Source organism: Salmo salar, unplaced genomic scaffold, assembly GCF_905237065.1.
Source record: "Salmo salar unplaced genomic scaffold, Ssal_v3.1, whole genome shotgun sequence".
NCBI classification, from domain to species: domain Eukaryota; kingdom Metazoa; phylum Chordata; class Actinopteri; order Salmoniformes; family Salmonidae; genus Salmo; species Salmo salar.
The window spans coordinates 413-72501 of NW_025548112.1; the positions used below are offsets into that span (position 1 = coordinate 413).

Here is a 72089-nt window from a genome sequence, read left to right on the forward strand (position 1 = left end):
TAATCCCCACTGTAAACTGGAGACTCTGAGGTCAGTATTCCTGTAGTTGGTCAACAAGTGATAACTGTTCACCAGATCCACATGTGTTTACCAGACACACATAGTCCACACCATATGTGTTTGGACAGTGAAGCTTACAGTTTTAAATTGGGTTGTGTTTTAGATTATATTTTTCCTAATAGTAAATTAATGGTGAATAATGTCCGTCATTTTGGAGTCATCACGTGTTGTCAGTAAGAATAGAAGATGTTTCTGAACACTACATTCATGTGGATGATACCATGATTATGAATAAACATGAATGAATCGTTAATGATGATGAATGAGCCTCTGTTATTGATAATGGTGAGAGGTTAGCATGTTTTGTTGTAGTCTCTGTTATTGGTAATGGTGAGAGGTTAGCATGTTTTGTTGTAGCCTCTGTTATTGGTAATGGTGAGAGGTTAGCATGTTTTGTTGTAGCCTATGTTATTGGTAATGGTGAGAGGTTAGCATGTTTTGTTGTAGCTCTGTTATTGGTAATGGTGAGAGGTTAGCATGTTTTGTTGTATCCTCTGTTATTGGTAATGGTGAGAGGTTAGCATGTTTTGTTGTAGCCTCTGTTATTGGTAATGGTGAGAGGTTAGCATGTTTTGTTGTAGCCTCTGTTATTGGTAATGGTAAGTTGTAGGCTCTGTTATTGGTAATGGTGAGAGGTTAGCATGTTTTGTTGTAGCCTCTGTTATTGGTAATGGTGAGAGGTTGAGCATGTTTTGTTGTGCCTCTGTTGGCCTCTGTTATTGGTAATGGTGAGGTTAGCATGTTTTGTTGTAGCCTCTGTAACTTTCTCACTCATTATCATCACGGATCTTTCTCATCATGGCAGTCACAGGCTTGATGTAGTCATTGCAGTCAAAGAATATGGGACCAAATACTAATCCTTTCGACTATTTTAATACTCATAGTGTATTACAAGATACATAAAGTGCTTTTATTTCTAAATGGTGAAACAGAAATGAATGAAAATATCCTCATATAAAAGGTGACATTATATACTCTCACCTCATATGAAACTGCTTTTAAACTGGTCTGGTCAGTCTTCTCAAATATTTGTATTATTCATGTTTCTATCTGCAGGCAATACTTTGATAATTTGTCATTTATAATATGATACATTAATTTCTGAATAGATATCGCAGGTTTCATGACTGATATATCTGAATATGTTGAAGAAATATACTGCCACTATTTTCACCACCAAAGAATAGCAGTGTGGTTTTAATTTGATTTGACTCTTTGCAGGCTGTCAGGCTGTCTAGTCACAGAGGAAGGCTGTGCTTCTCTGGTCTCAGCTCTGAGGTCAAACCCCTCACACCTGAGAGAGCTGGACCTGAGCTACAATCACCCAGGAGACTCAGGAGTCAGGACTGCTCTCTGCTGGACTGGAGGATCCACACTGCAGACTGGAGAAACTCAAGTATGTAGAGGGTTTATGTCAATGTTCATATCAGACATGTTGGACTTTTCAGGCTAGTTAAGACAAACATTCTGAACTCCACTTGGACAAAGTTATATGCTAACTGTGTGTGGGTGTGTGTGTGTGTGTGTGTGTGTGTGTGTGTGTGTGTGTGTGTGTGTGTGTGTGTGTGTGTGTGTGTGTGTGTGTGTGTGTGTGTGTGTGTGTGTGTGTGTGTGTGTGTGTGTGTGTGTGTGTGTGTGTGTGTGAGAGAGTTCAGGTGTATCCCTCAATGACTGTCTGTTTTTCTGCTTACTGCTACAGTGTGGAACATGGTGGAGAGAACAGAATGAAACCTGGGCCAGAAAATGTGAGTGTTGACTGCTGTGAAGAATATGACTAAGAATAAGTCTTAATTCAAGTTAAGTCAAAGTCCACCATCATTACTGACTTGGTCATATTAAATATCATCTGTAGTTCTACAGAAGCAGAAATCAGGGACACCAACGTTTACAAAGAGTTGCTTTGACTGTGTGTGTGTGTGTGTGTGTGTGTGTGTGTAATTAATGTGAATAAGTGTGTTTTTATATTACCATACAGTATAACATGTGATCATTCAACAAGTCTCAAGTTACCTTAACTTCTCCTTTTGATACCTAGAAACATCTACATTAAATGAATTAGTGAAAAGTGAGTTAACATTCTAATGTGAATGATGATGATTTCTAATATTGTGTCTGGTTTCATCCATCAGATGTCTGTGATCTCACACTGGACCCAAACACAGTAAACAGACTCCTCTCTCTGTCTGAGGAGAACAGAAAGGTGACATGTAGGACAGAGGAGCAGCCGTATCCTGATCACCCAGAGAGATTTGAGGACTGGAGACAGGTGCTGTGTAGAGAGGGTCTGACTGGGCGCTGTTACTGGGAGGTAGAGTGGAGTGGGAGAGGGGCTTATATAGGAGTGACATATAAAGGAATCAACAGGAGAGGATGGGGTGATGACTGTTGTCTTGGACACAATGACAAGTCCTGGAGTCTGTTCTGCTCTGAAAACAGATACTCTGCCTGGCATAATAATCATCCCACTACCATAGACGTCCCCTCCTCCAGCCCCCCACAGAGTAGGAGTGTATCTGGACTGGTCAGCCGGCACTCTGTCCTTCTATAGAGCCTCCTCTGACACACTGACCCACCTGATCACATTCACCTCCACATTCACTGAGCCCCTCTATCCAGTGTTTAGAGTTCATTATGTTGACTCCTCAGTGTCCCTGTAAATAATAATAACCATGGTAACTCTCCCTCGGCCTGGGGCTCCATGCAAGATCTCACCTCGTGGAGTTGCAATGATCATGAGAACGGTGAGGAATCAGCCCAGAACTACACGGGAGGATCTTGTCAATGATCTCAAGGCAGCTGGGACCATAGTCACCAAGAAAACAAATGGTAACACTCTACGCCGTGAAGGACTGAAATCCTGCAGCGACTGCAAGGTCCCCCTGCTCAAGAAAGCACATATACATGCTCGTCTGAAGTTTGCCAATGAACATCTGAATGACTCAGAGGACAACTGGTGAAAGTGTTGTGGTCAGATGAGACCAAAATGGAGCTCTTTGGCATCAACTCAACTCGCCGTGTTTGGAGGAGGAGGAATGATGCCTATGACCCCAAGAACACCATCCCACCGTCAAACATGGAGGTGGAAACATTATGCTTTGGGGGTGTTTTTCTGCTAAGGGGACAGGACAACTTTACCGCATCAAAGGGACGTTGGACGGGGCCATGTACCGTCAAATCTTGGGTGAGAACCTCCTTCCCTCAGCCAGGGCATTGAAAATGGGTCATGGATGGGTATTCCAGCATGACAATGACCCAAAACACACGGCCAAGGCAACAAAGGAGTGGCTCAAGAAGAAGCACATTAAGGTCCTGGAGTGACCTCCATAGAAAATCTGTGGAGGGGAGCTGAAGGTTCGAGTTGCCAAACGTCAGCCTCGAAACCTTAATGACTTGGAGAAGATCTGCTAAGAGGAGTGGGACAAAATCCCTCCTGAGATGTGTGCAAACCTGGTGGCCAACTACAAGAAACATCTGACCTCTGTGATTGCCAACAAGGGTTTTGCCACCAAGTACTAAGTCATGTTTTGCAGAGGGGTCAAATACTTATTTCCCTCATTTAAATGCAAACCATTTTATAACATTTTTGACGTGCATTTTTCTGGATTTTTGTTGTTGTTATTCTGTCTCTCACTGTTCAAATAAACCTACCATTAAAATTATAGACTGATCATTTCTTTGTCAGTGGGCAAACGTACAAAATCAGCAGGGGATGAAATACTTTCCCCCCACTGTGTTAAGGATCATTGATCAAAACATGAATACCCAAGAGCTAGAAGGTCTCACGAACCCCCTTGACCGGAAAACTGTTTTGTGGAGTTTGGGCTTGTGATGAACTACCTATTGAGAAATGGCAGGAGCAACCGGCCATGTTCATTGTCAATACCCATGCTGAACACCTGCCTGGTGAACATTGGTTAGCTGTCACATTAGAAGATGACGAAGGAGGTAGAAAAATCTCATCATTTTCCCCCCCGGATTTTCTCATTTCACTTTTTTGGATTCCTACGGCTTTCCCCCCCCACATTTTCTAATTTCCCCCCATTTAGTAAACAGTTTTAAACAAAAATGGATCAAAGATCTACTACAGCTTCAAAGAAGTACAATATAACCTTTCAACAACCTGTGGTTACCACTGTGTTTTCTACCTGTGGTCAACACTGTGTATTCTACCTGTGGTCAACACTGTGTATTCTACCTGTGGTCAACACTCTGTATTCTACCTGTGGTCAACACTGTGTATTCTACCTGTGGTCAACACTGTTTTCTACCTGTGGTCACCACTGTGTATTCTACCTGTGGTCACCACTGTGTTTTCTACCTGTGGTCACCACTGTGTATTCTACCTGTGGTCAACACTGTGTATTCTACCTGTGGTCAACACTGTGTATTCTACCTGTGGTCAACACTGTGTATTCTACCTGTGGTCAACACTGTGTATTCTACCTGTGGTCACCACTGTGTATTCTACCTGTGGTCAACACTGTGTATTCTACCTGTGGTCAACACTGTGTATTCTACCTGTGGTCAACACTGTGTATTCTACCTGTGGTCAACACTGTGTATTCTACCTGTGGTCACCACTGTGTATTCTACCTGTGGTCAACACTGTGTATTCTACCTGTGGTCAACACTGTGTATTCTACCTGTGGTCAACACTGTGTATTCTACCTGTGGTCAACACTGTGTTTTCTACCTGTGGCCAAAGAGCCCGTGGAGTTTCTTTTGAAGATGTTGTATCTCTTTATAATGATGATTTAAGAAGTAATGATAGGACAGTAGATCGTTTTGTTAGAAAAGTGTTTAAGTATATATCCTTTAAGACTCTATAATCAATGTGTATGCTCACATCAAATGTTTAAAGAATGTCACAAATGTTAAATTGTATCATGTTATTGAAATAATATGGTCACCATCTTCGAGTTCACTCATTAAACCACCCAAATAGTTGCTGAGAGAGGGGTTCCAATCACCAGGTTTGCTTACATCTACCACAGAGTCTGTGTCATGGTAAAGAACCCTCCTCTGCAGCTGCTCCATGAGGGAATATAGTCCATAGGCCGTGGTAGAAGCTGGTAGAACCCTCCTCTGCAGCTGCTCCATGAGGGAATATAGTCCATAGGCCGTGGTAGAAGCTGGTAGACCCCTCCTCTGCAGCTGCTCCATGAGGGTATATAGTCCATAGGCCGTGGTAGAAGCTGGTAGAACCCTCCTCTGCAGCTGCTCCATGAGGGTATATAGTCCATAGGCCGTGGTAGAAGCTGGTAGACCCCTCCTCTGCAGCTGCTCTATGAGGGTATATAGTCCATAGGCCGTGGTAGAAGCTGGTAGACCCCTCCTCTGCAGCTGCTCCATGAGGGTATATAGGCCGTGGTAGAAGCTGGTAGACCCCTCCTCTGCAGCTGCTCCATGAGGGAATATAGTCCATAGGCCGTGGTAGAAGCTGGTAGAACCCTCCTCTGCAGCTGCTCCATGAGGGTATATAGGCCGTGGTAGAAGCTGGTAGACCCCTCCTCTGCAGCTGCTCCATGAGGGTATATAGTCCATAGGCCATGGTAGAAGCCTGTAGACCCCTCCTCTGCAGCTGCTCCATGAGGGTATATAGTCCATAGGCCGTGGTAGAAGCTGGTAGACCCCTCCTCTGCAGCTGCTCCATGAGGGTATATAGTCCATAGGCCGTGGTAGGAGCTGGTAGACCCTCCTCTGCAGCTGCTCCATGAGGGTATATAGTCCATAGGCCGTGGTAGAAGCTGGTAGACCCCTCCTCTGCAGCTGCTCCATGAGGGTATATAGGCCGTGGTAGAAGCTGGTAGACCCCTCCTCTGCAGCTGCTCCATGAGGGAATATAGTCCATAGGCCGTGGTAGAAGCTGGTAGAACCCTCCTCTGCAGCTGCTCCATGAGGGTATATAGTCCATAGGCCATGGTAGAAGCTGGTAGACCCCTCCTCTGCAGCTGCTCCATGAGGGTATATAGTCCATAGGCCGTGGTAGAAGCTGGTAGAACCCTCCTCTGCAGCTGCTCCATGAGGGTATATAGGCCGTGGTAGAAGCTGGTAGACCCCTCCTCTGCAGCTGCTCCATGAGGGAATATAGTCCATAGGCCGTGGTAGAAGCTGGTAGAACCCTCCTCTGCAGCTGCTCCATGAGGGTATATAGTCCATAGGCCGTGGTAGAAGCTGGTAGACCCCTCCTCTGCAGCTGCTCCATGAGGGTATATAGTCCATAGGCCATGGTAGAAGCTGGTAGACCCCTCCTCTGCAGCTGCTCCATGAGGGTATATAGTCCATAGGCCGTGGTAGAAGCTGGTAGAACCCTCCTCTGCAGCTGCTCCATGAGGGTATATAGGCCGTGGTAGAAGCTGGTAGACCCCTCCTCTGCAGCTGCTCCATGAGGGTATATAGTCCATAGGCCGTGGTAGAAGCTGGTAGACCCCTCCTCTGCAGCTGCTCCATGAGGGTATATAGTCCATAGGCCGTGGTAGAAGCTGGTAGAACCCTCCTCTGCAGCTGCTCCATGAGGGTATATAGTCCATAGGCCGTGGTAGAAGCTGGTAGACCCCTCCTCTGCAGCTGCTCCATGAGGGAATATAGTCCATAGGCCGTGGTAGAAGCTGGTAGAACCCTCCTCTGCAGCTGCTCCATGAGGGTATATAGTCCATAGGCCGTGGTAGAAGCTGGTAGAACCCTCCTCTGCAGCTGCTCCATGAGGGTATATAGTCCATAGGCCGTGGTAGAAGCTGGTAGACCCCTCCTCTGCAGCTGCTCCATGAGGGTATATAGTCCATAGGCCGTGGTAGAAGCTGGTAGACCCCTCCTCTGCAGCTGCTCCATGAGGGTATATAGTCCATAGGCCGTGGTAGAAGCTGTTAGACCCCTCCTCTGCAGCTGCTCCATGAGGGTATATAGTCCATAGGCCGTGGTAGAAGCTGGTAGAACCCTCCTCTGCAGCTGCTCCATGAGGGTATATAGTCCATAGGCCGTGGTAGAAGCTGGTAGACCCCTCCTCTGCAGCTGCTCCATGAGGGTATATAGTCCATAGGCCGTGGTAGAAGCTGGTAGACCCCTCCTCTGCAGCTGCTCCATGAGGGTATATAGTCCATAGGCCGTGGTAGAAGCTGGTAGAACCCTCCTCTGCAGCTGCTCCATGAGGGTGTATAGTCCATAGGCCGTGGTAGAAGCTGGTAGAACCCTCCTCTGCAGCTGCTCCATGAGGGTGTATAGTCCATAGGCCGTGGTAGAAGCTGGTAGACCCCTCCTCTGCAGCTGCTCCATGAGGGTATATAGTCCATAGGCCGTGGTAGAAGCTGGTAGACCCCTCCTCTGCAGCTGCTCCATGAGGGAATATAGTCCATAGGCCGTGGTAGAAGCTGGTAGAACCCTCCTCTGCAGCTGCTCCATGAGGGTATATAGTCCATAGGCCGTGGTAGAAGCTGGTAGACCCCTCCTCTGCAGCTGCTCCATGAGGGTATATAGTCCATAGGCCGTGGTAGAAGCTGGTAGACCCCTCCTCTGCAGCTGCTCCATGAGGGTATATAGTCCATAGGCCGTGGTAGAAGCTGGTAGACCCCTCCTCTGCAGCTGCTCCATGAGGGTATATAGTCCATAGGCCGTGGTAGAAGCTGGTAGACCCCTCCTCTGCAGCTGCTCCATGAGGGTATATAGTCCATAGGCCATGGTAGAAGCTGGTAGAACCCTCCTCTGCAGCTGCTCCATGAGGGTGTATAGTCCATAGGCCGTGGTAGGAGCTGGTAGAACCCTCTTCTTGTTACGTCTCCATTACACCAGAGATATGTCTTGATTCAAGAACTAAAAATTAGTAATTACATATTGGTCTGAAAAAAATGTATTACAATAATTATTCGGGATCTTTAATGATTGATGTTAATATATTACTTCTCTGAGCAAATTTGCCCCAGAAACTGTTCAAGAGAAGTTTACACACGTTTCTTTTGGCTTTGATGACCTCTATTCTGTCAGGGTCAAGACGTATGCTCCCTTTTCATGATAGTCCTGAATGTATCTGTCTTTGCTCTCTTGATCTGTGGCTGATGCAGGATATCCTGAAGCCATTTGCTCGCCTCTCAAGGAGGTATTGATGTACTCTTTAAAAAGAGTGTCTGATTTCCTGGGAAAGTTCCACATACAAAGCTGTGGCCACACGATACCTCTTCTCTAAGCCTAATCTCGTGAAAAGAAACTTAAACAATGTAATTATTTTTATTTCACCTTTATTTAACCAGGTAGGCAAGTTGAGAACAAGTTCTCATTTACAATTGCGACCTGGCCAAGATAAAGCAAAGCAGCAACACAGAGTTACACATGGAGTAAAACAAACATACAGTGAATAATACAGTAGAAAAATAAGTCTATATACAATGTGAGCAAATGAAGTGAAATAAGGGAGGTAAAGGCAAAAAAGGCCATGGTGGCAAAGTAAGTACAATATAGCAAGTAAAACACTGGAATGGTAGATTTGTAGTGGAAGAAAGTGCAAAGTAGAAATAGAAATAATGGGGTGCAAAGGAGATAAATAAATAAATAAATATGGTAGGGGAAGAGGTAGTTGTTTGGGCTAAATTATAGATGGGCTATGTACAGGTGCAGTGATCTGTGAGCTGCTCTGACAGCTGGTGCTTAAAGCTAGTGAGGGAGAGAAGTATTTCCAGTTTCAGAGATTTTTGTAGTTCGTTCCAGTCATTGGCAGCAGAGAACTGGAAGGAGAGACAGCCAAAGGAGGAATTGGCTTTGGGGGTGACCAGAGAGATATACCTGCTGGAGCGCGTGCTACAGGTGGGTGCTGCTATGGTGACCAGTGCGCTGAATTAAGGGGGGACTTTACCTAGCAGGGTCTTGTAGATGACCTGGAGCCAGTGGGTTTGGCGACGAGTATGAAGCGAGGGCCAGCCAACGAGAGCGTACACGTCGCAGTGGTGGGTAGTATATGGCGCTTTGGTGACAAAACGGATGGCACTGTGATAGACTGCATCCAGTTTATTGAGTGGGGTATTGGAGGCTATTTTGTAAATGACATCGCCGAAGTCGAGGATCGGTAGGATGGTCAGTTTTACAAGGGTATGTTTGGCGGTATGAGTGAAGGATGCTTTGTTGTGAAATAGGAAGCCAATTCTAGATTTAACTTTGGATTGGAGATGTTTGATGTGAGTCTGGGAGGAGAGCTTACAGTGTAACCAGACACCTAGGTATTTGTAGTTGTCCACATATTCTAAGTAAGGACGGGGCGGGTTAGGTGCAGGCAGCGATCAGGTTGAAGAGCATGCATTAGTTTTACTTGTATTTACGAGCAGTTGGAGGCCAAGGAAGGAGAGTTGTATGGCATTGAAGCTCGTCTGGAGGGTTGTTAACACAGTGTTAACACAGTGTCCAAAGAAGGGCCAGAAGTATACAGAATGGTGTCGTCTGCGTAGAGGTGGATCAGAGACTCACCAGCAGAAAGAGAGACATCATTGATGTACACAGAGAAAAGAGTTGGCCCAATAACTGAACCCTGTGGCACCCCCATAGAACTACCAGAGGCCATCCGATTTGACAGATTGAACTCTTTCAGAGAAGTAGCTGGTGAACCAGGCGAGGCAATCATTTGAGAAACCAAGGCTATTGAGTCTGCCGATGAGGATGTGGTGATTGACAGAGTCGAAAGCCTCGGTACCCCCTGTGTCACTTGTTGAAGGCTGGGTCTACAAAAAAACAAGACTTGACTACCTTGGGCTTTGACACTGGCTGCAACACCTTCTTCTACCCAGTTATCCACAGTCACTTTACCTCTACCTACATGTACATATTACCTCAATTACCTTGACAAACCAGTGCCCCCGCACATTGAGTCTATACCGGTACCCCCTGTATATAGCCTCCACATTGACTCTGTACCAGTACCCCCTGTATATAGCCTCCAAATTGACTCGGTACCGGTACCCCCTGTATATAGCCTCCTCAAATTGACTCTGTACCAGTACCCCCTGTATATAGCCTCCACATTGACTCTGTACCGGTACCCCCTGTATATAGCCTCCACATTGACTCTGTACCGGTACCCCCTGTATATAGCCTCCTCAAATTGACTCTGTACCAGTACCCCCTGTATATAGCCTCCACATTGACTCTGTACCGGTACCCCCTGTATATAGCCTCCACATTGACTCTGTACCGGTACCCCCTGTATATAGCCTCCACATTGACTCTGTACCGGTACCCCCTGTATATAGCCTCCACATTGACTCTGTACCGGTACCCCCTGTATATAGCCTCCACATTGACTCTGTACCGGTACCCCCTGTATATAGCCTCCACATTGACTCTGTACCGGTACCCCCTGTATATAGCCTCCACATTGACTCTGTACCGGTACCCCCTGTATATAGCCTCCACATTGACTCTGTACCGGTACCCCCTGTATATAGCCTCCACATTGACTCTGTACCGGTACCCCCTGTATATAGCCTCGCGACTGTTATTTTTTTGTTGCTCCTTAATTATTTTTATTTTAACATTTGTCCTATTTTCTATAATTGTTTTATTTTGTTACTTTCTTAACCTTGTTTTCTTAAATGCATTGTTGGTTAAGGGCTTGTAAGTCAGAATTTCAATGTAATTTCTACACCTGTTGTATTCGGTGCATGTGACAAATATAATTTGATATGATTTGATCAAGGGATTCAAAAGAAGATAGGAATCATAGGATCTAGAATTGGGATAAAAATAAAAGTTTTAGTACTGGGGTTATATAAATGTTTTAGACAGAGTAGAGCACAGTGTTTTAGTACCGGGGGTTTATAAATGTTTTAGACAGAGTAGAGCACAGTGTTTTAGTACTGGGGGATTATAAATGTTTTAGACAGAGTAGAGCACAGTGTTTTAGTACTGGGGTTAATAAATGTTTTAGACAGAGTAGAGCACAGTGTTTTAGTACTGGGGTTTATACATGTTTTAGACAGAGTTGAGCAGTGTTTTAGTAGCAGGGGTTTATAAATGTTTTAGACAGAGTAGAGCACAGTGTTTTAGTACTGGGGTTTATAAATGTTTTAGACAGAGTAGAGCACAGTGTTTTAGTACTGGGGTTTTATAAATGTTTTAGACAGAGTAGAGCACAGTGTTTTAGTACTGGGGTTTATAAATGTTTTAGACAGAGTAGAGCACAGTGTTTTAGTACTGGGGTTTTATAAATGTTTTAGACAGAGTAGAGCACAGTGTTTTAGTACTGGGGGTTTATAAATGTTTTAGACAGAGTAGAGCACAGTGTTTTAGTACTGGGGTTTATAAATGTTTTAGACAGAGTTGAGCAGTGTTTTAGTACTGGGGTTTATACATGTTTTAGACAGAGTAGAGCACAGTGTTTTAGTACTGGGGTTTATAAATGTTTTAGACAGAGTAGAGCACAGTGTTTTAGTACTGGGGTTTATAAATGTTTTAGACAGAGTAGTGCACAGTGTTTTAGTACTGGGGTTTATAAATGTTTTAGACAGAGTAGAGCACAGTGTTTTAGTACTGGGGTTTATAAATGTTTTAGACAGAGTAGAGCACAGTGTTTTAGTAGCAGGGGTTTATAAATGTTTTAGACAGAGTAGAGCACAGTGTTTTAGTACTGGGGTTTTATAAATGTTTTAGACAGAGTAGAGCACAGTGTTTTAGTAGCAGGGTTTTATAAATGTTTTAGACAGAGTAGAGCACAGTGTTTTAGTACTGGGGGTTTATAAATGTTTTAGACAGAGTAGTGCACAGTGTTTTAGTACTGGGGTTTATAAATGTTTTAGACAGAGTAGTGCACAGTGTTTTAGTACTGGGGTTTATAAATGTTTTAGACAGAGTAGAGCACAGTGTTTTAGTACTGGGGGTTTATAAATGTTAGCACAGTTGAGTCTGTCTGCTGACCACTTTTCACCCTTGAAAGTCATGGTGGAAACAACAATTGGTAGATAAACCCCTGGTTGCTGATTACTCTCAAAGTCATAAAACACAAATGTCTCTGAATGTTCATCTTCATCCAATGGTTGAAGGTAGCACTCATGTTCCACTTCTTGAACCACTTCAGTGTCTCTGCTTTTCAAAGCCCCTTTACAGACAGGGCAGTGTAGGATACCACATACCTTTACAGACAGGGCAGTGTAGGATACCACATACCTTTACAGACAGGGCAGTGTAGGATACCACATACCTTTACAGACAGGGCAGTGTAGGATACCACATACCTTTACAGACAGGGCAGTGTAGGATACCACATACCTTTACAGACAGGGCAGTGTAGGATACCACATACCTTTACAGACAGGGCAGTGTAGGATACCACATACCTTTACAGACAGGGCAGTGTCCACATACGTGAGGTTGGGGGTTGTCTGTTTTAACGTTGTAATTGCGTTGGAATTTTGGACATTTCTTGTTGAGGTCACACCAGCTGACAGATGTATATGCCTTTGGATGCTATGGACTCTAAAACACAGAGGTCCAGTTACTAGATAGGTTTCTCACAGCCTTTTACAGGACTCTAAAAGGCAGAGGTCCAGTTACTAGATAGGTTTCTCACAACCTTTTACAGGGCTCTAAAAGACAGAGAGGTTCAGTTACTAGATAGGTTTCTCACAGCCTTTTACAGAGCTCTAAAAGACAGAGAGGTCCAGTTACTAGATAGGTTTCTCACAACCTTTTACAGGACTCTAAAAGACAGAGAGGTCCAGTTACTAGATAGGTTTCTCACAACCTTTTACAGGACTCTAAAAGACAGAGAGGTCCAGTTACTAGATAGGTTTCTCACAGCCTTTTACAGAGCTCTAAAAGACAGAGAGGTCCAGTTACTAGATAGGTTTCTCACAGCCTTTTACAGGGCTCTAAAAGACAGAGAGGTCCAGTTATTAGATAGGTTTCTCACAGCCTTTTACAGGACTCTAAAAGACAGAGAGGTCCAGTTACTAGATAGGTTTCTCACAGCCATTTACATGCTATCTTCAATCAGTAGAGGCTCTACCTCAGAAATTATTGTGTCAAGCTGTTTAGCTGCATCCTACATCAACACATCGTCCTCATCAACACGTCATCCTCATCAACACATCATCCTCATCAACACATCATCCACATCATCCTCATTATCCTCATCAACACATCATCCTCATCAACACATCATCCTCATCAACACATCATCCTCATCAACACATCATCATCCTCATCAACACATCATCACATCATCATCATCAACACATCATCATCATCAACACATCATCCTCATCAACACATCATCCTCATCAACACATCATCATCCTCATCAACACATCATCACATCATCATCATCAACACATCATCATCATCAACACATCATCCTCATCAACACATCATCCTCATCAACACATCATCATCCTCATCAACACATCATCACATCATCATCATCAACACATCATCATCATCAACACATCATCCTCATCAACACATCATCATCCTCATCAACACATCATCACATCATCATCATCAACACATCATCATCATCAACACATCATCCTCATCAACACATCATCCTCATCAACACATCATCATCCTCATCAACACATCATCACATCATCATCATCAACACATCATCATCATCAACACATCATCCTCATCAACACATCATCCTCATCAACACATCATCCTCATCAACACATCACCCTCATCATCCTCATGTCCTCCTATGTCAGCAATCCATGCTTTGGTTTAGTTTCCCCTGGTACTGTTTCCACTTGCTAATGTTTTAGCATTTGTGGCACAAATCCCATTCAAGTCATCCGACCAATATTAGCATTTTTTGCACATTTCTTTTAGTCATTTTATCATGTCCAAATCATGTCCAAATCATCCAAATGTATAAAATTCAATGTGAAGCTCAACAAAGTCACTTATAGATGATTTGAACATGATGTGCTAATGTTAATCTGACAAATCATATTATCGGTCCCATGATTTGAATTAGATTTTTGCTACAAATGCTATAATGTTATGTAAATGTAGGAGTGTTTGACATTGCAGCCGACTTTATAGACGAGTCGAGATCTACAAATGACCTTGCATGATAAATAACTACTCACTCACTCAGTCAGTCAGTCAGTCACAATTTACCCACGATGCATCACAGTTTTGATGCTCTCGAACACTGTATGTGTGACTGAGGAAGGAAGCCCTCTCTGCATCAGCTTCTTAGTTCCTGACATAGATTTGTCTAGAGGGTCCATCTATGCATATTTGTCATTATGTCGTCTGCAACAGAATGAGAAGAGCAATTGAGGACTATCTCCATTTTAAAGTAGTTAATGTCTTCTTCTTCAACTTCCATAACTTTAATGACAGTCGGTAAACCAACTGAAAGTTTGTATTCAATGGCTTTAGTTTTGAAGCAAGTGCGCCCTCTATTAAACTCTATGGACACAGACTACTTCAATGTTGGGTTAACCACAGATCTCAAACTTCACACTCAGTGTCTGTTTACTGACAGTAAGTTAACTTACAACACGTCTACCCTTCACTCTGTAAGTATGCTTGACGATATCTTAAAATATGTATATTTTATAATTTGTTTGTAACCATGAACTTCTGTATCCTGTTATGTGCATGGCGATGCTATTGGAATGTATGTTGTTTTGTTTTTCTGTTATGTACTCTGTAGATGTATTTCTGCATATTAATCTGATACAGTATTGTACATGTGGTTTCATATATAATACTTTTTCCTGCTATTTTAAGGACTCTGACAGTAATAGATTTTTGTGGAGACGTGTTTGAAAATGGGCTAAAGTAAGAGGGGATTGGGTGTTTAGCTTTTAGGAGTAATACAGTATTAATATGAAACACAGTGATGGAGGGTTGTGTTTAGGAGTATTATTTACGTGAGACACAGTGACGGTGGATTGAAATGCTTACTAACGGGTCCATTTCCAACAATGCAGAGTAAAAACATTTTAAATAGTGACACAAGGAACTGAATAACAAATAACAATAATGAGTAAAAAATAACATGTCTATTTACCAGTACCTAGTTGATGTGCAGGGGTATGAAATAATTGAGGTGGTTATGGGGCGGCAGGTAGCCTAGTGGTTAGAGTGTTGGACTCGTAACTGAAAGGTTGCAGATTGAATCCCTGGGCTGACATGGTACAAATCTGTCATTCTGCCCCTGAACAAGGCAGTTAACCCACTGTTCCTAGGCCATCATTGAAAATAAGAATTTGCTCTTAACCGACTTTCCTAGTTAAATAAAGGTAAAATAAAAATGTACACACATGTAAGGGAAAGGGGGATACCCAGTCAGTTGCACAACTAAATCCATTCAACTAAAATGTGTCTTCTTTATTTTATTTATCCGTTATTTTACCAGGTAAGTTGACTGAGAACACGTTCTCATTTACAGTAACGACCTGGGGAATAGTTACAGGGGAGAGGAAGGGGATGAATGAACCAATTGTAAACTTCTTCTACAGTTAACCTAACCCCTCTGAAACAGAGCAACACTGCGGGATCTGCCTTAATCGACATCATCGGCACCAGGGATCAGTTGTTGTTGGGTGTTAACTGCCTTGCTCAAGGACAGAACTGCATATTTTGACCTGATTGCTGTTTGGCATCGTAATCGACTTCAGTGGGCAAATACTCACCTTCGATGGCCACTGGCACGCTGGAGAAGTGTGCTCTTCACGGATGAATCCCGTTTTCAACTGTACCGGGCAGATAGCAGACAGCGTGTATGGCGTAGTCTGGGCAAGCGTTTTGCTGATGCCAACGTTGTGAACAGTATACCCCATGGTGGCAGTGGGGTTATGGTATGGTTAGGCATAAGCTATGGACAACGAACACAATTGCATTTTATCGATGTCAATTTGAATACAGAGAGATACTGTGACGAGATCCTGAGGCCCATTTTTGTGCTATTCATCCACCGCCATCACCTCATGTTTCAGCATCAAAATACACAGCCCCATGTCGCAAGAATCATACACAATTTCTGGAAGCTGAAAATGTCCCAGTTCTTCTATGGCCTGCATACTCACCACTGTCCTATTGAGAATGCTTTTGGATGCTCTGGATCGACGTGTACGACAGCATGTTCCAGTTCTTGCCAATATTCAGCAACTTCTCACAGCCATTAAAGATTAGTTGGACAACATTCGACAGGCCTCTATGGAAAGGAGATGTCGCGCTGCATGAGACAAAAAGTGGTCACACCAGATACTGACTAGTTTTCTGATCCATGCCCCTCCTTTTTTTTAAGGTATCTGTGACCAACAGATGCATATGTGTATTCCCAGTCATATGAAATCTATTAGGTCCTAATACATTTATTTAAATTAACGGATTTCCTTATATGAACTGTAAGTCAGTAAAATCTTAAAATATTTAGCATGTTGCGTTTATATTTTTGTTCAGTGTAGATGAAAACTCTCTTGGTAAACAGTATTGTTTACTGCTTATCACAAGGTATTCTAACTCAGGCAAGCAAAAACTTGAGACTTCCTTAACAAAGAGACACACCCCTCCTCCCTTCGACTTACCAGAGTCTGCCATCCATTCTTGAAGATGCTCTTAGAGAAAAGGGTTCCAAAAGGGTTCCTCGGCTGTCCCAATAGGAGCACCCTTTTTGGTTCTAGGTAGAACCCCTTTCGTTTACATGTAGAACACTCTGTGGAAAGGGTTCTACATGGAACCCAAAAAGGTTCTACCTGTAATTCAAAAAGGTTCTTCCTGGAACCTAAAAGGATTCTTCAAAGGGTTCTCCTATGGCATCAGCCAAATAACCCTTTAAGGTTCTAGAAAGCAAAACATTTTTGTGTAGAAAAACCAGCAAGATGTATATCCAGGTCCTCATTCAGCCACAACTCAAGAAAAACGTATTACAGTTTTCCAGTGATAGGATAGAACATAGCTCATCCAGTTTGTTCTCCAGTGACTGCACGTTCGCCAATATTAATTTATTAAATACATTTTGTATTTAACCTTTATTTAACTAGGAAAGTCAGTTAAGAACACAATCTTATTTACAATAGAACAGAGGGCAATGGTGGTCTATTTGATCGCCAACGTAATCTCGTCAGGATGCCTGCTCACTTGCCTCTCTATTGCCGCCACTTCCTCTTTCGAGTCCCGGGGGATTAGGGCCTGGTCCGGAGTAAGCAGAACGTCCATAATTTGCCATCTCGTTGAGGTAGAAATGTTTGTCCATATCAAGTTAAATGATCACTGTTCTGATGTCCGGAAGCTGTTTTCGGTCAGAGTAAAGTTAAAATCAGCACAAAAAAGACACAAAATAGCGGAGTAGGTCAGGAGCCCGTAAATCGGCTGCTATCCACTGCTTGCCATCTGCTGTTCACAAGGGCCAACAGTGGAACAGAATATGATAGCGGCATGTTCTATAGAACAGACATCAATTTTTGTGTGCTTAAATTTTACTTTTTAACACCAGTGTTGCGTTTCATTAGTTTGTTATGTTGTTATTAGCCCAACATTATTGAGGACATTATTATTAGGTACCAGTACTATACACGATGGCCAACAGTGGTTCTCTCCCAAATGGCACCCTGTTCCCTTAATAGTGTACTACTTTTGACATAGGGTGCCATTTGGGAAGAAGCCAGTGTAACTGAATATGATCAAGGCATTATATTACTGCCCATCGTACGAAGAGACACTACAGTAATGCTGAGATGCCAGTAGGGAGAGCTCTAGTCTAGAACACTGAAACCTTCAGTATCACTTTGATGCAGCTGATGAGGAGTGTAAATTGAATGTGTTTATAGAATAGAATGAATGACTTCATGGAACTGACCAAATGTAAATGGAACTTTGACCTGTTCCATGTAGAACTCAGAGGGACAAGGCAACACATTCTAAGATATTATAAACATTCCATAAAGAATAGTCAACATATTGTTAACATGATTCTGTATTTAAATAAAAGTGGAAATGGGGGACATTTTGTCCATTTTAGAAATGTAGGGCCCATTCTAATACAGTAACCTCCCTTCTCTGACATGTTGTTCTCGTCGTCATGCATGTTAATGACTTAAAGAGGAAAGGACAGTTCTGCATCAGCTACTTGTGCCCTGACTACTTTAAATATGTATCAACTGGTTGACTCTCTGTACAGGACCTCTCTCCTTCACTTCACTCTATAAGTACGCGTGACAATATCTTGAAAAATAGTTTTGGGTTATTTGATTTTAGTCATTAGTCATATTCTTGAGGGGAATGTATAATTTTACTTCTTGTTATGTTTTGAGCTGTGTTTTGGATCAGAACTGTGTCAGATAAGACCCAGATGCAGACAGTTTGAATAACAGATGTTTATTAACAAAACAGGGGGCAGGCAGACGACAGGTCAAGGGCAGGCAGAGGTCAGTAATCCAGGGTAGAGTCAGGAAGGTACAGAACGGCAGGCAGGCTCAGGGGTCAGGACAGGCAGAGTGGTCAAAACCGGAAAAACTAGAAAAACAGGGGCTAGAGAGAACCAGGGGCTAGGGAGAACCAGGGGCTAGGGAGAACCAGGGGCTAGGGAGAACCAGGGGCTAGGGAGAACCAGGGGCTAGAGAGAACCAGGGGCTAGGGAGAACCAGGGGCTAGGGAGAACCAGGGGCTAGAGAGAACCAGGGGCTAGAGAGAACCAGGGGCTAGGGAGAACCAGGGGCTAGGGAGAACCAGGGGCTAGGGAGAACCAGGGGCTAGGGAGAACCAGGGGCTAGGGAGAAACAGGGGCTAGGGAGAACCAGGGTCTAGAGAGAACCAGGGGCTAGGGAGAACCAGGGGCTAGGGAGAAACAGGGGCTAGGGAGAACCAGGGGCTAGGGAGAACCAGGGGCTAGGGAGAACCAGGGGCTAGAGAGAACCAGGGGCTAGGGAGAAACAGGGGCTAGGGGAGAACCAGGGGCTAGAGAGAACCAGGGGCTAGGGAGAAACAGGGGCTAGGGAGAAACAGGGGCTAGAGAGAACCAGGGGCTAGGGAGAACCAGGGGCTAGGGAGAACCAGGGGCTAGGGGGAACCAGGGGCTAGGGGGAACCAGGGGCTAGAGAGAAACAGGGGCTAGGGAGAACCAGGGGCTAGGGAGAACCAGGGGCTAGGGAGAAACAGGGGCTAGGGAGAACCAGGGGCTAGAGAGAACCAGGGGCTAGGGAGAACCAGGGGCTAGGGAGAAACAGGGGCTAGGGAGAAACAGGGGCTAGGGGGGAACCAGGGGCTAGGGGGAACCAGGGGCTAGGGAGAACCAGGGGCTAGGGAGAACCAGGGGCTAGGGAGAACCAGGGGCTAGGGAGAACCAGGGGCTAGGGGGAACCAGGGGCTAGAGAGAAACAGGGGCTAGGGAGAACCAGGCTGGTAGGCTTGGCGAGACGAACTGGCAACAGACAAACAGAAAATACAGGTATAAAGGCAGTGGTGTAAAGTACTTGAGTAAAAATACTTTCAAGTACTCCTGAAGTAGTTGTTTTGGGGTATCTGTACTTTATTTTACTATTTTTATTTTTGACAACTTTCACTTTTACTTCACTACATTCCTAAAAGAAAATAATGTACTTATTACTCAATACATTTCCCCTGACACCCAAAAGTCCTCGTTAAATTTTGAATGCTTAGCAGGACAGAAAAGGTCCAATTCACGCACTTATCAAGAGAACATCCCTGGTCATCCCTACTGATTCTGATGTGAAAACTCACTAAACACAAACGCTTTGTTTCTGAATGATTTCTGAGTGTTGGAGTGTGCCCCTGGCTATCTGCACATACAAACAAAACACAAACAGTTGTGCCATCTGGTTTGCTTAACAAGGAATTTGAAATGATTCATACTTTTACTTTTGATACTTAAGTACATTTTTGCAATTACATTTATTTTTGATACTTTATATCATATTATTTAAAACCAAATACTTTTAGACTTTTACTCAAGTCGTATTTTACTGGGTGACTCACTTTTACTCAAGTATGACAATTGGGTACTTTTCCACCACTGTATAAATACACAGGGGATAAGGGGGGAAACTGGCGACACCTGGAGGGCGGGTGGAGACAAGCACAAGACAGGTGAAACAGATCAGGGTGAGACAGTGTTGGTTGTTACATCAGGGCCTGTATTCATAAAGTGTCTCAGTGGAGGAGTGTTGGAATGTGTGTGAATGACACAGTGGATTTATCTGAGGGTCCTTTAGGACCAGACTGAGTAGGGTTGACATCTATACTGGGACTGATAGGGAGTAGGGTTGACATCTATACTGGGACTGATAGGGAGTAGGGTTGACATCTATACTGGGACCGATAGGGAGTAGGGTTGACATCTATACTGGGACTGATAGGGAGTAGGGTTGACATCTATACTGGGACTGATAGGGAGTAGGGTTGACATCTTTACTGGGACTGATAGGGAGTAGGGTTGACATCTATACTGGGACTGATAGGGAGTAGGGTTGACATCTATACTGGGACTGATAGGGAGTAGGGTTGACATCTATACTGGGACTGATAGGGAGTAGGGTTGACATCTATACTGGGACTGATAGGGAGTAGGGTTGACATCTATACTGGGACTGATAGGGAGTAGGGTTGACATCTATACTGGGACTGATAGGGAGTAGGGTTGACATCTATACTGGGACTGATAGGGAGTAGGGTTGACATCTATACTGGGACTGATAGGGAGTAGGGTTGACATCTATACTGGGACTGATAGGGAGTAGGGTTGACATCTATACTGGGACTGATAGGGAGTAGGGTTGACATCTATACTGGGACTGATAGGGAGTAGGGTTGACATCTATACTGGGACTGATAGGGAGTAGGGTTGACATCTATACTGGGACTGATAGGGAGTAGGGTTGACATCTATACTGGGACTGATAGGGAGTAGGGTTGACATCTATACTGGGACTGATAGGGAGTAGGGTTGACATCTATACTGGGACTGATAGGGAGTAGGGTTGACATCTATACTGGGACTGATAGGGAGTAGGGTTGACATCTATACTGGGACTGATAGGGAGTAGGGTTGACATCTATACTGGGACCGATAGGGAGTAGGGTTGACATCTATACTGGGACTGATAGGGAGTAGGGTTGACATCTATACTGGGACTGATAGGGAGTAGGGTTGACATCTATACTGGGACTGATAGGGAGTAGGGTTGACATCTATACTGGGACTGATAGGGAGTAGGGTTGACATCTATACTGGGACTGATAGGGAGTAGGGTTGACATCTATACTGGGACTGATAGGGAGTAGGGTTGACATCTATACTGGGACTGATAGGGAGTAGGGTTGACATCTATACTGGGACTGATAGGGAGTAGGGTTGACATCTATACTGGGACTGATAGGGAGTAGGGTTGACATCTATACTGGGACTGATAGGGAGTAGGGTTGACATCTATACTGGGACTGATAGGGAGTAGGGTTGACATCTATACTGGGACTGATAGGGAGTAGGGTTGACATCTATACTGGGACTGATAGGGAGTAGGGTTGACATCTATACTGGGACTGATAGGGAGTAGGGTTGACATCTATACTGGGACTGATAGGGAGTAGGGTTGACATCTATACTGGGACTGATAGGGAGTAGGGTTGACATCTATACTGGGACTGATAGGGAGTAGGGTTGACATCTATACTGGGACTGATAGGGAGTAGGGTTGACATCTATACTGGGACTGATAGGGAGTAGGGTTGACATCTATACTGGGACTGATAGGGAGTAGGGTTGACATCTATACTGGGACTGATAGGGAGTAGGGTTGACATCTATACTGGGACTGATAGGGAGTAGGGTTGACATCTATACTGGGACTGATAGGGAGTAGGGTTGACATCTATACTGGGACTGATAGGGAGTAGGGTTGACATCTATACTGGGACTGATAGGGAGTAGGGTTGACATCTATACTGGGACTGATAGGGAGTAGGGTTGACATCTATACTGTGTAGGATGTGTGTTTGAACTTTTCTACATCCATAACAACCAGCTCTCTAGACTGATACAGACTCTATGGGCCTTATGGGCCTTCACTACAGATGGTGTGTGTGTGTGTGTGTCTGTGTGTCTGTGTGTCTGTGTGTGTCTGTGTGTGTGTGTGTGTGTGTGTGTGTGTGTGTGTGTGTGTGTGTGTGTGTGTGTGTGTGTGTGTGTGTGTGTGTGTGTGTCGTGTGTGTGTGTGTGTGTGTGTGTGTGTGTGTGTGTGTGTGTGTGTGTGTGTGTGTGTGTGTGTGTGTGTGTGTGTGAGAGAGAGAGTCAATTGTTGTTTAGCCTCACAGCTTGGGGATAGGAGTTATCATTGAACCTGGTGGTCAGTCTTTAGGCTGCTGTACAGCTTGACGGACCATAGAGAATTGAACATTTATCCTCCTGTATCTGGGGATCTGAGAATAAACAGCTTCACAACAATCAATGTTGAAATATGTGTTTACAGTTCTACACATCTGTTCAATAAGTGATTGTTTTTGTTGTTTGTGATGTTGATGACTTTATTGTATCCATTAGGAAATAGTTTTTGCATCAGACAGCATGTCATCTTAAATAGACAGACGAAGACAGACATGCAACACGTCACACACATTACATACATAGTGCAATAGACTTACAGACAGACAGTATTCACATAGACAACCATATAGCACAATACAACACAGCACAATATGAGCCTGGTTCATTTTCAGTAATGAGGCCCTGTACCCCATTTACAGTTTCTACTTCAATGTATCAGGTGGAGTTATTCACCTGCTATAGAGTGAGTTGTTGTTTATGTTTCTAAGACTGCAGGGTGGGAGATGCAACAATGGCCTTGAGAACAGCAGGAAGTGTGTTGCTGGTATTTCTCTGGTCTGTGACAGGTATGGTCTCATTCTTATCTTTTAGTTGTTCTGTTTCTCTACAGACATTTCTAAAGGATATGAATCATAATGTTATTCTGGTGTTAGGCGTCTCCACTTCCCTTTAAATAGGTATCTTTCACACCTCACTGAGTGATTCTTGTCTGTGGTTTCACACTCAACTCACCAACTATGGCAACATGGTGTGGACAAACCCTACTCATTTTGAAATTGATGCATCTTTAAGGTGAAAAAAAAGCACAAGCATCCACAACGTTCAAACATCTTTCCCATAATTACAGGTATTTTATCAACCATTTGAGTTCAGCCATAATATTTGTTGTAATATTTGTTCTCCCTTTTCAGGGGGATGAAATTGTAACCAGCTCTGTAATGCTTGTTTGAAAAGACAGATACTTTTGAAAAAAGTATAATTCTCAATGAATCTAAAATGAGACATGGCAATCTGCACAAAGGCAAAAAGGCCATTTTTAAACAATGGATGAGCTTTTCTTATTAATCTACTGGAGAACCATTTAGGGTTCAAGTAAAACGTTTGTATAAGTGAAGCTTTTAGAGAGAGGTTTAGTGCTTTTATATGTAATAATCTCAACCCACCCAGTTAGTAATCATTACATAGCGACTGTGTGTTTATTCATGTGAAAATTGACTTTGCCGCTTCAGCATGCTTTTGTGGCACAGTCAATGGCACACAGGGGATATTGGCCAGAAGGTTCAGGGTTCGCCGACCACCACGGATGAGCTCACTCTCCCTGCCTATTTCATTATTACGATCAGAGCCGGCTGCAGACAGTGATCAGCCAGGGGGAAATCAGATTTTCAAAATTTTGATGCCATATTTATAATTATATAAAATATATTCACATTTTCTACCAACAGGTTTCTGTGCCAATGCACCACACAACCAATAAACAAAAGCATAACGACTTGGAGCACTTCTATAGCATGGTTTACGTTTTTAAAACCACAATCAATCTGAACAAATAGGAATACATCCCACCTTACCTTGTAGGCTTACCCAGTATCGAAGGCTTGACAATCTCTGAATGTCATTCAGCTTTCTGGTGTTTTGTAACAAATGTCTCTTTCCATTCATCAAATGGCTGCTGCACAGTTTGGATTGATTGATTTTATTGGTCAGTTAAAAAAATACATACACACATGTACACACAGTTTATTTACAGTGACCAGGATTGTTGATTTAAAGGACAATAAAGTCTGGGACTTATTTACATTGTGGTGCCTATGTTTTACATAAACACATTTACATTGCATAGATACAGACACATTGCATAGATACAGACACATTGCATAGATACAGACACATTGCATAGATACAGACACATTGCAGATATAAACACATTACAGAGATACATTACAGAGATACATTACAGAGATACAGACACATTACAGAGATACAGACACATTACAGAGATACATTACAGAGATACAGACACATTACAGAGATACACACACATTGTTACAGTTATCGATGGTGAAGGAGGACCAAAATCCAGCAGGACTGCGTTTGTTCATCTTGAACATTTATTAAACTCAAAATGAACACCAAAACAACAAAACAAACTCACGATCCCCGAACAGTCTTCTCAGGCTCACACACGCTAGACAAGAAACAATCTCCCACAAAAACCTACACCAAACAATTACCCATATATAGGACTCTCAATCAGAGGCAACGAGGAAGCACCTGCCTCCAATTGAGAGTCCCAAACCCCAATCAACCTAACATAGAAATACATTAACCAGACTACACATAGAAATACATAGACCATAAACCAAAAACCCGGAAATAATAAATCAAACGCCCTTCTACCAAAACACCACCCCGAACCACATAAAACAAATACCCTCTGCCACGTCCTGACCAAACTACAATAACAATTAACCCTTATATTGGCCAGGACGTGACAGTACCCCCCCTAAAGGTGCTAACCCCGGAAGCACCTCAAGAATAACAAAAACCCCAAACAACAAAAAATCCCCTAAACTAAAGGGAGGGTGGCTGCCGTCACCGACGGCACTTGTGCTACACCCCCTCCCCAACCCACTTATACAGGTGGTGGTTCAGGCTCCGGCCTATTGTCCTCCAGAGTGCCGACCGACCCGATCTGCCTCGGACCGTAGGCAGACTCCCCCTGCTCTGGATCATGGGCAGACCTCCTCCTTTCCACCCTGTATGCAGACTCATCAATTAAACCGTTAATTACTTTAAGTTCTGAAATGTCAGGCTTACTCAGTTTAGGGTTGCTGCTAGACTCCCTTGATTTTTGGTCATCAGCAGACTCTGGGCAGATGGGCCACTCTGGCTGATCCTGGCTGACGGGCCGCTCTGGCTGATCCTGGCCGACGGGCCGCTCTGGCTGATCCTGACCGACGGGCCGATCTGGCTGATCCTGGCCGACGGGCCGCTCTGGCTGATCCGGGCAGTCGGGCCGCTCTGGCATCTCCGGGCAGTCGGGCCACTCTGGCATCTCCGGGCAGTCGGGCCGTTCTGGCATCTCCGGGCAGTCGGGCCGCTCTGGCATCTCCGGGCAGTCGGGCCGCTCTGGCGGCTCCTGACTGACGGGCGGCTCTGGCGGCTCCTGACTGACGGGCGGCTCTGGCGACTCCTGACTGACGGGCAGCTCTGGCGACTCCTGACTGACGGGCGGCTCTGGCGACTCCTGACTGACGGGCGGCTCTGGCGACTCCTGACTGACGGGCGGCTCTGGCGACTCCTGACTGACGGGCGGCTCTGGCGACTCCTGACTGACGGGGCGGCTCTGGCGACTCCTGACTGACGGGCAGCTCTGGCGACTTCTGACTGAGCCGACGCACTGGAAGCCTGGTGCGTGGTGCTGGTACTGGGGTTATCAGCCTGGGAACACGCACTTCCAGGCTAATGCGGGGAGCGGGAACAGGACGAGTCGGACTGGGCTGATGCACTTGAAACCTGGTGCGTGGTGCTGGTACTGGACGTGCCAGACTGGGAACACGCACCTCTAGGCTAGTGCGTGGAGCGGGAACAGGATATATAGGACCGTGGAGGCTTACTGGCGGTCTCGAGCTTAAACCTGGCATCGCCCTTTCTGGCTGAATGCCTACTACCCCCTGGTAAATGCGGGGTGCTGGTATAGCGTGTACTGGCCTAAAAACACTTGGCCTCGCCATAATACTCATTACCCCGAAGCACGAGACATGTCCATTAACTGGCTTCTGTGACACAGTCCGGGGATTTGGCCTGGGGCTCCAAACTTGCCCCGCCAAACTACCCATATGCCCCCCCAAAAAAAATTATTGGGGCTGCCTCTCGGGTTTAATCGGCAGTCGTGTTCCTCGGTAGCATTCCCGGTCTTTGCTCCATTTCTTCCATGGGCCCTCTCCGGCCATAACTTGCTCCCATGTCCATTTCTCCCGTTTGTCCAATTCAAATTCCCTCTGCTCCTTCCAGTCCACCTGTTGCTCCTTCCTCTGCTGCTTGGTCCTTTTGTGGTGGGAGATTCTGTCACAGTTATCGATGGTGAAGGAGGACCAAAATCCAGCAGGACTGTGTTTGTTCATCTTGAACATTTATTAAACTCAAAATGAACACCAAAACAACAAAACAAACTCACGATCCCCGAACAGTCTTCTCAGGCTCACACACGCTAGACAAGAAACAATCTCCCACAAAAACCTACACCAAACAATTACCCATATATAGGACTCTCAATCAGAGGCAACGAGGAAGCACCTGCCTCCAATTGAGAGTCCCAAACCCCAATCAACCTAACATAGAAATACATTAACCATAGAAATACATAAACATAGACCATAAACCAAAAACCCGGAAATAATAAATCAAACGCCCTTCTACCAAAACACCACCCCGAACCACATAAAACAAATACCCTCTGCCACGTCCTGACCAAACTACAATAACAATTAACCCTTATATTGGCCAGGACGTGACACACATTACAGAGATACAGACACATTACAGAGATATAGAAACATTACAGAGACACAGACACACTACATAGATACAGACACATTACAGAGACACAGACACATTACAGAGATACAGACACATTACATAGATACAGACACATTACAGAGATACAGACACATTACAGAGATACAGACACATTACAGATACAGACACATTACAGATACAGACACATTACAGAGATACAGACACATTACAGAGATACAGACACATTACAGAGATACAGACACATTACAGAGATACAGACACATTACAGAGATACAGACACATTACAGAGATACAGACACATTACAGAGATACAGACACATTACATAGATACAGACACATTACATAGATACAGACACATTACAGAGATACAGACACATTACAGATATAGAAACATTACAGAGACACAGACACATTACAGAGATACAGACACATTACATAGATACAGACACATTACAGAGATACATTGGCTTAATTCTGATAGCATTGTGTTGTGTGACCTTGTTTCAGTGGTACTGGGTCAGAATGTCTGGAGTGTGACTTACACCAAGAAAAGTATCTGTGCCTTGAAGGGGTCAACAGTGGAGCTGCACTGCTCTTATACATATCCCAGTGGTACAGTCACAACAACCCTCTGGTTCACTGAATCTGGGACTGGTAAAGAACCTAAAGATCTAGGTCAGGACCCAGAGTATGCAGGTCGTCTGGAGTGTCATGGAGATCAGAAGAATTGTCACACACTGAGGATCACAGACCTGAGAGAGAGTGACTCTGCTGAGTACAAGTTCAGATTATTAACAGATCAGACCGGAGGGAAATATATTGGCAGTCCTGGAGTCACTCTGTCTGTCACAGGTACAGTTACGTACATTCAATATAGTTCAACTGTTGAATTCCATTTAGTTCAAGAAAATTGTCTTGGTTTGTATTTACAGTATCTGTCACTCATCTCACATCTATCTAGATAGTTGTAATGTGAGTGTGGTTCTGTATGTATGCTAAAGCATATGATGTGTGTGCTTCAGTGTATGCTGTGATTTTAGCATGTATGCTAATGAGAATGTTGTGTTAAAATCTGTTTAAATTGACTCTATTGAACCCAATACTTCCTGGAAAACAGTGGAAAGTATTACAGAGTTGACTATCCTGGCTAAATAAATCAAATTCATTAATGAATGACTATAATTACCTTATAAAGGGCAGCTATACAGACACAAAGGAGGAGAATAATGATTTGTTTCCTCATACTCTAGATGTTGTGTTGGAGATGGATCCTACATCTGTGTCAGAGAGGGAGAATGTCACACTGATATGTAGAACCAAATGTACACTGGACCCCATCACAGCCTACAGTTGGTATAAGAATGGACAGCCTATACCAAACAGCAACACCTCCTCTCCTGTCTATAGCCTATTCTCAGTCAGCAGTGAGGATACAGGCCGATACTCCTGTGCTGTAGAAGGCCATGAGGATCTCCCCTCTGCTGAAGAGACTCTCACTGTCACATGTCAGTACATTGTGGGTTTCATTTGATATACTGATTATGTTGATTCTTGAATTGGGAATAGATTGTTTTCCATATGAATAAATATGAATAAATATTTTTGTGTGTAACATCCATTTCCTTGAATTTGTATTACCACCATATCATCATTCTTTTTAATTATTATTTTTCTGATTGTCTTTTACTCTGAATTAAATGATTTCAAACTCACCTGTAAAATGTAAACACAAATGTTGCTATAAATGAATCTGGTCTTCAACACCAGATGGTCCAAGGAACACCTCAGTGTCAGTCAGTCCCTCTGGTGAAATAATGGAGGGCAGTTCAGTGACTCTGACCTGCAGCAGTGAATCCAACCCACCTGTGGACAAATACACCTGGTACAAGAAGAATGTTACCTCACCAAAAGCATCAGGACAGAGTTACAGCATCACTAACATCATCTCTGAGGACAGAGGAGAATACTACTGTGAGGCTGAGAATACAATAGCATCTAATAACTCTACAGCTCTGATGATCATTATAGCAGGTGAAGTTACATCTTCAATACTTCAATACAAAATGATGTTCAATAAGAAATGATGTTTCAAGGTAATCTTCTTCTAGTTTGCATCATTACACTTTGGTTTAAAACTATACATAGTCTTATACATACAAGTATTGCATTAATGTCCTGTATTGCAGTATATTAATTTTCAGTTCATAATAACATGTACTCATATCATCTATATTATCTTTTAGAGAAACAAACCTCAGTTCTAACTGCTGCTGTAGGAATCATAGTGGTTGTTCTGGGTGTCATACTGGCTTCATGTCTCTCTGGCTTCATGTGGTTCAGGTGAGTGAAAATGCATATTTTAAAGATTATTTCACTTTATTATCTTCATTAATTTGTTCATTCATTCATTCGTTCATTTATAAAACAGGAAGAAGGCCTCCAAATCCACCTTTGACACAAGACACACAGCAGACGACGGACAGGTGAGTCTGTTCAGACAGATGGAAGATCATTTTCGTTGCTTTGTGGGAAATGTCCACTCTTCATGCTGTCTGTCCCCAGGTCTATTTATATTGTCTGTTCTCTCTCTCCGTCAGGGAGACTCTAGTGCAGTGTATGTCAACATCTCAGGCATGGCCATGACCCCTGCTGCAGCACAGACAGTGGCCACCTTCGACCAGGAACAGGACGAGGATGTCCAGTAAGCTGCTGTGAAATTCAACCTCTCCAGTGCTGCCACCCTCTGAGCATATTCTACCATTACAACAACATAGAGTCAATACTGTATACAACATTGTGAACACACAGACAGCATCAAGGTCATTCATATGTTGCTGCTTATTGGAGGAGTAGACAAAGTCATTCAAATAAGCAAAACAGTTGACCATTAGTGACCCCTCATTGTTCTCTGAGAACTCCCTCCATCACTATCTGATGACATTTCATTGTTCTCTGAGAACTCCCTCCATCACTATCTGATGACATTTCATTGTTTTCTGAGAACTCCCTCCATCACTATCTGATGACATTTCATTGTTCTCTGAGAACTCCCTCCATCACTCTCTGATGACATTTCATTGTTCTCTGAGAACTCCCTCCATCACTATCTGATGACATTTCATTGTTCTCTGAGAACTCCCTCCATCACTATCTGATGACATTTCATTGTTCTCTGAGAACTCCCTCCATCACTATCTGATGACATTTCATTGTTCTCTGAGAACTCCCTCCATCACTATCTGATGACATTTCATTGTTCTCTGAGAACTCCCTCCATCACTATCTGATGACATTTCATTGAACTCATACTATGGTGTAAAAGTAGGCATTTTGAAAAGTCACAGTTTTAATGTCTTAAAGGTTCCAGGGGTATTCTTCAGGCCAAATGGCATTTCCTGAAACTGCACTCTACAATATACATCTCAAGACAATTACTATGACATGTCTATAACCTGTTGGGGCTACAGGTTAGCAATGAACCCCGAGACGGGATTGCTAACAAGGCTGGAAATTCAAAACATCAAAAATCTAATAATTTCAATTTCTCAAACAATCAACTATTTTACACAATTTAAAAGATAAACATCTCCTTAATCTAACCACATTGTTCGATTTTCAAAGAGGCTTTACGGCAAAAGCATAAAGTTAGATTATGTTAGGACAGTACATAGCCACAAAAGTACAAACATCCAGTTTCAATTCAAGGTCAGGCGTCACCAAAAGCAGAAACCAGCTAAAATTATGCACCAACCTTTGACAATCTCCATCAGATGACACTCCTAGGACATTATGTTATACAATACATGCATTTTTTGTTCCATCAAGTTCATATTTATATAAAAAAACAGCTTTTTACAATGGCGTGAAATTCCGATTTTTTCTTCTCTGAAATGCTTCCGGTGAACATAACAAAATTACTATTCGAAAACATTGGTAAATTATAATATTGTCATTCAAAGAATAATATATTATCATCTCGTAATTGCTACCGAATGGCCAGATCTCAAAATAACTTTACTGGGAAATCACATTTTGCAATAAACGGGGTGCTATGCTAAGAACAATAAGCTATGCTATACAGTTAGCATCATCTAATATCGATAATAACATTGTAAATATCCCCTTACCTTTGATTATCTCCACCAGAAGGCACTGCCAGGAATCCCAGGTCCAGAACAAATGTGGTTTCTTTTGACAAAGTTCATAATTTATGTCCAAATAACACCAAGTAGTTAGCGTTCATTATGCTCCCACAAAACGTGGTGGGGGGTGTAAAATCACGCCGAAAAGCTAAAAAACCTAGTAAATAATCTATTTACGTTCGTTCAAACATGTCAAACGTTGTTTAGCATTAATCTTTTGGTCCATTTTTAACGTTAAACATCAGTAATATTTTCACACAACCTATCCTATGTCTAGATAAACAATTATGACAAACTCACGCTTCTCAGATTTATGCGCAGGCGCAAAAAATGAAGTGACGACATGTCAACTTCCATGCATTCTAATTTGCTCTCTGTTTATCATAGACGCTTCAAACAACTTTATAAAGATCGTTGACATCTAGTGGAAGCCGTAGGAGTTGCGAAATTAATCCTTTCTCACTATGGTATCTATAAAACAATGACACTAAATAGTACAGTCACAAAATTCAAAAAAATGTTTTATCTATTTTTCACAGGTTTTTGCCTGCAATATGAGTTTTGTTATACTTACAGACACCATTCAAACTGTTTTAGAAAATTCAGAGTGTTTTCTATCCGAATGTGTTAATAATATGCATATCCTAGCTTCTGAGTTGGTGTAGGAGGCAGTTAAAAATGGGCACATATTTTCTTAAAAATTTCTCAATACTGCCCCCTAGCCCCAACAGGAGTGATGTGATGAGGGTTTTAAGGAATGGCTCTGGTTCCATTCTAAATGGCACCCTATTCCCTATTTAGTTCACTACTGGTCAAAAGTAGTGCACTATAAGGGAGTAGGGTGCCATTTGGGGAGTCACATTCAGTTTAATGGATGTTTCTTTCTCCAGGCCCACGGTGGAACAAGCAGCTGAGGAGGACCCCTCTGTTCTCTACAGTACAGTCAACAAACCCAGAACCAAGAAGACCTGAACACAACAAACCCAGAACCATGAACACAACAAACCCAAAACCAAGAAGACATGAACACAACAAACCCAGAACCATGAAGACATGAACACAACAAACCAAGAAGACATGAACACAACAAACCCAGAACCATGAAGACCTGAACACAACAAACCCAGAACCATGAAGACATGAACACAACAAACCCAGAACCATGAAGACATGAACACAACAAACCCAGAACCATGAAGACATGAACACAACAAACCCAGAACCATGAAGACATGTAACCTTTATTTAACTCCCAATCACGGCCAGTTGTGACAGCCTGGACTCGAACCGGGGTGTCTGTAGTGATACCTCAAGCACTGAGATGTAGTGTCTTAGACCACTACTCCACCCAGGAGCCCCAAAATCATGTTCTAGTGCTGTCCCCACCTAAAATAAATCTTGGTCAACCAAGAGTCATCTGTCATTTCTACCAATCGATTGGTTGAAATGTTATGTGTATTTTTCCATATATAGACACACCCCATGTGTTTTAATAAAATCAACTATATGTACTGAAATGGTCTGATGCTTTTAGCATGCTGTTTGATTAAATAATTAACTTCCCTGGGCTAGGTCCCACCCTAGTCAACAGCCAGTGGAATCGTGTGGCGCGAAATACAAATACCTAAAAAATGCTATAACTTCAATTTCTAGAACATATGACTATTTTACACCATTTGAAAGACAAGACTCTCGTTAATCTAACCACATTGTCCGATTTCAAAAAGGCTTTACAGCGAAAGCAAAACATTAGATTATGTCAGGAGAGTACCCTGTCAAAAATAATCACACAGCCATTTTCAAAGCAAGAATATATGTCACAAAAACCAAAACCCAGAAGACAGCTAAATGCAGCACTAACCTTTGATGATCTTCATCAGATGACGCTCCTAGGACATTATGTTATACAATACATGCATGTTTTGTTCAATCAAGTTCATATTTATATCAAAAACCAGCTTTTTACATTAGCATGTGATGTTCAGAACTAGCATACTTCAGGTGAATTTACTAAATTACTCACGATAAACGTTCACAAAATACATAACAATTATTTTAAGAATTATAGATAGAGAACTCCTTTATGCAATCGCGGTGTCAGATTTTAAAATAGCTTTTTGGCGAAAGCACATTTTGCAATATTCTGAGTACATAGCCCGGCCATCACGGCTAGCTAATTTGACACCCACCAAGTTTTGGACAACCTAAACTCAGAATTACTATTAGAAAAATTGGATTACCTTTGCTGTTCTTCGTCAGAATGCACTCCCAGGACTTCTACTTCAACAACAAATGTTGTTTTGGTTCCAAATAATCCATAGTTATATCCAAATACCTCCATTTTGTTCGTGTGTTCAGGTCACTAACCGAAGGGTGACGTGCGAGCGCATTTCGTGACAAAAAATTTCAAAATATTCCATTACCGTACTTCGAAGCATGTCAAACGCTGTTTAAAATCAATTTTTATGCTATTTTTCTCGTAAAATATTCCAACCGGGCGACGTTGTATTCATTCAAAGGCTGAAAGAAAATAATGGAGAATTCTCATGAACGCGCATCTCCAGTGTCACTGTTCCCAGGCTGACCACTCACAAATTGTCCTGCTGTTCTTCGCCCAGAGACAGCAGACACCCCATTCCACTTTCTGGCGCTTTCTGAGAGCCAATGGAAGCCTTAGAAAATGTCACGTTACAGCAGAGATGCTGTATTTTCGATAGAGATGCAACAGAAGGACAACAAATTGTCAGACAGGGCACTTCCTGTATGGAATCTTCTCAGGTTTTGGCCTGCCATATGAGTTCTGTTATACTCACAGACACCATTCAAACAGTTTTAGAAACTTGTGAGTGTTTTCTATCCAAATCTACTAATTATATGCATATTCTCGTTTCTGGGAAAGAGTAGTAACCAGTTTAACCTCTTGGGGCTAGGTGGGACGCTAGCGTGCCACCTGTGGTGCACTCCATCAACAGCAGGTGCATTTCAAGAGCGGCAAATTTGAATCCAAATAAATGTCAAAATTCAAATTTTTCAAAAATACAACTATGTTACACCATTTGAAAGATAAACATCTCCTTAATCTAACCACGTTTTACGATTTCAAAAAGGTTTTACGGCGAAAGCATAAATTTAGAGTATGTTAGGACAGTACATTTACAAGAGTTGTGTGTAATGTTTTGTCAAGTCAAAGACAGGGTCACCAAAACCATAAAACCAGCTAAAATGATACACTAACCTTTTACAATCTCCATCAGATGACACTCCTAGGACATTATGTTAGACAATGCATGCATTTTTAGTTCTATCAAGTTCATATTTATATACAAAAACAGCGTTTTACTATGGCATTGATGTTGAGGAAATCGTTTCCCTCCAATAACCGGCAGTCAAGTCAGCGTCAGAAATTAAATAATTAAAATTAGAAAACATTGGTAAAATATTATATTGTCATTTAAAGAATTATAGATTTACATCTTTTGAACGCAATCAACTTGCCAGATTTAAAAATAACCTTACTGGGAAATCACACTTTGCAATAATCTGAGCACTGTGCCCAGAAAAATACGCGCTTGCGATACAGACTAGACGTCATGTTGGGGAGATCTAAAATCGAAAATACTATGTAAATAATCCATTACCTTTGATTCTCTTCATCAGATGTCACTTCCAGGTATCACAGGTCCATAACGAATGTAGTTTTGTTCAAAAAAGCTCATCATTTATGTCCAAAAATCTCCGTCTCGTTAGCACATGATGTAAGCCAGCCGGACTTCTCGTCATGAACGAGGGGAAAAAATATATTTCCGTTCGTTCAAACATGTCAAACGTTGTATAGCATAAATCATTAGGGCCTTTTTTAACCAGAACATGAATAATATTCAAGGTGGACCGAATGCATAGCCTTTTATAACGTATTGGAACGAGGGTACCCAACATGAAGTAGCGCCAGGTGTCTAATGGGACATCACCGTTCCATGGCTCTTGTTCGGTCAGATCTCCCTCCAGAAGACTCAAAACACTTTGTAAAGGCTGGTGACATCTAGTGGAAGCAATAGGAAGTGCCAAAATATTCCTAAACCCCTGTGTTTTTCAATGGGAGAGGTTTAAAGTCAATACAACACATCAGGTATCCACTTCCTGTCAGAAAATGTCTCAGGGTTTTGCCTGCCAAATGAGTTCTGTTATACTCACAGACACCATTCAAACAGTTTTGGAAACTTTAGAGTGTTTTCTATCCATATATAATAAGTATATGCATATTCTAGTTACTGGGTAGGATTAGTAACCAGATTAAATCGGGTACATTTTTTTTATCCAGACGTGCAAATGCTGCCCCCTAGACCCAACAGGTTAAATCGGGTACGTTTTTTATCCGGCCGTGCAAATACTGCCCCCTAGCCCCAACAGGTTTTAAGACACACAAATGACTTGAGGGAGCCAGAGATCAAGATAACCTAACCAGAAGAGAGAGAAATTCTGCCGTTATGCTCCTGAAGTTTCCGGTAATGGGCTACACCAGCGGTTGGCAACCTTTTCCATTTGGAGTGGCAAGTTATCTTACCATTTCTACCAATCTGTGTGCCAGTTAAGATTTTCATATGCACATTTTCGTGGAATTGTTTCATTTAATTTATAATAATATCTCAAAATTATTGTCTGTGATTAATCTATAATCTACATTCTATCTGAAATTATACAAATCTAAAAGTAACATTTATTGCCATTGCCAACTATGTAAAAATAGCCTTCATAAAGCCAACAAATATAAACATTGCAGCTAACAAATTGGTGTTTATAATGTTTTTGTCTGCTTGATTTACAGTCCGGTCTCGTTAGTCTGTTTGCACGCAGAGATACTTATCCTTGATGGATAGGCTATTGTACAACACACAGAGCTATTTTCCTTTATTCAGGACATTTAGAATGACAACCCATTACAGAGTAGCCTAATGGGATTATTCACAAAATTATCTGGTGATCAGGTTATGAAATGTCATGACAAATACATTTTAGTTTCCATGTTTCACCTGAAATATGAAATGATTTATAGTCCTAGTTCTATGTAGGTCTATGGTATTGTTGTTAGGTGAAGTTATGGGTCCTACAGTAGGTCTATGTTGTTGTTAGGAGAAGTTATGGGTCCTACAGTAGGTCTATGTTATTGTTAGGTGAAGTTATGGGTCGTACAGTAGGTCTATGTTATTGTTAGGTGAAGTTATGGGTCCTACAGTAGGTCTCTGTTATTGTTAGGTGAAGTTATGGGTCGTACAGTAGGTCTATGTTATTGTTAGGTGAAGTTATGGGTCCTACAGTAGGTCTATGGTATTGGTATAACTAGCAGTTTCTGCATTAGCATGGAGGAGTTTCTGCAACCAAATTGTGCATCTATTTTAGCAAACACAGAAAGGGGCCTACATTGGAGACCAAATGTCGTCTGGTTAGGATTTCAACAACTGTAATAACTTATTTCTAGTCTACGATCATCGATGTTACTGTGACAACAAGACAGAATATCACTATAGTTTCTGACTTGACTATCAAATCATTTTAACATTCATTACAGACATCAATTGTTGGCATCACCTTTTACAGTGGATTTCTGCTGTTGTGTGCCTTAAACCATCTGTCTGACATGTTGTTCACACAGGAGAGAGATGTGACTATCGTGGATCCTCTGGGGAGCCTCAACAACCTCATGATGCTGACGAGGCAGAGCAGAGTCTCTCCACATCAGAACACCTCAAGAAACACCAGCAGAGACCCACAGGAAAGAAACCTCACTGCTGCTCTGATTGTGGGAAAGGTTGCAAATCTTCATCAGAACTGAAAATACACCAGCGAGTACACACAGGAGAGAAACAATACTGCTGCTCTGACTGCGGGAAACGTTTCTCAAGATCAAATTCACTAAAAGTACACCTGAGAATTCACGCTGGAGAGAAACCTTATAGCTGTGATCAATGTGGGAAGGGTTTTACTCTTTCTAGCTGTCTGACTATTCATCAGAGAACACATACAGGAGATAAACCATATAGCTGTACTCAATGTGGGAAGAGTTTCACTACATCTAGCAAATGGATTGTACACCAGAGAACACATAAAGGAAAGAAATATCTTAGCTGTACTCAATGTGGAAAGAGTTTTACTCACTTAGGCAGCCTGTTATCACACCAGAGAAAACACACAGGAGAGAAATCTTATAGCTGTGATCAATGTGGGAAGAGTTTTACTCAGTCAAGCAACCTGGTATCACACCAGAGAAAACACACAGGAGAGAAACCTTATAGCTGTGATCAATGTGGGAAGAGTTTTACTAAGTCTAGCAGTCTTATTGTACACCAGAGAACACACACAGGAGAGAAACCTCATAGCTGTGATCAATGTGACAAGAGATACTCTGATAATAGATCACTGATCAAACATCAGAAAATACATGAAGGAGTTGTTTCATGATATCAATGAATTAATGTCACAATGTAGAATGTTTTAACATTGTAGTAGGAGTATTTTAATGATGTCACAATGTAGAATGTTTTAACATTGTAGTAGGAGTATTTTAATGATGTCACAATGTAGAATGTTTTAACATTGTAGTAGGAGTATTTTAATGATGTCACAATGTAGAATGTTTTAACATTGTAGAAGGAGTATTTTAATGATGTCACAATGTAGAACCCTAAACGTTTGTCCCCTGTTCTATTGATTTCAGCGTGATATGAGCTTCATCAGTAGAAACATCTTTGTACTTTGCTCCATTCATCTTTCCCTTGGTCTTGACTAGTCTCCCAGTCCCTGCCACTAAAAACATCCCCACAGCATGATGCTGCATTTTTGACATGCGTTTTTCTGGATTTGTTTTGTTGTTATTCTGTCTCTCACTGTTCATATAAACCTACCATTAAAATTATAGACTGATCATTTCTTTGTCAGTTGGTAAACGTACAAAATCAGCAGGGGATCAAATACTTTTTCCCTCACTGTAACTCCCAATCACGGCCGGTTGTGACACAGCCTGGACTCGAACCAGGGTGTCTGTAGTGACGCCTCTAGCACTGAGATGCAGTGTCTTAGACCGCTGTGCCACTCGGGAGCCCCAACATCATGTTCTAGTGCTGTCCTCACCTAAAATACATCTTGGTCAACCAAGAGTCATTTGTTCTTTCTACCAATCACCCCATGTGTTTTAATAAAATCAACTATATGTACTGAACTTGTCTGATGCTTTAAGCATGCTATTTCATTAAATAATTAAAACACACAAATGACTGGAGGGAGCCAGTCATCACTATAACCTGACTAGAGGGAGGGAGCCAGTCATCACTATAACCTGACTAGAGGGAGCCAGTCATCACTATAACCTGACTAGAGGGAGCCAGTCATCACTATAACCTGACTAGAGGGAGGGAGCCAGTCATCACTATAACCTGACTAGAGGGAGGGAGCCAGTCATCACTATAACCTGACTAGAGGGAGCCAGTCATCACTATAACCTGACTAGAGGGAGCCAGTCATCACTATAACCTGACTAGAGGGAGGGAGCCAGTCATCACTATAACCTGACTAGAGGGAGCCAGTCATCACTATAACCTGACTAGAGGGAGGGAGCCAGTCATCACTATAACCTGACTAGAGGGAGCCAGTCATCACTATAACCTGACTAGAGGGAGCCAGTCATCACTATAACCTGACTAGAGGGAGGGAGCCAGTCATCACTATAACCTGACTAGAGGGAGCCAGTCATCACTATAACCTGACTAGAGGGAGCCAGTCATCACTATAACCTGACTAGAGGGAGGGAGCCAGTCATCACTATAACCTGACTAGAGGGAGCCAGTCATCACTATAACCTGACTAGAGGGAGGGAGCCAGTCATCACTATAACCTGACTAGAGGGAGGGAGCCAGTCATCACTATAACCTGACTAGAGGGAGCCAGTCATCACTATAACCTGACTAGAGGGAGCCAGTCATCAATATAACCTGACTAGAGGGAGGGAGCCAGTCATCACTATAACCTGACTAGAGGGAGCCAGTCATCACTATAACCTGACTAGAGGGAGCCAGTCATCACTATAACCTGACTAGAGGGAGGGAGCCAGTCATCACTATAACCTGACTAGAGGGAGCCAGTCATCACTATAACCTGACTAGAGGGAGCCAGTCATCACTATAACCTGACTAGAGGGAGGGAGCCAGTCATCACTATAACCTGACTAGAGGGAGGGAGCCAGTCATCACTATAACCTGACTAGAGGGAGGGAGCCAGTCATCACTATAACCTGACTAGAGGGAGGGAGCCAGTCATCACTATAACCTGACTAGAGGGAGGGAGCCAGTCATCACTATAACCTGACTAGAGGGAGCCAGTCATCACTATAACCTGACTAGAGGGAGGGAGCCAGTCATCACTATAACCTGACTAGAGGGAGGGAGCCAGTCATCACTATAACCTGACTAGAGGGAGGGAGCCAGTCATCACTATAACCTGACTAGAGGGAGGGAGCCAGTCATCACTATAACCTGACTAGAGGGAGAGAGCCAGTCATCACTATAACCTGACTAGAGGGAGGGAGCCAGTCATCACTATAACCTGACTAGAGGGAGGGAGCCAGTCATCACTATAACCTGACTAGAGGGAGGGAGCCAGTCATCACTATAACCTGACTAGAGGGAGGGAGCCAGTCATCACTATAACCTGACTAGAGGGAGGGAGCCAGTCATCACTATAACCTGACTAGAGGGAGGGAGCCAGTCATCACTATAACCTGACTAGAGGGAGGGAGCCAGTCATCACTATAACCTGACTAGAGGGAGGGAGCCAGTCATCACTATAACCTGACTAGAGGGAGGGAGCCAGTCATCACTATAACCTGACTAGAGGGAGGGAGCCAGTCATCACTATAACCTGACTAGAGGGAGGGAGCCAGTCATCACTATAACCTGACTAGAGGGAGCCAGTCATCACTATAACCTGACTAGAGGGGAGCCAGTCATCACTATAACCTGACTAGAGGGAGGGAGCCAGTCATCACTATAACCTGACTAGAGGGAGCCAGTCATCACTATAACCTGACTAGAGGGAGGGAGCCAGTCATCACTATAACCTGACTAGAGGGAGGGAGCCAGTCATCACTATAACCTGACTAGAGGGAGGGAGCCAGTCATCACTATAACCTGACTAGAGGGAGGGAGCCAGTCATCACTATAACCTGACTAGAGGGAGGGAGCCAGTCATCACTATAACCTGACTAGAGGGAGGGAGCCAGTCATCACTATAACCTGACTAGAGGGAGGGAGCCAGTCATCACTATAACCTGACTAGAGGGAGGGAGCCAGTCATCACTATAACCTGACTAGAGGGAGGGAGCCAGTCATCACTATAACCTGACTAGAGGGAGGGAGCCAGTCATCACTATAACCTGACTAGAGGGAGCCAGTCATCACTATAACCTGACTAGAGGGAGCCAGTCATCACTATAACCTGACTAGAGGGAGGGAGCCAGTCATCACTATAACCTGACTAGAGGGAGCCAGTCATCACTATAACCTGACTAGAGGGAGGGAGCCAGTCATCACTATAACCTGACTAGAGGGAGGGAGCCAGTCATCACTATAACCTGACTGGAGGGAGCCGACCAGTTCTGAAAGCCTTTTGCCGTACCCTCACCCTACTCCTCTGGTGATGTAGAGGTTATCCCAGGCCCTGTGTGTCCCCAGGCGCTCTCATTTGTTGACTTCTGTAACCGTAAAAGCCTTGGTTTCATGCATGTTAACATCAGAAGCCTCCTCCCTAAGTTTGTTTTACTCACTGCTTTAGCACACTCCGCCAACCTTGATGTCCTTGCCGTGTCTGAATCCTGGCTTTGGAAGGTCACCAAAAATTCTGAAATTTCCATCCCCAACTACAACATTTTCCATCAAAATGAGAGGAGTTGCAATCTACTGCAGAGATGGCCTGCAATGTTCTATCATACATTCCAGGTCTAAGCCCAAACAGTTCGAGCTTCTAATTAAAAAATGAATCTCCAGAAATAAGTCTCTCACTGTTGCCGCCTGTTACAGACCCCCTCAGCTCCCAGCTGCCCTGGACACCATATGTGAATTGATTGGCCCCCATCTATCTTCAGAGTTTGTTCTGTTAGGTGACCTAAACTGGGATATGCTTAACCTCTCTAGGGGGTGTGGGACGCTACCGTCCCACATGGCCAACATCCAGTGAAATTGCAGAGCACCAAATTCAAAAACAGAAATACTCACTATAAGAATTCATAAAACATACAAGTGTTATACATCGGTTTAAAGATTAACTTCTTGTTAATCAAACCACGGTGTCAGATTTCAAAAAGGCTTTACCGTGAAAGCATACCATGTGATTATCTGAGAACAGCGCCCAGCAGACAAATCATTAGTAACAGTTACCAGCCAAGTAGAGGAGTTACACAAGTCAGAAATAGCGATAAAATGAATCACTTACTTTTGATGATCTTCATATCGTTGCAACTCACAAGACTCCCATTTACTCAATAAATGTTCGTTTTGTTCGATAAAGTCTCTCTTTTTATCCAAAAACCTCCGTTTTGTTCATGCGTTTTGTTCAGTAATCCACAGGCTCAAAGGCAATCACAACAGCCAGACGAAAAATCCGAAAAGTATCAGTAAAGTTCGTAGAAACATGTCAAACGATGTTTATAATCAATCTTCAGGTTGTTTTTAGCCTAAATAATATATAACATTTCAACCGGACAATAACGTCGTCAATATAAAAGGTAAACAAGAAAGGTGCGCTCTCGGTCTCGCGCATGAAAAATCTCTGAGATACTGAATGGTCCACTCATTCAGAGTGGTCTTACACTCTCATTTTTCAGGATGCAAGCCTGAAACTATTTCTAAAGACTGTTGACATCTAGTGGAAGCCATAGGAAGTGCAATTTGAGACCTAAGTCAATGGAATCTGTATAGGCAGTCAATGGAAAACTACAACAACAACAAATCCCACTTCCTGGATGTATTCTTCTCAGGTTTTCGCCTGTCATATCAGTTCTGTTATACTCACAGACATTATTTTAACAGTTTTGGAAACTTTAGAGTGTTTTCTATCCAAATCTACCAAGTTTACCCTAGTGAGGTTAACAATTCAAGCTAGATGCCCTCAATCTCACACAAATTATCAAGGAACCCACCAGGTACAACCCCTAAATCTGTAAACATGGGTACCCGCGTAGATATTATCCTGACCAACTTGCCCTCCAAATACACCTCTGCTGTTTTCAATCAGGATCTCAGAGATTACTGCCTCATCGCTTGCATCCGTTATGGGTTTGCGGTCAAACGGCCACCCCTCATCACTGTCAAATGCTCCCTAGAACACTTCTGCGAGCAGGCCTTTCTAATCGACCTGGTATACATATTCGTCGCCAAACCCACTGGCTCCAGGTCATCTATAAGTCTTTGCTAGGCCGACTTCACTCAGCTCACTGGTCACCATAGCAACACCCACCCATAGCACGCGCTCCAGGAGGTATATCTCACTGGTCATCCCCAAAGCCAACACCTACTTTGGCTGCATTTCCTTCCAGTTCTCTGCTGCCAGTGACTGGAACGAATTGCAAAAATCGCTGGAGTTGGAGACTTATATCTCCCTCACTAACTTTAAGCATCAGCTATCTGAGCAGCTAACCGATCGCTGCAGCTGTACACAGCCCATCTATAAATAGCCCATCCAACTGCCTACCTCATCCCCATGTTTTTATTTACGTTTTTTTGCTCTTTTGCACACCAGTATTTCTACTTGAACATCTATCACTCCAGTGTTAAATTGTAATTACTTCACTACTATGGCCTATTTATTGCCTTACCTCCGTACTCCATTTGCACACACTATATATAGATTTTTCTATTGTGTTATTGACTGTTCGTTTGTTTATCCAACGTGTAACTCTGTTGTTTTTGTCGCACTGCTTTGCTTTTATCTTGGCCAGGTTGCAGTTGTAAATGAGAACTTGTTCTCAACTAGCCTACCTGGTTAAATAAAGGTGAAATACATTTTTATTTTTTTAATCTTAGCTTTATTGACAACACTCAAATGGATACTGTCATTAACGCAGTTCTTCAATAATTACACATAATACTTAATACTGTAGATGTTTAGTTACAGTCACATGATCAACTATCAGAAGATCCAGGAAATACTTTTCTGAATGCCAGTCAAATTACAAACATCACGACATGCAACAACAACCAAAGTGCTTCTTCATTCATTACTCTGGTAAAGACAGTTATGCCGTGCTCCACGTTGGATCCAACATCCCTAACAAATTGATGTTTATAATGTGTTATTGTCTGCTTGATTTACTGTAGGGTCTCGTTAGTCCGTTTGGAAACTGAGATACTTAGCTCATAATGTGTAGAGAACTGTTCCTTGATGGATAGGCTATTGTTCAACACACAGAGCTATTTTCCTATATTTGTTGTTAGGTGAAGTTATGGGTCCTACAGTAGGTCTATGTTGTTGTTGTTAGGTGAAGTTATGGGTCCTACAGTAGGTCTATGTTATTGTTAGGTGAAGTTATGGGTCCTACAGTAGGTCTATGTTATTGTTAGGTGAAGTTATGGGTCCAACAGTAGGTCTATATTTGTTGTTAGGTGAAGTTATGGGCCAATTTGGCAAACAGTGTACAAACCCTCATTGTCAGGCTGATGGAAAAGCCAAAGAGCATTTTACTGGTTGAAGTGTTTTTTAAGTACAAAGCGGTTGATTTGCGATGACGACACAAACATATTAAGCAGGAGATTCAAGCGAGCCTGACAATTATAATCCAAAGTAGTGTGAAATGAACTCATAAGCAACCTGGTAATGGAGGTTACTCCCCTGAGCAAAAATCTTTTCTCACCAGCAAACATAGAAAAGGGCCTCCAATCTTAGATGTTACTACTAATGTGAAAACAAGACAAAATATGACTATTGTTGCTCATTTTAAGACAAATGTCAAGTAATCATTACATTCATTACAGATGTCAATTGTTGTACAACATCATGGCTACGCTGTTGGCATGACCTTTTACAGTGGATTTCTGCTGTTGTGGGCCTTTAACCATCTGTATGACTTTGTCATTCACACAGGAGAGAGACGGGACTATCGTGGATCCTCTGGGGAGCCTCAACAACCTCATGATGCTGATGAGGCAGAGAAGAGTCTCTCCAGATCAGAACTCCTCAAGAAACACCAGCAGAGACCCACAGGGAAGATAATTAACCTCTCTGACTGTGGGAAGAGATTCACCTCATCAGGCATTAAAATTCATCGGAGAAGCCACACAGTAGAGAAAGCTTATTGCTGTACTCAATGTGGGAAGAGTTTTGATACATCTAGCCATCTTATTGTACACCAAAGAACACGCACAGGAGAGAAATCTTATAGCTGTGATGAATGTGGGAAGAGTTTTACTCATCGAAGCAGCCTGATATCACACCAGAGAATACACACAGGAGAGAAACTTTCTAGCTGTGATGAATGTGGGAAGAGTTTTACTCGTTCAACCAGCCTGAAATTACACCAGAGAACACACACAGGAGAGAAACCTTTTAGCTGTGATCAATGTGGGAAGAGTTTTACTCAACTAGGCAACCTGATAACACACCAGAGAACACACACAGGAGAGAAACCATATAGCTGTGATGAATGTGGGAAGAGTTTTACTCAATCAACCAGCCTGAAATTCCACCAGAGAAAACACACAGGAGAGAAACCTTTTAGCTGTGATCAATGTGGGAAGAGTTTTACTCATCGAAGCAGCCTGATATCACACCAGAGAATACACACAGGAGAGAAACCGTATATCTGTGATGAGTGTGGGAAGAGTTTTACTTGCTTGCGCAATCTGACTCTTCACCAGAGAACACACACAGGAGAGAAACCCTATAGCTGTACTCGATGTGGGAAGTTTTTTTAAAATCTAACCATCTGACGATACACCAAAGAAGACACACAGGAGAGAAACCCTATAGCTGTACTCAATGTGGGAAGAGTTTTGTTCAATCTGGAGAACTGAAGATGCACCAGAGAAGACACACAGGAGAGAAACCCTATAGCTGTACTCGATGTGGCAAGAGTTTTGTTCAATCTGGCAAACTGAAGATACACCAAAGAACACACACGGGAGAAAAACCTTATAGCTGTGGTCAATGTGGGAAGAGGTTTGCTGCATCTAGCACTCTGACTCAACACCAGAGAACACACACAGGAGAGAAACCTTATAGCTGTGATCAATGTGGGAAGAGTTTTACTACATCTAGCACTCTGACTCTACACCAGAGAACACACACAGGAGAGAAACCTTATAGCTGTGATCAATGTGGGAAGAGTTTTACTACATCTAGCACTCTGACTCTACACCAGAGAACACACACAGGAGAGAAACCTTATAGCTGTGATCAATGTAACAAGAGATACTCCGATAAAAGACATCTGATCAAACATCAGAAAATACATGAAGGAGTTGTTTCATGATATCAATGAATTAATGTCACAATGTGGAATGTTTTAACATTGTAGTAGGAGTATTTTAATGATGTCACAATGTAGAACCCTAAACGTTTGTCCCCTGTTCTATTGATTTCAACATGATATGGATATTAGCCTCAGGGGGAAAATCCAGGCTCTGAAATGGAAGAGTTACTATTTATGTGATTTAACTAAAAGTGACTAACACAAAAAGAGCTGTGTTACATTTACCATGTTGGTGACCCACTGGAATCAAAATGCACCACTTCAAAATGTAGCTAGCTGTTTTCTACAAGTTGTCCTCTAACCAGTGATGTACACATTATTCCCAGATTCTGTGTGGTTTTTGAGCTGTTAGTTTTAACAGGAGGTGCAACCTCATCTCCCTCCTCTCGCACAAATGATTTCAACATGATATCTATGAGTTATGACAAATAAGTGTTGTGTTCCTTTGTTTAGCGACCCCTACATTTAAATGCATCACTCCAAAATGTAGCTGACTGTCTTCTGCATGTTGTCCTCTAACCAGTGAGGTAAAATATATCTCCATTTCCATGTGTTTTTTTAGTTGTGTTAGTTTCAACAGCACGTACAACCTGATTTCCCCCCTAATCGATATCAGTGATTTATTGCTACTTGTGCAGTTTTATAAAGGTGCTTGTTTAAAAAAAATCCAAGTAATATGATTATTGTGGCAGATGTTTGTGTATATAGCACATTTTATGTTTAGGTTTTCAATATCACAAACTGTTTCTGCATATTGGTTATTGATTTGGACACGTTAAAACTGTGTTTTGACATTGGGGATATCCCACCTAGCAACATGTCATTGAAAAGCTGTTGAAAGTAGACTATGCAACCAAATATTTCATATTTACATTTCATGTAACATTTAGTAATGATTATTTTTAATGCAACCAACTGACATTTTTGGTACAATTATATTGACATTGTTGCCCTGCTTTTAGAATATCAGGGTTCATTCTCAGATGTGCCAAACCAAATGTACTAGAGCATGACATTTTGGACTGGGCCTGATCCAACAACATGCCTATCTAGTGAACCCTGAAAAGAGAGAGAAGCTCTGCAGTGAGGTGTGGAAAGTTACTATGGATATTGCAGTCCATGGTGAGTGTCCATGGTGAGGACATCTTGGTTTCTGATTTTCTCAAGGTGGGCTGTTTTGTGTTTTGCGTTTAGCCTGTGAGTTGTCATGGATCTTATCTTGACTGCACGTTTTTCCGTTTTGGATATGTGTTGTTTGGGCTCGTTCGAGAGTTCTAGTGGGGGGAAAAAAAAATTTTTTTCTTGTTTTTAATTGTTGACAGCCAGTAGACACCATGTTTATATTGGTGAAGGTGAAGCATTGTAGTTGATTATAATGTGAAATAAAAGTTGTTTTCTGTTGGTGGTGAGCATTCTCGTAAGGTGTTACAGTCTTTGGTTTTTCCATTTATGTTTTGAGGTTGGACTTTAGCACGTCTAGCTCGTTAGCACGTCTAGCTCGTTAGCCCGTCTAGCTCGTTAGCACGTAGGACGCACTGATTGGTGTCACCTCGTTAGTCAGTATGTGTTACACCTGTGCTGGCTTGTCCATCTCGTTAGTGGGAAGGTGTTTCACCTGAGCTGGTCCAGGTTCTATTTAAGAGTGTCTGGCCCAGTGCTCCAGTTGTCTTGATACATGTGGAGAGTCAACACCTTTAGTTGCTCCACCTTTTTGGTTTGCTTCCTGTCTTTAAGTTTGGTGTGGGTTTTTCTTCTGTTTGCCTCTTCTTGGGCAGATTTAGTGGGTCTCATGGTGGGTGTCTTTTATGTCCCAGTTGTTGTTACTAGTCAACTTTCAGTGGACACTGAGAGCAAAATTGCAACATTATGTTATAATACTTTTATTGCATCAAATGGTTGTTTTATGCAACAGAATAGAGGGTTCTTGGAACTATTGTGTCTGTGTGTTTTACTGAGGATGGGCCTCTGGGAGAAAACACTGACAGGAGATTTACAATGTCTTTTGGGTGATAAAACCTAAAGAGACTGCATTCCAGAGCATGAGTTAATGTTTCTGTTCTATATGGTACCAGGGAGAGATGACCCCAGGGCCAGACCCTGGTCTCTACACAAAGAGTACTGTTTTTACAGCAGATAGTCTCTGCTGAGAATTTATAAGTATCTTTCATACAAGTCTTAACCTTGTGACCCGTTCTATACATCTGTTGTTGGTCATGTAGGTTAAAAGGGGTGTGTCTTGGCTGTAAAAGACCTTTGTACTTTTGTATCGTGGCTCTCAACGAATCATCTGGGGGTGATTCGTCGACCAGCCATCATTTATCGTAGAGCACTCAATTGATTCACTTTATATGTGTACGTTGTATTGACCTGCTCCTTTATAAGTGAATAAAGATTGATTTTAAGAATAACTCTGACTTGTGTCATAAGTTTGTCTCCTCATTTGATATTAAAGAAATTAACCACCACATTTGGCGATGGGAATGTGAATCTTGACTTGGTGACCGCTCCTGACGACCTGGGTAAAGGGTGCATGAGGGATCCCTCAAACTTGGGATCTCAGGGAAACCACACAGACCATTTATGATAGTACGGTGCACCTGTAATTGTTTTAAACCTGTAATTGTTTTAAACCTGGACCCCATTTTAGAAGTATTGAAATATGTACATGTATGAGTTACATTATCCTAGCAACTAACCATGAGATAGAAATGTGAAGATATTCCTGCAGGTTAAAATATTGTTGAAAAACAACTAATTGATTAGGTATGTTTGGGAATAGCATTGTGTGACTGTGATATGAGAGTTGTGTGACTGTGGATATGAGAGTTGTGTGACTGAGTCTTAATCTGATGTTTGGATAGTAACATAGAGATCTATAGTTCCTCACAGAGATTTATAGTTCCTCCTAGAGATCTATAGTTCCTCACAGAGATCTATAGTTCCTCACAGAGATCTATAGTTCCTCCTAGAGATCTATAGTTCCTCACAGAGATCTATAGTTCCTCACAGATATCTATAGTTCCTCCTAGAGATCTATAGTTCCTCCTAGAGATCTATAGTTCCTCCTAGAGATCTATAGTTCCTCACAGAGATCTATAGTTCCTCACAGAGATCTGTAGTTCCTCCTAGAGGTCTGTAGTTCCTCACAGAGATCTGTAGTTCCTCCTAGAGGTCTGTAGTTCCTCACAGAGATCTATAGTTCCTCACAGAGATCTATAGTTCCTCCTAGAGATCTATAGTTCCTCCTAGAGATCTATAGTTCCTCCTAGAGATCTATAGTTCCTCCTAGAGATCTATAGTTCCTCCTAGAGATCTATAGTTCCTCACAGAGATCTATAGTTCCTCACAGAGATCTATAGTTCCTCACAGAGGTCTGTAGTTCCTCACAGAGATCTGTTGTTCATCCTAGATGTCTGTAGTTCCTCACAGAGATCTATAGTTCCTCCTAGAGGTCTATAGTTCCTCCTAGAGGTCTATAGTTCCTCCTAGAGGTCTATAGTTCCTCCTAGAGATCTATAGTTCCTCACAGAGATCTATAGTTCCTCCTAGAGATCTATAGTTCCTCTCAGAGATCTATAGTTCCTCTCAGAGATCTATAGTTCCTCACAGAGATCTATAGTTCCTCACAGAGGTCTGTAGTTCCTCACAGAGATCTGTAGTTCCTCCTAGAGGTCTATAGTTCCTCACAGAGGTCTGTAGTTCCTCACAGAGATCTATAGTTCCTCCTAGAGATCTATAGTTCCTCCTAGAGGTCTATAGTTCCTCCTAGAGGTCTATAGTTCCTCCTAGAGATCTATAGTTCCTCACAGAGATCTATAGTTCCTCCTAGAGATCTATAGTTCCTCCTAGAGGTCTATAGTTCCTCCTAGAGGTCTATAGTTCCTCACAGAGATCTATAGTTCCTCTCAGAGATCTATAGAAACTTCCGGGTTTGGAGCGAGTAGTCGTGCTGCACTTCGCTCCGCAGGTAATATTACATTTCACTACATTACAACGGTTTGATTTGTTTGATCTGAGCAATTTTAGCTAGCTACATAGCTGTCTTTGCTGTCGTTGTATCAAAGATAGTGGTGTAGTTTAGAGAAATTATCGAGGTTAGCTAGCCAGCTATTTTCGTCCGCCGCGACACCGTTTTCCAAACCTAGTCATCACCACAGCCACTGCTAGCTAGCCTACATTACCAACAGCAGCACTGTAGCACTGTAGAAACTAAATACATTACAACGGAACGATTTGATTAGTGTAGTGTTAGCTAGCTACATAGTTGTCTTTGCTGTCTTTGTATCAAAGATAATTGTGTAGTTTACCGCCAACTTTAGAGAAATTATCGAGGTTAGCTAGCCAGCTCGCAGCGGCGCCGTTTTCCTAACAGTCAACTCCACAGCCACCGCTAGTTAGCCAACTTTACCAATAGCAGCACTGTAGCACTGCAGAAAGTAATACATTACAACGGAACGATTTGATTAGTGTAGTGTTAGCTAGCTACATAGCTGTCTTTGCTGTCTTTGTGTAGTTTAGAGTAATTTTCGAGGTTAGCTAGCCAGCTATTTTCGTCCGCCGCGACGCTGTTTTCTAAACCTAGTCAAACTTAGTCAACACCACTGCTAGCTAGCCAACTTTACCGACTAGCAGCACTGTAGAAACTCAATACATTACAAAGGAACGTCTTGATTAGTGTTACATTAGCTAGCTACATAGTTGCCTTTGTATCATGATAAAGGTGTAGTACAGATAAACTATCGAGGTTACCTAGTCCCTGTGCGCACAACCCACATGGAGTTCCAGGTCTCCGGCAGCCTCTGGAACTGCCGGTCTGTGGCCAACAAGGCAGAGTTCATCTCAGCCTATGCTACGCTCCAGTCCCTCGACTTCTTGGCGCTGACGGAAACATGGATTACCACAGAAAACACTGCTACTCCTACTGCTCTCTCCTCGTCTGACCACGTGTTCTCGCATACCCCGAGAGCATCTGGCCAGCGGGGGTGGCACTGGAATCCTCATCTCTCCCAAGTGGACATTCTCTCTTTCTCCCCTGACCCATCTGTCTATCTCCTCCTTTGAATTCCATGCTGTCACAGTCACTAGCCCATTCAAGCTTAACATCCTTATCATTTATTGCCCTCCAGGTTCCCTTGGAGAGTTCATCAATGAGCTTGACGCCTTGATAAGTTCCTTTCCTGAGGATGGCTCACCCCTCACAGTTATGGGTGACTTTAACCTCCCCATGTCAACCTTTGACTCATTCCTCTCTGCCTCCTTCTTTCCACTCCTCTCCTCTTTTGACCTCACCCTCTCACCCTCTCACCCTCCCCCCTACTCACAAGGCAGGCAATACGCTTGACCTCATCTTTACTAGATGCTGTTCTTCCACTAATCTCATTGCAACTCCCCTCCAAGTCTCCGACCACTACCTTGTATCCTTTTCCCTCTCGCTCTCCTCCAACACTTCTCACTCTGCCCCTACTCGGGTGGTATTGCGCCGTCGCAACCTTCGCTCTCTCTCTCCCGCTACTCTCTCCTCTTCCATCCTATCATCTCTTCCCTCTGCTCAATCCTTCTCCAACCTATCTCCTGATTCTGCCTACTCAACCCTCCTCTCCTCCCTTTCTGCATCCTTTGACTCTCTATGTCCCCTATCCTCCCGGCCGGCTCGGTCCTCCCCTCCTGCTCCGTGGCTCGACGACTCAGTGCGAGCTCACAGAACAGGGCTCCGGGCAGCCGAGCGGAAATGGAGGAAAACTAGCCTCCCCTGCGGACCTGGCATCCTTTCACTCCCTCCTCTCTACATTTTCTTCCTCTGTTTCTGCTGCTAAAGCCAATTTCTACCACTCTAAATTCCAAGCATCTGCCTCTAACCCGAGGAAGCTCTTTGCTACCTTCTCCTCCCTCCTGAATCCTCCTCCCCTCTCCCCCTCCTCCTTCTCTGCGGATGACTTCGTCAACCATTTTGAAAAGAAGGTTGACGACATCCGCTCCTCGTTTGTTAAGTCAAACGACACCGCTGGTCCTGCTCACATTGCCCTACCCTATGCTTTGACCTCTTTCTCCCCTCTCTCTCCAGATGAAATCTTGCGACTTGTGACGGCCGGCCGCCCAACAACCTGCCCGCTTGACCCTATCCCCCACTCTCCTCCAGACCATTTCCGGAGACCTTCTCCCTTACCTCACCTCGTTCATCAACTCATCCTTGACCACTGGATATGTCCCTTCCATCCTCAAGAGAGCGAGAGTTGCACCCCTTCTCAAAAAACCTACACTCGATCCCTCCGATGTCAACAACTACAGACCAGTATCCCTTCTTTCTTTCTTTCCTCTCCAAAACTCTTGAGCGTGCCGTCCTTGGCCAGCTCTCTTGCTATCTCTTTCAGAATGACCTTCTTGATCCAAATCAGTCAGGTTTCAAGTCTGGTCATTCAACTGAGACTGCTCTTCTCTGTGTCACGGAGGCTCTCCGCACTGCTAAAGCTAACTCTCTCTCCTCTGCTCTCATCCTTTTAGACCTATCTGCTGCCTTTGATACTGTGAACCACCAGATCCTCCTCTCCACCCTCTCCGAGTTGGGCATCTCCGGCGCGGACCACTCTTGGATTGCGTCCTACCTGACAGGTCGCTCCTACCAGGTGGCGTGGCGAGAATCTGTCTCCGCACCACGTGCTCTCACCACTGGTGTCCCCCAGGGCTCAGTTCTCGGCCCTCTCCTATTCTCGCTATACACCAAGTCACTTGGCTCTGTCATATCCTCACATAGTCTCTCCTATCATTGCTATGCAGACAACACACAATTAATCTTCTCCTTTCCCCCTTCTGATAACCAGGTGGCGAATCGCATCTCTGCATGTCTGGCAGACAAATCAGTGTGGATGACGGATCACCACCTCAAGCTGAACCTCGGCAAGACGGAGCTGCTTTTCCTCCCGGGGAAGGACTGCCCGTTCCATGATCTCGCCATCACGGTTGACACCTCCATTGTGTCCTCCTCCCAGAGTGCTAAGAACCTTGGCGTGACCCTGGACAACACCCTGTCGTTCTTCGCTAACATCAAGGCGGTGACCCGATCCTGTAGGTTCATGCTCTACAACATTCGCAGAGTACGACCCTGCCTCACACAGGAAGCGGCGCAGGTCCTAATCCAGGCACTTGTCATCTCCCGTCTGGATTACTGCAACTCCCCTGTTGGCTGGGCTCCCTGCCTGTGCCATTAAACCCCTACAACTCATCCAGAACTCCGCATCCCGTCTGGTGTTCAACCTCCCCAAGTTCTCTCACGTCACCCCGCTCCTCCGCTCACTCCACTGGCTTCCAGTTGAAGCTCGCATCCACTACAAGACCATGGTGCTTGCCTACGGAGCTGTGAGGGGAACGGCACCTCCGTACCTTAAGGCTCTGATCAGTCCCTACACCCTAACGAGGGCACTGCGTTCATCCACCTCTGGCCTGCTGGCCCCCCTACCTCTGCGGAAGCACAGTTCCCGCTCAGCCCAGTCAAAACTGTTCGCTGCTCTGGCACCCCAATGGTGGAACAAGCTCCCTCACGACGCCAGGACAGCGGAGTCAATCACCACCTTCCGGAGACACCTGAAACCCCACCTCTTTAAGGAATACCTAGGATAGGATAAAGTAATCCTTCTAACCCCCCCCTTAAAAGATTTAGATGCACTATTGTAAAGTGGTTGTTCCACTGGATATCATAAGGTGAATGCACCAATTTGTAAGTCGCTCTGGATAAGAGCATCTGCTAAATGACTTAAATGTAAATGTATAGTTCCTCTCAGAGATCTATAGTTCCTCACAGAGATCTGTATCAAATACAATTTATTTATATAGCCCTTCTTACATCAGCTGATATCTCAAAGTGCTGTACAGAAACCCAGCCTAAAACCCCAAACAGCAAGCAATGCAGGTGTAGAAGCACGGTGGCTAGGAAAAACTCCCTAGAAAGGCCAAAACCCAGAAAGAAACCTAGAGAGGAACCAGGCTATGAGGGGTGGCCAGTCCTCTTCTGGCTGTGCCGGGGTGGAGATTATAACAGAACATGGCCAAGATGTTCAAATGTTCATAAATGACCAGCATGGTCAAATAATAATAATCATAGTAGTTGTCAAGGGTGCAACAAGTCAGCAACTCAAGAGTAAGTGTTATATATTATATGCAACATTTTGCTGCGTGGCAATACTGTGTTGGGATTCTGAAGGGCATTTATACAAAAGAGGTAGTCTAGACACTGTATTAATACCATTATGCATTTGAATCCCATCTAGAGCTACCATCTAAGATATTAATTTCCCTCCACAAGGGGGCGGACATGTAACGTTTCCAAAATGGGATAGTATTGTACATGTAACGTTTCCAAAATGGGATAGTATTGTCTATGTAACGTTTCCAAAATGGGATAGTATTGTACATGTAACGTTTCCAAAATGGGATAGTATTGTACATGTAACGTTTCCTAAATGGGATAGTATTGTACATGTAACGTTTCCAAAATGGGATAGTATTGTACATGTAACGTTTCCAAAATGGGATAGTATTATCCATGTAACGTTTCCAAAATGAGATAGTATTGTACATGTAATGTTTCCAAAATGGGATACTATTGTCCATGTAACGTGTCCAAAATGGGATAGTATTGTACATGTAACGTTCTGCCCCCTTGTGAGTTAATAGTATTGCATGCTGTAGCAGGCTATATAAAGAGGAAGACCTCTATTGACGATTCAGTTCGTTGTAACATCTGGTCTGGACAGGTCACCGTCCTTAGTTAGTTAGTTAACGAAGCTAACGTTAGTAGAAGCTGCTGCAGCTCCAATACAGTATGAGTTGAGACGGTGAACTGATGTTGAATTACACCTCTGTTGCTAGGCAGAACTTTAGTCACATGAGTTCTTCCTCACTTGACCTGACCTGACCTCAGCCTAAATTCCTCACTCCTCCCCACCTCACGGCTGTCCTGTTGACTTGTTCCAGACTGTGGCCCTTCTCCTCCCCACCTCACGGCTGTCCTGTTGACTTGTTCCAGACTGTGGTCCTTCTCCTCCCCACCTCACGGCTGTCCTGATGACTTGTTCCAGACTGTGGCCCTTCTCCTCCCCACCTCACAGCTGTCCTGATGACTTGTTCCAGACTGTGGCCCTTCTCCTCCCCACCTCACGGCTGTCCTGTTGACTTGTTCCAGACTGTGGTCCTTCTCCTCCCCACCTCACGGCTGTCCTGTTGACTTGTTCCAGACTGTGGTCCTTCTCCTCCCCACCTCACAGCTGTCCTGTTGACTTGTACCAGACTGTGGCCCTTCTCCTCCCCACCTCACGGCTGTCCTGATGACTTGTTCCAGACTGTGGCCCTTCTCCTCCCCACCTCACAGCTGTCCTGTTGACTTGTTCCAGACTGTGGTCCTTCTCCTCCCCACCTCACGGCTGTCCTGTTGACTTGTTCTAGACTGTGGCCCTTCTCCTCCCCACCTCACGGCTGTCCTGTTGACTTGTACCAGACTGTGGCCCTTCTCCTCCCCACCTCACGGCTGTCCTGTTGACTTGTTCCAGACTGTGGTCCTTCTCCTCCCCACCTCACGGCTGTCCTGTTGACTTGTTCCAGACTGTGGCCCTTCTCCTCCCCACCTCACAGCTGTCCTGTTGACTTGTTCCAGACTGTGGCCCTTCTCCTCCCCACCTCACGGCTGTCCTGTTGACTTGTTCCAGACTGTGGTCCTTCTCCTCCCCACCTCACGGCTGTCCTGTTGACTTGTTCCAGACTGTGGCCCTTCTTCTTCCATAGGATCCCTGACGTCTAACAATAACACATTCTGACAGAATGTAAACGTTCTACATTCCCCTCAAACATTGACATGAATAAGGATATTTCATATTTTCAAGTTCAGAACCCATCACCTGCTATGTAAAAGAGAGAAGAATGCACAATGGTCAATGCTATCTGGGATCCTTGGGACATCCCTACCCTAAACCCTAACCTTAACCCCTACCTTAACCATTTTAAATGTCAACTTCAATGGGCTAGGGACGTCCCAAGGATGTATCTCTACCTGAAAATACATGATCTAAGTGATTGATAGTTGGTATTCAGCAGTCATAAAGCCTTATTTACTTTAATAAACTACTAAAATAGTGATTTTGTCAGACAGCATAGACAGCAGCTCTAAACTTTATTGACTGACTGATCCATTCATCCTTCCATCCCTCCTCAGCCTTCCTCTCCTCTGAAGACCCAGTGAGGGTGGAGCTCAGTCAGAGAGCTGTTGAGGAACTGGTTAGGAAGACCACTTCTACAGCCAGAGAGGTGAGAGGTCACACATGGTTTAGATGGTAAATATTTATGTCCCCTTAGCGGTTCATCACGTCAGCAAAAGGGAATATGTTCCATCATCTATGTTTATTAACATTAGTGCAAATTGTCCACTGATATTGGTGTAATTTCTCACCCCTTTTGGCTGTATGAAAGTTAATTTCCCCTCAGACACACATTTGTTCTTTGTTATTATGAAGGTCATTTGTGTCAAATATACTTTTCCCCTCATTCACCCCATCTTTTTACATTGCTTATGCATATTCAGTGGCCTGACTATGTCCAGACTTTGTCAAAGGCCCATCCTGGTAGATCTGAACCTAATGCAGCTTGGAGTGATCAGATGACAGAAGTCACATTTAGGTGCCAGGTGTAACTGAGGCCATAGATGCTCCATATCCATTACATTGAGTGTTTTATATAATATGACTAAATGTGTTTCTGTGTTGCAGGGACAGTCAATAAATGGAACAGCAAGGCCACAGAACATGACATAAGCAGAGCTGTGGGAGACCACCTCAAGCCCCTGGTAGAGCCGGGGGTGGTGTTTACCGCTCCACCACGCCTTCAGCAGGCTGGAAAAGTGGGATTGATACAGTTTTTCATACTAAGGTGGACCAAGAGTCTGTTGATTGGTCAGTCATTGGGTTAATTTGTTTTACAATGTGTTCAAATCAAATCAAGCTTTATTTATACAGCACATGTCAGACATGGATGCAACACAATGGCTTCACAGGAAAAAACAATGAAAATAATCAGAAATATTTAGTACACAAATATGAGGATAAAAAACAATAACAACTGAAAGACTAATGAGCATTGTAAGGAAATGCCATTGATTAAAATATCAACAATATGATGCAATATCCAACCCAAAATATAACTTGTTTTTTAGGAGGGGCTCTGAAAGACACTATGGGGGTGTCCACTGAAAGTTGACTAGTAACAACAACTGGGACCTAAAAGACACCCACCATGAGACCCACTAAATCTGCCCAAGAAGAGGAAAACAAAAGAAAAACCCACACCAAACTTAAAGACAGGAAGTAAACCAAAAAGGTGGAGCAACTAAAGGTGTTGACTCTCCACATGTATCAAGACAACTGGAGCACTGGGCCAGACACTCTTAAATAGAACCTGGACCAGCTCAGGTGAAACACCTTCCCACTAACAAGATGGACAAGCCAGCACAGGTGTAACACATACTGACTAACGAGGTGACACCAATCAGTGCGTCCTACGTGCTAACGAGCTATACGTGCTAACGAGCTATACGTGCTAACGAGCTAGACGTGCTAACGAGCTAGACGTGCTAACGAGCTAGACGTGCTAACGAGCTAGACGTGCTAAAGTCCAACCTCAAAACATAAATGGAAAAACCAAAGCCTGTAACACCTTCCCCCTTAAGACAACAAATATATCCTATATTTTTGTTGGACAAGTTTGCTCACCACCAACAGAAAACAACTTCCATTTCACATTATAATCAACTACAATGCTTCACCTTCACCAATATAAACATGGTGTCTACTGGCTGTCAACAATTATAAACAAGAAAAAACATCTCTAAATAATACATTTTGGGGGGAAAACTCACTAGCTTCTAGAACTCTCGTCCCCTTGGAAGGAGCCCAAACAAAACTCATCTCCTATATTGGATCGGGGCCCAGTCCCCAATGTCATGCTCTAGTACAACAGCTTTTCAATGACATTGTGCTAGGTGGGATATCCCCAATGTCACAGTTTTAACGTGTCCAAATCAATAACTAATATGCAGAAACAGTTTGGGATAAATTGAAAACCTAAACATAACATGTGGTATTTACACACAAACATCTGCCACAATAATCATATTACTTGTATTTGTTTAAACAAACACCTTATAAACTGCACAAGCACCAGAAACGCTGTTGTTTTGACAAGTAGCAATAAATCACTGATATCGATTAGGGGGGAAATCAGGTTGTACGTGCTGTTGAAACTAACACAACTAAACAAAACACATAGAAATGGAGATATATTCTACCTCACTGATTAGAGGACAACCTGCAGAAGACAGTCAGCTACATTTGGGAGTGATGCATTTAAATGTAGGGGTCACTAAACAAAGGAACACAACACTTATTTGTCATAACTCATCGATATCATGTTGAAATCATTTGGGTGAGAGGAGGGAGATGAGGTTGCACATCCTGTTAAACTAACAGCTGAAAAACCACATGGAATCTGAGAATAATGTGTACATCCCTGGTTAGAGGACAATTTGTAGAAAACAGCTCGCTACATTTTGAAGTGTTGCATTTTGATTCCAGTGGGTCACCAACGTGGTAAGTGTAACACAACTCTTTTTTTGTTAGTACTTTTTGTTAAATCTCATAAATAGTAACTCTTCCATTTCAGAGCCTGGATTTTCCCCCTGAGGCTAATATCCATATCATGTTGAAATCAATAGAACAGGGAACAAACGTTTAGGGTTCTACATTGTGACATCATTAAAATACTCCTTCTACAATGTTAAACATTCTACATTGTGACATCACTAAAATACTCCTTCTACAATGTTAAAACATTCTACATTGTGACATCACTAAAATACTCCTTCTACAATGTTAAAACATTCTACATTGAGACATCATTAAAATACTCCTTCTACAATGTTAAAACATTCTACATTGTGACATTAATTCATTGATATCATGAAACAACTCCATGTATTTTCTGATGTTTGATCAGAGAGGTTTTATCAAAGTATCTCTTGTCACACTGATCACAGCTATAAGATTTCTCTCCTGTGTGTGTTCTCTTGTGTGATTTCAGGCCAACTGACTGAGTAAAACTCTTCCCACATTGACCACAGCTATAAGGTTTCTCTCCTGTGTGTGTTCTCTGGTGTAATGTCAGCTGGCCAGATTGAACAAAACTCTTCCCACATTGAGTACAGCTATAAGGTTTCTCTCCTGTGTGTATTCTCTGGTGCACTCTCAGATCTGTAGATTGAACAAAACTCTTCCCACATTGAGTACAGCTATAAGGTTTCTCTCCTGTGTGTGTTCTCTGGTGCGATTTCAGATTGAACAAAACTCTTCCCACATTGACCACAGCCATAAGATTTCTCTCCTGTGTGTATTCTCTGGTGCGATGTCAGCTGGCCAGATTGAACAAAACTCTTCCCACATTCAGTACAGCTATAAGATTTCTCTCCTGTGTGTGTTCTCTGATGAATTTTAATGCCTGATGAGGTGAATCTCTTCCCACAGTCAGAGCAGCAGTGAGTTCTCTTCCCTGTGGGTCTCTGCTGGTGTTTCTTGAGGAGTTCTGATCTGGAGAGACTCTTCTCTGCCTCTTCAGCATCATGAGGTTGTTGAGGTTCCTCAGAGGATCCACGACTGTCCCGCCTCTCTCCTGTGTGAACAACAAAGTCAGACAGATGGTTAAAGGCCCACAACAGCGGTAATCCACTGTAAAAGGTGATGCCAACAGCGGAGCCATGATGTTGGACAACAATTGACATCTGTTAAATTATTTGACCATTAAGACAGTCAACTTAGCAACAATCATATTTTGTCTTGTTTTCACATTAGTAGTAACTAGAAATAAGTTATTAATGTTGTTGAAACTCTAAGCAGTGTGCAAGACGACTTTTGGTCTCCAAAATAGGCCCCTTTCTGTGTTTGCTAAAATTGCAGCACGAGGGCAATGCACACAATTTGGTTGCAGAAACTCATCCCTGCTAATGAGGAAATGGCTAGTTATGGATGTAGTATATCTGGTAATGAGGAAACCACTAGTTATGGATGTAGTATATCTGGTAATGAGGAAACCACTAGTTATGGATGTAGTATATATGGTAATGAGGAAACCGCTAGTTATGGATGTAGTATATCTGGTAATGAGGAAACCACTAGTTATGGATGTAGTATATCTGGTAATGAGGAAACCGCTAGTTATGGATGTAGTATATCTGGTAATGAGGAAACCACTAGTTATGGATGTAGTATATCTGCTAATGAGGAAACCACTAGTTATGGATGTAGTATATCTGGTAATGAGGAAACCACTGGTTATGGATGTAGTATATCTGGTAATGAGGAAACCACTAGTTATGGATGTAGTATATCTGGTAATGAGGAAACCACTAGTTATGGATGTAGTATATCTGGTAATGAGGAAACCACTAGTTATGGATGTAGTATATCTGGTAATGAGGAAACCACTAGTTATGGATGTAGTATATCTGGTAATGAGGAAACCACTAGTTATGGATGTAGTATATCTGCCTGGAGCAAAAATGGTGAGCGAAGATTATCGTTTTTCACAATATATTCTGAATATTACAGCGCACTATCAGGACAAGATCAGGAGTGCTACTCAAGGAAACTCACATTAAGCTCTGTGTCTATTCACTAATTCACCACCGTGGGGGAAAACTCAGGGGAGTTCTCATAGGCTGACAGCAAAAATAGCCTCCATTTACAGGTTGATTATGAGTGCATTTCACATTACTTTTAGATTATAATTGTAGGGCTTGTTTGAACCTCCTGCTTAATATGTTTGTGTTATTGTCGCAAATCAACTGCTTTATACTTAAAAAACACTTCAACCAGTAAAATGCTCTTTGGCTTTTCCATCAGCCTGACAATGAGGGTTTGTACACTAAGTGTTTAACAAATTGGCCCATAACTTCACCTAACAATAACATAGACCTACTGTAGGACCCATAACTTCACCTAACAATAACATAGACCTACTGTAGGACCCATAACTTTATCTAACAACAACATGGACCTACTGTAGGACCCATAACTTTATCTAACAACAACATAGACGTAGGACTATAAATCATTTAATATTTCAGGTGAAACATGGAAACTAACATGTCTTTGTCATGACATTTCATAACCTGATCACCAGATAATTTTGTGAATAATCCCACTAGGCTACTCTGTAATGTGTTGTCATTCTAAATGTCCTGAATAAAGGAAAATAGCTCTGTGTGTTGTACAATAGCCTATCCATCATGGAACAGTTCTCTACACATTATGAGCTAAGTATCTCTGTGTCCAGACAGACTAACGAGACCCTACTGTAAATCAACCAGACAATAACACATTATAAACATCAATTTGTTAGGGATGTTGGATCCAACGTGGAGCACGGCATAACTGTCTTTACCAGAGTAATGAATGAAGAAGCACTTTGGTTGTTGTTGCATGTCGTGATGTTTGTCATGTGACTGTCATTCAGAAAATGATTTCCTGGATCAGCTGATAGTTGAACATGTGACTGTAACTAACCAGCTACAGTATTAAGAATTATGTGTAATTATTGAAGAACGACGTTAATGACAGTATCCATTTGGGTGTTGTCAATAAAGTTGAGGTGACTCGGTTAGAACCATTGGATTTAGCAAACTCTGAAATGATTTAGGATTTCTGTGCCCATGAAAACTGTTTTTCCAGCGTAACATAAGGAGACACTAAATGTTAAGTAGGTAGAGAGCATTTCAGAGATCTGAATACAAAAAACTGTCCTAACAGGACAATAACCTAAACCACAAGGCCAAATCTACACTGGAGGAGCTTACCAAGATGACATTGAATGTTCCTGAGTGGCCTAGTTACAGTTTGGACTTAAATCGTCTTGAAAGTCTATGGCAAGACTTGAAAACGGCTTTCTAGCAATGATCAACAACCAACTTGACAGAACAGGAAGGATTTTCAAAAGAATAATGAATATTCACATGAATATCAGTCTCCTATTGGATGACATCACGACTTCCCATCAAGCCAACTCCTTGAAGGCCTTACTATGACATCACTCACTCCTTCTAGTTTGCAGTTGTTAAAAAAACACTATTTTGCTCAAAACATTTATTTGTTTCCTTTTAGTGTGTTTATACTTTACGATATTTATATATCACTTTTCAACAGGAAAAGTTTTTTTTTTTAAATCACTGTAGGACTTCATGGACAATTCCGACAGTACAAAAACATATTCAAGTGTAGAATGTCCTTTTAAAAATCACACATTAGTTCAACAACTGCAGAGTTTGTGCCCCTGTTTTATTAGATAGTACTCACTGTATTTACTGGTGTTAATCAGATCAATGTCCCTGTTTTATTAGATATTACTCACTGTATTTACTGGTGTTAATCAGATCAATGTCCCTGTTTTATTAGATAGTACTCACTGTATTTACTGGTGTTAATCAGATCAATGTCCCTGTTTTATTAGATAGTACTCACTGTATTTACTGGTGTTAATCAGATCAATGTCCCTGTTTTATAAGATAGTACTCACTGTATTTACTGGTGTTAATCAGATCAATGTCCCTGTTTTATAAGATAGTACACACTGTATTTACTGGTGTTAATCAGATCAATGTCCCTGTTTTATAAGATAGTACTCACTGTATTTACTGGTGTTAATCAGATCAATGTCCCTGTTTTATAAGATAGTACTCACTGTATTTACTGGTGTTAATCAGATCAATGTCCCTGTTTTATTAGATAGTACTCACTGTATTTACTGGTGTTAATCAGTTCTCCAGTCTTCTCTTCTTCGTCCTCTAATGTGACAGTAATTTCCCCCTCTTCATCCTCCACTCCAAAAACTGCATCCTCCTCTTCCTCTTCTTCTTTTACTGTAACATCCTCCTCCTCTTTCACTCTGAACGCGTCTTCCTCTTCTTTCACTGAAACGTCTTTCTCTTCTTCTTTCACGGTAACAGCCTCACCCTCTACTTCTTGTTTTACTGTGACATCCTCCTCTTCCTTCTCCTCTTTCACGACAATGTTCAGCCCCAGAGCTTCTTTCTCCGTCCAACAGACCTCCTCTTTAGCAGGAGGAGCGTAGCTTAGTGAGCGCATGGTCGGGGATGTTAGCTAGCTAGGCTAATGCTAACTTAACCAGCCAGATAGTTGACTTACAGCGTAAATATTAAATTAAATGGGGTAGCTAGTTGTTTCCACATAAGTATGTTTAAATCAGAGTGGCAAATAAACCACGAAATTGTCTAAAGAACTTGAATGTTCCGACTTTGTCGGCTAGCGAGCTACCGAGGTGGCTGCGGTTGTTGAAGAAGCGTTCCGTCCACTAGATTTTACGTCATACTAGAAACATCGCCTGAAAGACACATATCGCCATCTGCTGTCTGGAGGGAGGAAACGCAGTTGAGGAGGGAAAACTATTTTTATTCTTCTTCATTGAATTATAATATTATAAAGCAGTTTAGGGAAACGTTTTTTTTTTCCTCTCTATTAAATATGAATATTATATCAACACGTATAAAGAGCAACAAGTGTTGTTTGATTAGTTCAGTTTTTTATGAGAATTTAAAACAAACTCTACATCTACTCCACATCTGTATTTCTGACTCAGTCAAAAAACAAGATATCAAAATAAGCACCTAGTTATTAATACCCTTGATAAAGATGAGCAAAAATGTATAAAATAAATCAACTTTAACCACTACCAGGATATTTTAGCCCAAAACCTGGTTACCTCTCTGCTAGGAGGCTGAAACTTGGCCATAAGTGGGTCTTCCAGCAAAACAAAGAAACTGTAAATTGGGTACAAAATCAAAAATGTTCTATGGCCAACTCAGTCTTCGGACTTGAACTCCATTGAAAACCTGTGGTTTGAATTGAACAGGGCAGTCCATAAGACAGACTAAATAAATCAAGGACATGGAGAGATTCTATATGGAGGAATGGTCTAAGATACCACCCAATGTGTTCTCTAATCTCATTAAACATTTCAGTGTCGTTATTCTCCCAAGGGGAGGGTGCTGGAGTATTGAAAACATGGGTAGCAATAATTCAGACCCCTGCCTTTTGAGAATTACATGTTAAACTAAATCTCTTTCTCTGAGCAATTGTATTAGTATAAAATAATATAATTTCCCTTTTTTTGGTGTAACAATACATCATGTAGATGTATATAATGAACAGACTAGGTCTATACTGCTCCTACATGGTGTAACAATACATCATGTAGATGTATATAATGAACAGACTAGGTCTATACTGCTCCTACATGGTGTAACAATACATCATGTAGATGTATATAATGAACAGACTAGGACTATACTGCTCCTACATGGTGTAACAATACATCATGTAGATGTACAGTGGGGGGAAAAAGTATTTGATCCCCTGCTGATTTTGTACATTTGCCCACTTACAAAGAAATAATCAGTCTATAATTTTAATAGTAGGTTTATTTGAGCAGTGAGAGACAGAATAACAACAAAAAAATCCAGAAAAATGCATGTCAAAAATGTTATAAAATTTTTTGCATTTTAGTGAGGGAAATAAGTATTTGACCCCCTCTCAATCAGAAAGATTTCTGGCTCCCAGGTGTCTTTTATACAGGTAACGAGCTGAGATTAGGAGCACACTCTTAAAGGGAGTGCTCCTAACTGTAGAGGGATAATTCCAGTACAGTACATGTGTAAAGGGATAATTCCAGTGCACCGGTTATTGACTGCAGACTTAAAATGCTGAAAACAGGTCCCTAGTGGAATGACAACAACATGGCTGCTTGTTAAAGAAAAGATGGAGAGAGAGACAGAGATAACCATATACATTGCACATGGACCGTAAGAAATCCTGAATGTATTGAAATGCCTGGGCTCGCATGGGATGTGTTAATTCAAAACCCATCATTTATACCTGTTAATTCATAACCCATAATTTATACCTGTTAATTCATAACTCATTCTCCTTCAGAGAGCCTATGGGAACCTTAGAAATTGTCACGTTACAGCAGAGATGCTGTATTTTCAATAGAGATGCCACAGAAGCAGAAGAATGGGCCAGACAGGGCACTTCCTGTATGGAATCTTCTCAGGTTTTGGCCTGCCATATGAGTTCTGTTATACTCACAGACACCATTCAAACAATTTTACAAACTTTGGAGTGTTTTATATCCGAATATACTGGAAAAGAGTAGTAACCAGTTTAAATCGGGTACGTTTTTATCCGGCCGTGAAAATACTGCCTCCTAGCCCAGACAGGTTAAAGAAGAGGAGGGGCATTTGTAAGGAGTATGACATATGTTATGACCAAATGTTAGGTATAAAAGGCTGTGTACATTGTATGATATTAAGAGCTCTCTCAATAAAGAACTAACCTTTTGCTGACTTCGGGGACTTTGTCGAATTCTTCTATTAACCGGGGCCTTACAACCCCGGGGAATTGGTCAAAGCATATAGTGAGTTTTGAGTTAATAACATTGGGATGAAAATTCTCGTGACAACTTGGTCCTTCGAGCCGGATCTCAATACCTGCCTCTGTCGTCCCAAGGAACTGCTGGAAACCGTGCACGGGTGGATCCAGGATCCGTAAGACAAAGACCTGACCTCTGAATTGAGGGTTTATTTCAGGCCAGTGGTGAACTGGTACACGACAGAGGTGGTGTGTCACGTCCTGGCCAGTATAAGGTTAATTGTTTTTGTAGTTTGGTCAGGACGTGGCAGAGGGTATTTGTTTTATGTGGTTCGGGGTGGTGTGTTTGTGTAAAGGGTGTTTGATTTAGTATTTCCGGTTTTTGGTTGATGGTCTATGTGTTTGTATTCTATGGTTAGTCTGGTGTGTGTGTTTCTATGTTTGGTTAATTGGGGTTGGGACTCTCAGTTGAAGGCAGGTGTTGTCTATCTGCCTTTGATTGAGAGTCCCATATATGAGGGTGTGTTTGTGTGTGTGATTTGTGGGTGATTATTCTGTGTTGAGCCTTGTGCCTTACCAGACTGTTTTTGTTGATCGTTCGTTCTTTGTTATTTTGGTGTTCATTTTGTATTTATTAAAAAAACAAGATGAGCATACACATACCTGCTGCGTTTTGGTCCTCCATTTCCAACGACAAGCGTGACATGGTGACAAGATCCAACCTACATTTAATTTTTAGCTGCAAGAATAAGGTCAGTAGTCTTTATTCATGGATTTTGGGGGTAGGATCTAAACTTGCATTAGACGTATACATCGGTATAAATCTTGTGTAGGTAAGGTGATAATTACTAAAGTCCAGGAGGATTCATATTCAGTATACCGTTTAAAAAAAAGTTTATATAGAGAAAGTTCAAAAGTAACAAAGTATCTAGATAAATATAAAACGGGGGGCTGAGTATTGAACAAAATTGGGTCCGCAATGTCTCAAGGTAGTTGAGGCCATTACCAAAAGAAACTACCCCGTATCAAAATAGTCTGGGACTATTAGAGGAATATGGGAAGTAGTCTGGGACTAGTAAAAATATATGGGAAATAGTCTGGGACTATTAGGGGTATATGGGAAGTCATCTGGGACTAGTAAAAGTATATGGGAAGTTGTCTGGGACTATTCAAAATATATGGGAAATAGTCTGGGACTATTAGGGGTATATGGGAAGTCATCTGGGACTAGTAAAAGTATATGGGAAGTTGTCTGGGACAAGTTAAAATATATAGATTGTAAGATTTAAGTATAAAAACAGTAAAAGCACACACATAGATTGTGAGAATAAGCATAATAACAAGGAAGGTAATTGAATAACATGGGTGGTAAATCCTCAAAGGAGGTCCTGGAATTAACCGGGGATGAGAGGTATATGGAATCCAAGGATAAAAGGAACATTTATTTTGGCCCAAAATGGAGAAAGAAGTACGAACTTGATGGACGTTTAGATGTAGAAAAGCTAGAGTTGATGGTAAAACATAGACATGAAGATAGTGAAGAGGACAGGACAGTCAAAGCCCTGAGAAGGCTGCTGGAAGAACAGCGAAAGGAGAGAGAGGAACTACTGAAGTTGAGAGAGGAGAGTACTGAGCCAGTAAGGAGAAAGAGTGAGGATAGAGAGTTCAGAAAATTAACCCAAGAATGGGAAAAAGATAGACGGGGACTAGGACATAAGTGTGGAAGACCTAAGGCCCTCAGTAGACTGGATCCCCATAATTAGAGTCCAGGGAGAGAAAGAAGCCAGGGAGATTCAGAATGGATAGAGGAGGATGGGGAGAGTGGCCAGTACCCTATGATAGCATTGCCAAACCCACGGGCTGGGGATGATGGGGCACTGGCCACTCTGGATGTATACAGGGCATGGACACAGAGAGATGTGGTCCGAGCCGTAGAAGGTGTAGTGCATCCTAAAACAGGTATAGAAGGGTTCAGAAGAGATCTGGAAGGTCTAGCAGCCAGCTTTAAGCTAGACACAGGGGAGATTGAGAGAGCAGTAAGACAGCTGGTGGGGAAGGACTGGGCAGCAGTCCGGGGACAGTGGGTACCTGGACATAATGATTTGGTGGTATTGCCCTGGGCAGCAGATGGGCCATATGCTGACAAAATAGCACAGCTGTGTAATAATCTGAGGGAACACTATCACCGACATGCCGATTTTTCCAAGGTCCACGAATGTAAGCAGGGAGACAGTGAGACCATAAGTCAGTACCTAGAGAGGCTGAAATATGTTTTCAATGCCAACAGTGGGTTAATAGAGCCATCAGTAGCCCAGGGGAACGATACAGCATATCACCAACAACTGAAAATAGCTTTCCTCAGTGGAATGCGCCCAGAGATAAGTCGTACCATAAAAAAGACTCTAGTAGGGTAGGGAACAGCAACTCTGGCAGAGGTAAAGAAATATGCCGTTCACTATGAGCAGGATGGGGAAAAACGACAGAATGATAAAAGAACAGAAAAGAGCAGAGTACCTGGTAGCAACCCTAGGGGAAATGGCGGGGAGGAGCAGAGACTCTGTAGACAGGAGGGGAAAAACAGGGAAACACGATGACAGAGACGGAGAGAAGCGGTGTTTTAACTGCGATAAAACAGGACATTTCGCCAGGGACTGTAAAACACCCTGCAAATACTGTAACCAAGTAGGACACAATCACCGTATCTGCAGACATAAGGGGAAAGGCAGGCGTGACAATCGGGGTGGGAAAGGAGAGAAGAACAATAGGCGCCCACAGCCCGATTCAGGGAAGGAGGAAAAAGAGGATGAGGCATGACTAGATTCAGAGGAGGGGGAAGATCTGAGTGAACTAGACGAGGGGTAACAGAACCAAATTGTGAAGTGTTTGAATTGGCAACCATTGATTTGGCATTACAACAGGAACAGAAACCACAGTTGATATTGACGGTAATGGGAAAGAAAATACAATTTCTTTGTGACACAGGAGCATGCCGTGCAGCGATCTGTGCTGCTGATAAACCTGAGGGAGTAAGAATATATGGGGAAAAGATTATAGTTCGCTCAGCTTCAGGACATCAATTCATGGAAAGGTTGTCCTCACCAATCAATTTAAAACATGAGCAGTCTGGAGGGGAGGCAACCGTCCCGGTCTTGATATCCAAACTGTGAACCTGCTGGGACGTGATGTAATGACCAAATGAAATGTAGCTGTCACTCCCATTGAATAGGGAATGATGGCACACATTGTTCAAGACAACATGGTAGTTTGCAGGGAACCGTGCTTTTGGTAGAGTCAAGATCTGTTAACCTGTTAGGGCTAGGGGGCAGTATTGACACGGTTGGATAAAAAACATACCCGATTTAATCTGGTTACCACTCCTACCCAGTAACTGGAATATGCATATACTTATTACATATGGATAGAAAACACCCTAAATTTTCTAAAACTGTTTGAATGGTGTCTGTGAGTATAACAGAACTCAAATGGCAGGTCAAAACCTGAGAGATTCCTTTACAGGAAGTGGCCTGTCTGACCATTTCTTGAACTTCTTTTCCATCTCTATCATTTACTAAGGATCTCTGCTCTAACGTGACACTTCCCACGTCGTCCATAGGCGCTCAGAGCCCGGGAAAAAACAGAATGTCGTCATTCCAGCCCCAGGCTGAAACACATTATCGCCTTTCTCAAGTGGCCGATCAAGGGACACTGGGCTTATGCGCGTGACCCCGACCGCCCCAGCCTTTGGGATTTTTTCCTCTGTTTGCCGAAAAGGAGATTCCCTGTCGGAATATTATCGCTTTCTACGAGAAAAATGTCGTAAAAATTTATTTTAAACAGCGGTTGACATGCTTCGAAGTACGGTAATGGAATATTTAGAATTTTATTGTCACGAATTGCGCCATGCGCGCGACACTTCTTTACTATTTTGGATAGTGTCTGGAACGCATCGAACAAAACGCCGCTATTCGGATATAACGATGGATTATTTTGGACCAAACCAACATTTGTTATTGAAGTAGCAGTCCTGGGTGTGCATTCTGACGAAGACAACAAAAGGTAATCAAACTTTTATAATAGTAAATATGATTATGGTGAGTGCTAAACTTGCTGGGTGTCTAAATAGCGAGCCCGTGATGCCTGGGCTATGTACTTAGAATATTGCAAAATGTGCTTTCACCAAAAAGCTATTTTAAAATTGGACATATCGAGTGCATAGAGGAGGTCTGTATCTATAATTCTTAAAATAATTGTTATGCTTTTTGTGAACGTTTATCGTGAGTAATTTAGTAAAATGTTAGCGAATTCCCCGGAAGTTTGCGGGGGTATGCTAGTTCTGAACGTCACATGCTAATGTAAAAAGCTGTTTTTTGATATAAATATGAACTTGATTGAACAAAACATGCATGGATTGTATAACATAATGTCCTAGGGTTGTCATCTGATGAAGATCATCAAAGGTGAGTGCTGCATTTAGCTGTCTTCTGGGTTTTGGTGACATTATATGCTGGCTTGAAAAATGGGTGTCTGATTATTTCTGGCTTGGTACTCTGCTGACATAATCTAATGTTTTGCTTTCGTTGTAAAGCCTTTTTGAAATCGGACAGTGTGGTTAGATTAACGAGAGTCTTGTCTTTAAATAGCTGTAAAATAGTCATATGTTTGAGAAATTGAAGTAATAGGATTTTTAAGGTTTTGAAAATCGCGCCACAGGCTGACAGTGGCTGTTACGTAGGTGGGACGCAAGCGTCCCACCTAGCCCATAGAGGTTAATTGAGCTTCTTGTCTGTGACTGAGATACGTAATCTGCACATTTACTAAAACGTCAGCTCTCATCTCTCCCAAAGTTCTCAATGTCAAACCATGAAGGCCGGGTAGTTTTTTTTCATGATTGCAACCCAGGTCGTTTTAGTCGGCTGTATGCTCTCGTCGGCTGGCCCTCGCTACATATTCGTCGCCAGACCCACTGGCTCCAGGTCATCTACAAGTCTATGCTAGGTAAAGTTCCGCCTTATCTCAGCTCACTGGTCACCATAACAACACCCACCTGGAGCACGCGCTCCAGCAGGTACATCTCACTGGTCATCCCCAAAGCCAACACCTCTTTTGGCCGCCTTTCCTTCCAGTTCTCTGCTGCCAATGACTGGAACGAATTGCAAAGATCGCTGAAGCCGGAGACTTATATTTCCCTCACTAACTTTAAACATCAGCTATCTGAGCAGCTAACCGATCGCTGCAGCTGTACACAGCCCATCTGTAAATATCCCACCCAATCTACCTACCTCATCCCCATATTGTTTTTATTTACTTTTAACTCTTTTGCACACCAGTATCTCTACTTACACATCATCATCTGCTCATCTATCACTCCAGTGTTAATCAGCTAAATTGTGATTACTTTGCTACTACGGCCTATTTATTGCCATACCTCCTCACGCCATTTCCACACACTGTATATAGACTTTCTTTTTTCTTTTGTGTTGACTGTACGCTTGTTTATTCCATGTAACTCTGTGTTGTTGTTTCCGTCGCACTGCTTTGCTTTATTCTTGGCCAGGTCGCAGTTGTAAATGAGAACTTGTTCTCAACTGGCCTACCTAGTTAAATAAAGGACTTGTTCTCAACTAGCCTACCTGGTTAAATAAAGGTGAAATAATAAAAATAAAAAGATCCTATATCATAATGAATCAGATTGCATGGAGAGATGGGACTGATCCTAGATCATAATGAATCAGATTACATGGACGGGGGGGACCTGATCCTAGATCATAATGAATCAGATTACATGGAGAGGGGGGACCTGATCCTAGATCATAATGAATCAGATTACATGGAGAGGGGAGACCTGATCCTAGATCATAATGAATCAGATTACATGGAGAGGGGGGACCTGATCCTATATCATAATGAATCAGATTACATGGAGAGGGGGGACCTGATCCTAGATCATAAAGAATCAGATTACATGGAGAGGGTGGACCTGATCCTAGATCATAATGAATCAGATTACATGGAAAGGGGGGGACCTGATCCTATATCACCTTCCCTATACCCCCTCCTCTCCCCTACCTTCCCTATACCCCCTCCTCTCCCCTACCTTCCCTATACCCCCCCTCCCCTATTATGTTGCATTATCATGTTTATTTGTTTGAATCTTGTCTTTGTTTGTGATCAGGTTAGACGAGAATGACTCCTCAACCCAAGAGGCCCTGGAGCAGCTGTGATCAGGTTAGAAGAGAATGACTCCTCAACCCAAGAGGCCCTGGAGCAGCTGTGATCAGGTTAGAAGAGAATGACTCCTCAACCCAAGAGGCCCTGGAGAATCTGTGAGAGAGCATCACTGTGGAAGCATTTGGGGAAATTTAAAGAAAGTTTCCTGGTAAAGAGGATTGTCTGTTACGTAAAGGGTCAGAGCCACTGAGTGGACAAAATATTAAGGATACCTTCCTAATATTGAGTTACGCCTGGTCAGTTTGTCATGGAAAGAAAAGGTGTCCTTAATGTTTTGTGTTAATTACATAATAATTATACATTTATGGATTGTTTTATGTTGCCTATTGTTTTCTATTTATTCAACCTGCCATCTACCCACCTGGGGACTGAGGGTTATGAGAGAACCCCCACATCACTAGCTTCTCTTTATTCAACCTGCCATCTACCCACCTGGGGACTGAGGGTTATGAGAGAACCCCCACATCACTAGCTTCTCTTTATTCAACCTGCCATCTACCCACCTGGGGACTGAGGGTTATGAGAGAACCCCCACATCACTAGCTTCTCTTTATTCAACCTGCCATCTACCCACCTGGGGACTGAGGGTTATGAGAGAACCCCCACATCACTAGCTTCTCTTTATTCAACCTGCCATCTACCCACCTGGGGACTGAGGGTTATGAGAGAACCCCCACATCACTAGCTTCTCTTTATTCAACCTGCCATCTACCCACCTGGGGACTGAGGGTTATGAGAGAACCCCCACATCACTAGCTTCTCTTTATTCAACCTGCCATCTACCCACCTGGGGACTGAGGGTTATGAGAGAACCCCCACATCACTAGCTTCTCTTTATTCAACCTGCCATCTACCCACCTGGGGACTGAGGGTTATGAGAGAAC

The 72089-nt window shown here is 42.7% G+C and overlaps 1 protein-coding gene across 1 annotated transcript; it reads left to right on the plus strand.

Annotated features, from left to right (window-relative positions):
- The first annotated feature begins 1410 nt into the window (after nt 1-1410).
- On the plus strand, nt 1411-32096 carry LOC123732676 (B-cell receptor CD22-like). The gene is made up of 8 exons (XM_045711934.1): nt 1411-1456; nt 27374-27718; nt 28117-28371; nt 28634-28897; nt 29110-29206; nt 29295-29349; nt 29464-29567; nt 31899-32096. Coding segments are annotated over exons 1-8 (1203 nt in total). The 5' UTR covers nt 1411-1455; the 3' UTR covers nt 31981-32096.
- Nucleotides 32097-72089: the final 39993 nt, after the last annotated feature.

Excerpts from the sequence above, each read along its gene's own strand:
- LOC123732676 (XM_045711934.1), top strand. Across the intron at positions 28,372-28,633 it reads AGAGACTCTCACTGTCACAT|ATGGTCCAAGGAACACCTCA; the intron begins GTCAGTACATTG and ends CTTCAACACCAG. Across the intron at positions 28,898-29,109 it reads TCTGATGATCATTATAGCAG|AGAAACAAACCTCAGTTCTA; the intron begins GTGAAGTTACAT and ends ATTATCTTTTAG.